Source organism: Phoenix dactylifera, unplaced genomic scaffold, assembly GCF_009389715.1.
Source record: "Phoenix dactylifera cultivar Barhee BC4 unplaced genomic scaffold, palm_55x_up_171113_PBpolish2nd_filt_p 000854F, whole genome shotgun sequence".
Lineage (NCBI taxonomy): Eukaryota > Viridiplantae > Streptophyta > Magnoliopsida > Arecales > Arecaceae > Phoenix > Phoenix dactylifera.
In genome coordinates this window covers 16,244-87,686 of record NW_024068218.1, presented here as the reverse complement: position 1 = coordinate 87,686, position 71,443 = coordinate 16,244, and the positions used below count along the sequence as shown (strand labels likewise).

The following is a 71,443-nucleotide window of genomic DNA, read 5'->3' as shown; positions in this document are numbered from 1 at the left end:
TCTCATCTTGAGAGTATGCTCCCTAAGGCATCACTAGGGTTGGCTATCTAGAGAAAATCCAAATAGGCTCGGTCTTCTCATCATGGGAGTATGCTCCTCGACGCATCACTAGGGTTGGCTACCCAGAGGAAATCCGAGTGGGCTCGATCTTGAGGAGGCTCTGGGCATCCCCGAGGTATCTCCTTTTTTGGGGCTCGGGCGTCCCTAGGATGTCCCATGTCAAATTCAACTGACACAATCACTTGATCTAAAGGGCAAACAAAACAAGAGAATTTTTATTGACAATGAGTTCGGGCTACAATAAACCTTACTGATAGCAAGCGCAAAGGTCGTCATAGTTCCAAGTCCACAGGATCGGGGTGCCATCGAGGTCCCATATCTTGTATGCTGAAGGCCTCTTGTGGCCGGGTTCTGAGATTTGGGGTAGAGAGCCTCATACTTGGTCATGTTATCCGAGGTAGAGAATTCATACCGAAGGGCGCACTCTGTAATTGCATCGCTAGGGTTGGCAAGTGTGGGACTGACCTTGCTGCTCCCCGAACTCAATGACCCTCCATGCAAATGACTCGTGGTCTCTCCGTGGTCCTCCCGTTGAGGAATTCGGTCGCCTAAGGCACTGTCGGCGATGGTCCTGGGAATGACGGCCATTAGGCAGTTGTTGATTTGTTCTAGAGGCAGAGGATCAGAGACCGGGACGAGCGCTCCTTGGCCTCACTGGTCACGCACGTACCGATCTAGCTGCCCACGCTAGATGAATGTTTCAATTTCATCGTGGAGCTCGGTGCACTCCTCGGTGTCATGGACGCAGTTCCGTTGGAAGCAGCAATACTTCTTCTAGCCCCTCGTGGTCACTAGGCCCTTCATCGGATACGAAGGGTGCATGTAGCCTTGACCCTCGATCTCCATGAGGATCTGGGCCCTCAGGGTAGTGAGAGGGGTATACCTTTCAAATTTCTAAGGAGGGCTCCTAGGCCTCTATGGGCTCTTCTCGCACTAAGGCAAGACACTTTGCCCCTTTCGATCCTATTTGGTCCCTTGGGGGGGGGGGGGGGGTCTTCCGCCCACAGACTCGCAGCGAGAGGCCATGGCTTCCTCGGCATCGGCATACTTATTGGATCGTGCCAACATTTTGGCAAAATCATCGAGGAAGCACTTTTTCTTGGGAGAAGAGGAAACTTGATGGCTAGAGACCACTCTTCATTCCAAACATCGCTACCGACTGATCTAGGTTGTGGACCTCCAATATCTCTGCATTGAAGTGGCCGACATATTCTCTAAGGGATTCTCTCTCGCTTTGCTTGATGTCAAGTAACGCATCCAAGCCACGGCATCGTCTTCGGCTGAAGATAAAGTGCGCAGCGAAAAGGCAGGCGAGCTAGTCAAAGGAGTGGATGGATCGGGCCGAAACCTGAAGAACCAAAATAGGGCTGCTTTGCAGAGGTTGTGGGGAACACCTTATAAAGTACGATGTCAGTGACTCCGTACAGCATCATGAGAGCCTTAAAGCTCTCGAAGTGGTTCAAGGGATCTGAGGTGTCGTCGTATGGTTCTACCTACGGCATCTTGAATCGAGGTGGGATCAGCTCCTCCATGATCTGCCAAAAAAAGGAGGGCTCCAAGAAGAAATTAAGGTCATTGTCGGCCCTCAGAGTTTATCCTTTGAGGGCCTCAATTTGCCAACCCATTTTTTGTTCCTCCTATCGAGGTTGGCTCTTCACTGGGGTGAGGGCTCTATGAGGCAAGCAGGCGAGAGGCTCTGGACAGAATTCTCGCCATAATGGGGACTTGGAGCATGTCATCTCCCATTCTGGCCAAGAGTGTCAGCTCGAACGTGATCGCTCGAGATTCAAGTCCTAGGGAAGATGGCCGATCGGGCACATGTGGCGTGCCGATGACTGGGAGTGGGGGCTAGGTTGGCCAAAGGCATGTTGAGCTAGCCCTGGTTGTGCTACTACCTGTTGTAGGCCCTAGACTACCGCGATCAATGCCCATACCTACTGAGTGAGCAAGTCGAACTGCTCCTTATCTATAGGCGCAGTGGGATATTCTGGTGGAATAGGTTCGGGACTCTTTAACGATTCTCAGAAAGTCAGAGCGCAGCGATGCAAAGAACGTGACTTCATTCTAAAATCTCTCTCTTCAATTGAGGTTGATATAATTAGAGGTTGGGCCCTTCCTCTAGCACCAATTTATTGCCATCGTATATGGACCGAGGTAGGAGCGTAGCTCGAACGACCCTAAGGTCGGCTAGAGATGGACTAAGCAGGCTGGTTGAGGCGTAGGGCGCTAGACTTTTCCACTGGGTAGCCTACAAGAAGTCCACTCACCAGAGAATTTTCGATGGAGAACCCTCTGATGCCTAAATCAGAATAACGAGGAAACAATATGAAAAAGAGAGATTTCAGCAGAGTGAGGGCTCTATGAGAAGGATAGCGTATTGCGACCCTCAGGTCCTCCGGATTGTTCCCCTTATATTGGAAAGCCAATCTTGTCGTTGTCTAGGCCGACATGATGTGCAATAATGCCAGAAAGCTTCTGGTGGTATAACTGCGGTACAGGGGTCAATCCATATGGGTAGAGTGCAGTGCAAGTCTGATGTGGGACATGGAGCTGTCATGATTATGTACTGTCAAGACTGTCAGTTGTTGGAGCTATCAGCCCTTGTCAACACGTGTTGATTGCTCTCTATGCCTGACAATTTTCTGGTTGGAGCTAAAGTTATTTGCCTCGGTTTATGTCCGAGGACGGGGAGGTCAGTTAGGCCTAAAGTCAAGGTATCTAGTCTTTCTCCCATCAATTCACGTTTAACTTCCACACTCCAGATAGTTCCAAAATTTTTTAATAACCACTTCTTGTGCCCCACTTTTCAGCTAATTGCCCTATCATGTGACAACCATCGGACTGGCAAGTCACCCATGTAAACCAGTTTACAAAGAATTGTCTGCCATGGTACGTCATGGAGGTACTAGGCAGAGGCAATGCAGGTAAGAATATTGTACCGAATACCGATGTTCTAAATTTGGGAGTGACTGGTCAAGGCAACTGCAGAAATATTGGTCTAGACTACCATCATCATGTATGGTGGATAGTTTGACCGCTCTCACATGTAGATATTGGTAATTGTTGGCCAAGATGTGGTGTAAATGATTAGATAAAAAGCTTAATGCGAACTCTGCCCATATTCCGACGATTCATGATAACCTCATGCTAGCGACACATTGTTCAAATTCGTATTTCTGGATATCAAAATTTGATGATACGATAGGGGTCTACCATGATAATGATAGGTGATTTAAATTTAGGGTTCAAATCCAAATAAAAAGTTAGAGAAACGACTACCACATCTATGAAAGAATAATTGTACAAATTATCTACTCTGACATGGAGAGGTAGTGATAATAAATAATAAGACTGAGCTCTTTGAGTCAAGTAATTGAAATGAGTATACCTTAATCTTTTAATGAGAATTCACCCCGTGGTTGCAGTAATTTCAGCTTCAATAGTATATATTTAAATTATTGCAGTTTAAAACTCATAGTTGGACGGCTGACCAGTCTATCTCAAGATGTGTACTGATCCCTTCCATCGGCAATGCACTCCTTTCTGCAACTAAACAAGCCATATCTTCGATATAGTTTCTTTGAATAAACTAGGATTTAAAGTAGGTCCACGCTCTGGATATGTTGCATGGAATAATATCACAAGATTTCTATTATATTGTGTTGATTCACCTTGGAATCGCAACTCCCGAATGTGAATTTGAAAGGAGTGGAGCAGAAATGCTAATAACTCGAGCCCGCGTGGAAACATCCTTTCGTGAGCGATTCAGCATCTCTCTCTCTCTCTCTCTCTCTCGCGTATGAACAATGACGTAGGCAAGGCACGCTTTATCTCTAGCTTTATCCCTTTCCCTGTTGAATTTGGTTCATCTCATGCAATCCAAGCCAAGTTGGGCATTTATATGCGTGAGGTTTCCCAAAATGTTGCAAGAGTTCTACTGCATAGAACTGTTCCTTGTGCAAGGTTTCAATGCTAATTATATCCCCAAGTTACATATCGCTCCAAAACTTTCATTTTCCTGTTGTAACTAAAATAACAACTGCATGTGTTTGTCCGCTACTAAATTAGAGTTGATTTATTTGAAAAAAAATTAATATTTTTTTTGCCAATGGTAAGGCCATTTAATTGTTACTCTAGCAAGATCGAAAAGGATCATGCTAACCTAATACAATCTAAGAGGAGTTAATTTACCCCATTCTAACCTAAGTTTTGTGGCCGAAAAATTCACCTAGGAAACCTAAAGGATAATCCTTTACAATGCAAAAAATATAATCTAATATGAATGCCTTGGAAGGGCCCTACTGGCTCCCAATGTAAAAATAATGACGATGGCAAAAAATTAACTATGTTACTGCTCGGTAAATATATAGAATGGAATTACTTCTTCATTCTTGGAAGGGTGCAATCATTTGAAGGTGATCCTTGATTGCATAACTCTTCCATTCCCAATCAGCCCATGATTCAACCATTCCCATATATTTGAAGAAGAATTAATCTCACATCATCCAGAAATAGTGAATTAGTCAAACTCATGCTATGTATCATCTTTTGTCATTGTGCATGCAGTGTAATTAAGTAATCAACAACTGCAGAGAAGTCAGAAGAAATTGTGTGGATTGTGGCCAAAATATCGCAGCAGGTCCCCCACGAGCCAAGCCCATGTCAGTCCCCATCAGTGCCTACAAAAAAAATCCAGAAAGCTACGGCTTTTCCCTGAAGCCTAACCAAATAAAAGAGTCCTTCTTGGACTTATGTCTTCCATGCCTGTTGCCATGCCCCCCATCCATCCTCATGCACACCACTAACTCCTCATCCCATAATCTCATCCCACCCCCCCCCCCGTTTTTTAACCCCCCCACCATTGCCAACCAAAAAGAACGCCCCTTCCCTCTCCTTCCCCTCGGAAGACAGACAGAGAACAAAGACTAGAGAAAGAGAGAGAGGGGAAGGGAAAGAGAGAGAGAGGTTTTTTTTCTCCTCTCTCTCTTTTGTCATGAAGCCCTCCAAAGTTCTCATTGACTCTCTACAGTCTCAGACTACTGTCCAATTCTCTCTCCCTTCTAAGCCTCTTGACTCCTCTGCCAACTCCAGCTCCCACTTTCCTACTAACCTCTTCTACGAGCCCACCTCTGTTCTTGATCCCCACCTCACCTCCAGCCCCGCCGCCGCGACCGCCGCCGCTGGCGGGGGCGGATCCGACGTCCCCCCTCTCCCGTGGGACTCCCACCACCGACAACACCTCCTCCACCCTCCGCCGCCCCCGCCACCCCCCTCCGACGACTGGGACTCCGTCGCCTGGCTCCTCTCCGAAAAGGACGGCCTTTCCAAACCCCCACACCACCCCCAGTTCCACTTCTCCGAGGGCGACAGCCCTTCGTATGCCTCGTTGTTCGATGGCCCCTTCGACCTTCCCGAGCCCTTCGACGCCTTGCCTCCCTTCTTCGACGCCGCCGTCACCGTCTTCTCCCCGACGCCGGCCTTCGACCGGACCCACCTCGAATTGCTCCTCCAAGCCGCCCACTCTGTCGAATCCAGCGATTTCGCGACAGCCCACGCGATATTGGCGCGGCTCAATCAATACCTCCCCGCCTCCGCCGGTTCCCCCCTCCAAAGAGTCGCCTTTCACTTCAAGGAGGCTCTTTTGGCCCTCCTTCCCCTCCCCGACCGCCCGGCCGCCGAACCGCCCCTCTCCGTCGTCGAGATCGTCCGCCGAATCAGCGCCTCCAAGGCCTTCTCTGATCTCTCCCTTGTGCCCCAGTTCGCCAGCTTCACCGCCAACCAGATCCTCCTCGAAGCCCTCGACGCCGCCGCTGCCGCCTCCGGAGGCGGAGGACTCAGCTCCGTCCACCTTATCGACTTCGAGATCGGGCTTGGGGGGCAGTGGTCCTCCTTCGCTCAGGACGTCGCCGCCCGGAGCCGCGCCGCCCGCGCTCCGCCGCCGAGACTCCGGATAACCGCCGTCGTCACGGAGGAGACCCAGGAGACTGCTCTCGCCGCCGAGAACCTCCGCGACTTCGCCGGCGGCCTCGGCCTCCGCCTCGCCGTCGACTTCGTCAGCGTGGGCGGCCTCGGCACCCTCGCCCTCAGCGGCATCCGCCTCGCCCTTGGCGAGCCCGTCGCCGTCGTCCTCACCCCGGCCATATTCCGTCTCCTCGGCGCCCCGGAGCCATCTGCCGCACTTCTCCGCTTCGTCCGCCGGGCTTCCCCTCGCGTCGTCGTCTTCATCGATACCGAGGGGAGCTGCTCCAGCGGCGCCGCGGCGGCGCCACTGCCGTCGCTGCGGCGGAGCGTGGCGGGTGGGATCGAGCACTACGCGGCGGTGCTGGAGTCGGTGGAGGCGGCCGGGCCGGGGGATGAGCGGGTTCGGTGGGTCGAGCGGACCGTGGTCCGGCCGAGGATTTTCTCGGCGGTCGGATCGTGGGGGTCAGACCGGGGCGGAGGGTGGAGGGAGACGTTGGCGGGGGCAGGGATGGCGCCGACCGAGTTCAGCGAGTTCGCCGAGTCGCAGGCCGAGTGGCTGGTCCGGCGGTCCCCGGTTGACGGATACCACGTGGCCAGAGGGGAGGGCTCCATGGTGCTGAGCTGGCGAGGGAAGGAGCTGGCCGCCACGTCAGCCTTTAGGTGCTGAGGGGGCGTTGGTGTGTGCTTAATTTGTCGTTTAGTGTCGGGTGCTGGCTTCAGCTGTTGTTTTCTACTTGTCTTCTTATTTATTCTCTCTCTCTCTATATGTTTAGAACAACTGACGTGGGTTAGACAGTGGACCAGAGCGAACCAGCCAAAGGGGTCTCTCTTAGTTAATGAGCATGTAGCTTGTCCTTTCTTGTTTTTAATATGAGACTAATCAAGGATGACTTCGTTAACTAAGTCTTTAGGTAGGGAAGCTAGCCTTTTTGTTGTATGATATATAAGCTACGATCAGATGGATAGATGGAAGATGGCTTATTTTATCAATTTTAGGTGGGTATATGTGGATTTTTTTGTTGGTGTTAGTACAAAAACAAACATGCTCCAAGCAAGGGCATGCTCAACATGATCAAGTTGACTTCAATTTTGTCTGGGTTCAACTGAATTCAAGCTCAGCCTAGCTAAGCACACTGAAGATCTATAGTTTGATTGCTTAGTTAAACCGAGCTGGTTTTTTTTTTTTTGGTACACAAGGTGGGAGGCTATGCCTCGACTAAATTCTAGGAAAATATGTACCCATGATATCAGCGTACATTAACAGTGTTCCCAACGAGCGTGGGGTGCTACGGATATATCCAATCCTCTGTTTTAGCTTCTTTCTTTTGACTTGGCATGTTGTACTTATGTTAGAGTAATATAAATGCCGTTTTTTACCAAAAAAAAAAAAAAAAACGAGTGTGGGATAGAAGCCTGGTTTTGATGGCCTTCACATGATGCCATACCCTGTAATACCACATCCATGTTGCGAGATGCATTCTGTTTATTTCCGCCTTTAACTTTGTCTAGAAGACCTTTCCAGCAGTGGAATATCGAGGCTGGAAGAAATGGAGCATCTAAATCTTCACTTTTGAGATGCATGCATTTCTACTCACTGTTCATTAAATTCGAGCATCACATGCATTTCCATACGCATCGCACTGAATATTGTTAGTTACTCGAGTTGCACATGCTCGTCTTTGGCATGCATGCTGCATGCAATCTACTTCCAGCGAACCACTGAAGGATCTCATAATCCTACATGCATCTTTTGAGACAACTTGTATTGCCCCTGTGATGACAGACTTTGTTTGCCCACTCAAAGCTACTGTACTTTCAGCTCCTTACAGCTCAGAACAGTGGGTTGGAGTAGAACTCAGAAGTTGATAACATTGTTGATAGATCTCTTTCAACAAACAAGGCTATAGAGTAATTTACTCAAGACCAATTCCTCTGGCCAAAACACTGGAGGCCAGATCAGGCCAGAATAGTAGAGGTCAGATCAGGCCAGAATACTGCAGTGGATCGCTACAGACACTGCAGGCCTGCTGGCTGTCGACCAATCAAATTTCCTCAGTTGACAAAATTGACTTCTAAAGAGTAATGAGATCAGATGCTGGCTGCCACCTTTTGTAATTAATTGCTGGCCTGCTACATCAAAGCCACCAATGATTCAAGTCGCGACTAAAAGAAGAGGAGAAAAAACCTCCAGCTTTTTGTTGCTTTGTAGGTCCTGATGGTCCTACGTCTGGGCCAGCATGCATGGTCATGGTTGCCAAGATAACTAGAAAAATATGCATTAAACTAGACCTAGTTTGGGGACTCTCTCACATGGAAGTGTGTTACCATCTGGGGCCCTTTCCATCAGTGATAGGGTGCGAGAATGGGTGTACGAATAAGGAGAGTGTGGTTATTGACACTCATGGAAATTTATAATATTTGCAAGCTAGGAACCCCACCCTGATCCATTTGATGTTTGGTGACTTTCCTGTCTAAAAAGCACTATGCGGCGAGCTTGACACAGATATCACATTAGGGAGCAATAGTTATAATCAACAGTAGCAACCAAAAGCTGCATTGTATTTTTCTTAAATATTAGAAAATAACTTATCTAACAGTTTCTGTTGCAGTCGTGTGTAAGGTAGATTTCGTATGGTTAGCTACATATGTCGCCATCTAGTTTACAAAACTATTAGCTTCTCTATAAATATATATCACTGCATAAGATTATAGAGATGCGATGCTTCCATTCTCCAGCAATCTTTTCTTAGAGAATGATATAAATCTCTAAAGATGGTGAGTCAGATAGCCATCTAATAACTTTTAAAAAAGTTATAGTGACTTTGCAACTAGCCACCTACCATTTCTTCATTAATAGAGGCTTTCTATTGTTTAATGCATGAACATTTTACTATAGAGCCTCTAAATTAGTGTTGCAATCACCATGGTGTATAAAATTTCTCACGATGATGTTTTTTTTTTGTGTGCGCGTGTGAGAGAGAGAGAGACAAAAGGGAGGGCAGCTGCCCATCCATTCTATCACAAATTTATACTGCAGCTATCTGCTCTAAGTGTAAATCTCCGGTCAAAAGGCAAATGCTAGAAGCAAAATGGTAATACTAGACATTTTTTAGCCAATATTAGATGAGAACTAGGGGACTAAGCATATTGGTAGCCTGGTATGTTCATTTGTGAGTTTGAATCCTCCATTGCCTTAGCACTGTAGCCTTCCCTACTACTACTACATCTTAAAATTCCATCAACACTAATGTAATAAAAATGTTATTTTCTATGGTTCTATCTTAATGGACCAAATGTCAGTTCATATAGCTGTTGGATAATAACTGAAACAAAATATACAATATACTGCCACTCGTTATCTCAGTTAAGATAAACCAACGTATTCTTATTTATTCACTTATTCAATATGCTGATATATAATTTTGTCCATATTGTGTTTCTTTTTCGTTACCATACTATTAAAAAAAATATTTCATAACTCAATTTGCACCCCAATAAGATATTCTTTCTCCTCGACACCGCATCTTTGCAATTGTTATGAATACTATAACCTTGTAGTGTATCAGAAATTTGTGTACTTCTCGCTATATCAGCAGAGGAAACTCTTCTGCAAACATTGTGTTTTAAAAAGAAATGTAACTTTTGAATAAAGACTTTGGTCTTGTTTGGGGGAGCTGTTAGTAGTAAAGCTTTTGGAAGTAGAGCTGTTGGAAGTAGAGCTGTCTGAAGCAGAGCGTTTATAAAAATCTGTTTGCTGTTTGGTAACTATATTTTTAAAGTGCTGTGGCACTTTAACATATGTTTGGTAAACAAACTGAGAAAGTACTTTTGTGTGATAAAATGACCATAAAAAGCATTACCAGTATTATATAATAGAGCATAATAAAATATAATATGTATTAATACATAAATATATGATATAGTATAATATTAATGTAATATAATATAATGTTATTATAATATAATACTATAACATTATGTATTATAGAATAATAATTTAATATAATATTAAATTATTTAACATAACATATCAATGTATTATGATATAATGTAATATAATATTATATTTATAGTATAATACAATAATAAATATATAAAATATTATGATTATTAGTGTAAATTAATTTTTTATCCTTTTAATGACCATTTATCTCTCTAGCAAATTTTCTAGCTAGGTGATAAAATTGGTTAAATAATTACTAATATTTTTATTTATTTATTTATTTATTTATTTAGATCAAATTATTTGCCACTCACTTATTATTTTTTTTATTTTTTTATTTTTTTATTTTATTTATTTATTTATTTATTTATTTATTTCATTGAAATATAAAGGGGTCGCCGGCCATAGGTGGTGGCCGGCATGGTGGCTGCCACCGTGGGCAGCCATGAGCTCCCAAAATAAAAAAAAAAGAAAAAAAAAAGAAGAAGAAGAAGGAACATAGGCGGCGACGTTGAGAGGAAGAAGAAGATAGAGAGGGAGAGGGAGAGGATGGGTGAGAGAGGGAGAGGATGGGTGAGAGAGGAAGAGGCGTGATGAGGATTTTAGAGGAAAAAGTATGATTTAAATGGGGATATTTTGGTCTAAAAAACAGCTTTCCGACAAACTTGAAAACAGCATTTTCGGAAAGCTCCAAATTGGAGCTTCTTCTCAAAAGCTGTTTCCAGCTTTCCACAAAAGCTGAAACAGCTTTCCGAAAATTTTACCAAACACCATTTTTTATCTAAAAGTACTTTTGGAGGAACAAAAAGTGCTTTTTGGCCCTCCAAAAGCTCTCGCAAATATGATCTTTATCATGTATAGCATCAACTGCAGAGGAAATGGAAACAACATATTCTTAAATGATTTTTTTCTTTCCTTCAGTTACAACCTTCATATATGGGACAGCTGGCAAAAAAAGAAAGTGATTAAAAAGAATCTTCATATTCTCAAAATTTCAAGGAACATGAAAACCTCAAAGCTTTACAAATTTTACAAGCCCAAAGACATGAGCCTGATCAGACATCATCATATTTGATTATGCTGACGGCAATAAAACGATTAAACCAATTGAAGACTTTTTGCAAATAGTTGTACATGACCTACTCGGACTTGTTCAAGGAATTGACATGAGCCGGATCTGATCACATCTGCTATAATTGTATTAAAGGTATTCAGATGACTATACTGATCATTGAAGACTGATTGCAATTAGTTGTACATGACCTACTGTAACTTGTTCAAGGAATTTTATGTTTTTAACGGAACATGGTAAGATCATATCTCTTCTTGCTTTGCTATTTGATCTAAAATTCTAGAAATTTATGATATGGGCTTTCGCCTTAGACGACTGCATCAAGCCATCTCTTTTGAGGTCATGACTCATATCTCTTGCCTTTCTCTCCACCCTTCCCCCAACACCGGCTTTTGAGGTCATGACTCATTGAACAGAAGCCAGCATGTTTCAAGTAGTGTTTTATTGTTTGATGATTCTAAAACACACAGTGGTGGCCTTTCCCACCATTCTACTCGAAAAAAAAAATATTCTGAAACATGTACTTGCTAGTCTTTGATCCCCTCATGAAAACATATATGTTGAGGGAGGGAGGGATGGAAGAAACCTGCTTTCTGTTACTAAATAATCTTTGTCACACTACAGATGGGCTTAAATATAATGGTATTTTAGTAACGCAATAGCATTTTAATTCGCTTTTTAAATTTCTAACTTAGATACCGCACAAGAAAGATTTTTTTTTTCCAGAGAGGAAGAAGGAGAGGAAAATTATTGAAACTTTCAAATCCAAGACACTCAAGTTATAATAGAGAAACTTTATTGTTGCACCAAAGCTCTTCCTCACTAGATTTACTTAGAGTAACAAACAAAGAAAAATATAGAGTGATTATGAAACATATAGGTCTCATGCCATTAAAACCTATCTATGCAACAATATAAGGAATAAGCAAAATGATATGTAACATTGAAATGTCTAATGACAACATCAATTACAAGATAGGTCTAGTTCAGTTACACATGTTCAGGTGACTATAAGATTGTTGAATGTTAATTTTGACAATTAGCTAATCTTTGCAAGAGCCAACCCTAATATGATAATGAAAATCCTTTGGATGCTTGTTTAATTTAAGAACTCTTTTGGGAAGTATGATCATCTAAGGGAGGGGGGATTTTGTACATAAAGGAAAAGAGGATTTTATATAAAAAGTAGAAAAGATTGGTTTTACTTTATGCCACTTCATAAACTTTATTTTCTTTCCTATATAATTGGGATTTTTTTCTCACCCTAAGATTGAGATGTCTTTAGCCTCTGCCCTACACGCATTTAGATGACTATAAGATTGTTAAGTGTTAATTTTGACAATTAGCTAATCTTTTCAAGAGGCAACCCTTATGTGATAATGAAAATGCCTTGATGCTTGTATTATTTAAGGAGTCTTTTGGGAAGCATGATTATCTAAAGGAGGAGAAACTTTGTACGTAAATGAAGAGGGAATTTTATAAAAAGGAGAAACTGTTGGTTTTACTTTATGCCACTTCATGCACTTTATTTTCTTTCGCATATAATTGGGATCTTTTTCTCACCCTCAGATTGAGATATCTTTAGCCTCTGCCATGGCTTATCCATGATTTTGATCTAGTATTTGAAAAATCCATACAAACTTGAAATGTATGAAAATAACATTAAAAACTTTTGCATGCTTTTTGTTTTTTAAAAAAAAAATCCCTGGTCTAGGGTTTATTTTTTGCAAATTTGTATAGTTAATCTTCAAAATTTATGTAATAGACCACAATATTTCCAAACCTACGGAATGCTACACTTTTTTTGGTTTACAAAAAGGTGGCTAGAGGCCAGAAAGTGGAAAACTACTTCCATTAATGAGGAAAAAAATATGGTCGAAAAATTATGCCTTCCTTTTTTGTATTTCCACAATTTCTTAGCAGCATGTCTAAGAATTTCTAGAAAAATTGTGCAATCAAAAAGAAGTCAAGATTTCAAAAAAAAATTATTAAAGTGTGTAACATTGTACAAAATAATCTATTAAAGTATGCAATAAATAGTTTAGTCTCGCATATTGAGATCTATGTTTATGCAACTCTTATTTCAATTAGCACAACTACACTTCTTTCTTTAGCTACACAGCATTTGTGCAAATATGAGAAAGTCATTATTAAATTATATATGTTGTTTATGAAAGTTGAAGTGTGTAGCTAACATGCAGAGATGCTTAACAGAAACAAACAAAAATATAAGACTTATATAAAAAATACATATATATTGAGTTTTAACGTGGTTGACATTGGCCGCTCTATATGAATCATGCGGTAAATATTGTAGATTATATATATATATATATATATATATATATATATATATATATATATATATATATATATATATAATGGACTACTATATCGAACTTGTCAATTATTTTTTTTAGGGTTTTTTGCATGGATACCCTTCTAAATATCGGATTTTGCGTGAATCACAATAGAAGTTGATCAAACTTATAGGAAAATTGCTTTCTTTATACAAAAATGCATAGCTCGAGAAAGAAGTCAAACTATGCAATAAAAATAAGAATTTTCCAAATTTATATATTTAATTATACACAACTAAGTGCTTGCTTGGATAGTATTATCTTTTACTGGTTCAATTTTGAGTTACGTAGGCTTGCCAACTTGGTTTCCCTCAATTATGTACACCTTCTATGCAAATTTCCAAATAAAAGAGTAGTAAAGGGAAATTACCATTTTTCTCCTTTGTGCAGGAACTCCTTATATCAATACTGGGCCCATGCAGTACATTGGGTACGGTTGTTTTCTTTTCCTTCAACTATTTTTGAAATGCAATCTGATAAGTAATAAATTATAATAAATAGCAACCTTCAATAACCAAATTTGCTTTATATATTAAATATTAAGCAATGAAATTATATTTAATGATGGCCGACCATCTCAATATTGTCATTAATATTTATCTTATATTAAATAGTAAATTTTCTTTATGACTTGTCATATTAATATTGATGTTATTACTATCAGCATGTATGTGGCAAATAGATAACTTTGCACAAATTAAGCCTCCATTTTATATATATATATATATATATATATATATATATATATATATATATATATATATATATATTATGTATGTATGCATATAAACTTTTTATTTTTTTTGGTTAACCGGATGATTCATACAGACCTAGTGCAAATGCATCCAATAAAATCAAAAAATAGCAAATCGCAAAGTGTCATAGGCAACTCCCTCTTCCCACTCCACAGGGTACTTCCGGAGTAATCGGCTACATACGAGGCCATCCAATCCACGGCCCCATTCGTCTCTCTGAAGATATGCCTGGCCTGAAACTCCATGCCCTTGGCCATGTCCCAGATATCGCGCAACAGGGGGTGACACCCATGCACACCGCCGGTGCTCCCCGTAATCTAGCTGATCACTGTGGTTGAGCCCCCCTCAAGGAGGACTGCTCTAGCACCTAGGACACGTCAGGCATGGCCCAGCCTTAGCCAGGCCATCCTCAGCTCAGCCTCTGGGACCGAGACGTCGAAAAACTAGCGCCCTCCAGCAGAAACTACTCTTGAATTTGGGCCTCTGATGATAAAGGCTTCACCTTCCCTCCTACCACCCTCCAGAACACGTCCGTCGAAATTAACCTTGATAAAACTCAGGGATGGGGGCTCCTAAGTGATAAACACGGTCTGAGGCACTGCAACTACAGAGGAAGAGCCATGGTGCCCCGAGCTATCAAGGGTCCATCGGACCGAAGGACCTGAACAATCTCGAAAGCCTGAACCCGTGCCCGCTCCATAATAAAATGAGAGGAGGACACCTCTCACCAAAGGTCCAGGCATTTCTAGCCAACCAAATTTGATAAGCAACATAGGTTGCCTCAACGGCCACCTGCCGAAATGGAGGGGCAAAAGCCCATTGCTTAAGAGCTAACAGCAAGGAATCAGCCCCACTCCGCATATTCGGCGAGAGTGCCATAAGCCCCCAAACCCTCCTGGCATGCTCACACAGGAAAAGGGCCTGATCTGCTATCCCATCAACCTGGCAGCCAGGGCACTGGGCCTGGATGCCCAGCCCACAACCGCCTAGCACTGATCTCATCGGCAACCGACCCCACGCCACCTTCCAGAGGAATAGGACCACCCTCGGGTGGAGACCGAACCGCCAGATCCAGGCGCAGTCCACCCCATGGCATTGTTCCCCCTGAATAGCATGGTAAAGGTCTCCCACTCTGGCTCTATAACTGGAAGTCACGCCCCAAACCCTCACATCAGGGCCGGTTCTCCCTGGCACGGGGATAGACCGTACCCTCTCCGCAAGGTGCTCCCCAAACAGCAGGCTAATGCGGTGGAAATCCCACCCCGCCCCCTCTGGCCGAAGATGGTCGCTTACTCGAAGACCCTCCACGGCCTTAACATTAACCATCATTGGCCAGAGTCCCACCAAGGTTGAATCCAACCATGAGTCCTCCATCACATCCACGCTATGCCCATCACCAATCAACCACCTAGAGTGTGCCAGAACCGGGGGCACATACCTGCTGATCTCATGCCAGAAGGAGCATCTTTGGCTACTCCGAACAAGCATGCCTCTCTCTGTCGGGCCATACCGAGCTGTCATCACCTGACTCTAGAAGCATTGCGGCTCTAGGATCCACCTAGCCACGTGCCGAGCAATTAAAGCCTCTCTCCTGGCACGGAGGGACTGCACCCTCAATCCTCGTTCGCGGATCGGCATACAAACCGCCTCCAGGCCAACAAGTGCACCCCGTGCCTATCACCGCGAGAACCCCAAAGGAAATTCCGAAGTAGCCTCCCTATCCTTTCCAGCACAGTCTTCGGGACCACCATGTTAGACATAAGATATATCAATATGGAACAAAGGACTGACCTGACTAGCGTAAGCCTGTCCATTATGGATAGAGATGTTGCTCTCCAACCCTCCAGACGCTCCTAGACACGTTGCACCACACTGCCACAATCCCCCACCCGCAATCTCCTGCCAGTGATAGGACACTCCACGGCTCCACGTGCTCCCTTATGCCAAGGAACCCCCTAATTTTCTACCTCACCTGCCACTCCATCTTTGGGCTAAAGCAAATGGTGGACTTAAGTAGGTTCACCCTTTGCCCGAAAGACATGCAAAAGTCTTCACCCTGACCAAGAGGAGGCAGTCATCTACAAAAAGAAGATGAAAAATCGGTTGGGCACCGGGGGCCGAGATGTAGGCCTCCAAGACCTGCTCCCGACATGCAACCCAGAGGGCCTGGGATAGCACATCTGCATAAATAATAAACAAGTAGGGGAACATAGGGCATCCCTGTCGAAGCCCCACTATGGACTTGAAGAAAGGCGAAGGTGAGCCATTAACTAGCAAGGAAAAAGACGGGCCCCTGCACGCATCCTATAATCCACGCTATCCAGGTCTTATGAAACCCTAGCCTCGCCAGAGCCTGCCTAAGGAAACACCACCACACCCGATCATAAGCCCTTTCCATATCAAGCTTAACTACCATGTAACACCTCCGCCTTGGAGCTCATTGTAGGTCTCACATCATCTCCTGTGCGATCAGGACATTGTCAGTGATGCTTCGTCCCCCCGCGAAGGCCCTCTATTCCGAACAAATGAGTCCAAAAAGCAGTGGCTTCATCCTACCCACCAAAATCTTTGCCACCACCTTATAAAGGGTCGTGCATAAACTGATTGGCCTGAAGTGACTAGGTTCTGACGCATCAGGACAATTTGGAATAAAGGTGACGAAGGTGGTCTTCCAGTCATCTACCATCACTGTCGTACTAAAGAATAACTGGACTGCCACTACAACCGTCGTACGGATGATACACCAATATCTCCTGAAGAATAAAGGGGGGAACCCGTCCAGACTTGGGGCTTTATCCTCATCCAGAGCCCAAATAGCACCCCTCACCTCCAACTCCGAAACTACCCTGATCAGCTCAAGAATCTCCACCTCCCCAACCCCAGCGTCCGACACCGGAAGAGGAGTAGGAGACTCGGAGCCACTATCCTCCGTCCATCTCGACTTGAAGAAGTCGAGCAAAACTTGACTGGCCCTACTCTCCTCCTCCACTCGCTGCCCCATCTCATCACGCACTGACCGAATCATGTTCCTCTGGCGCCTGATAATGGTCGATCGATGAAAGAATCGGGTATTCCTATCCCCCTCCTTTATCCACTGGACTCTGGACTTTTGTATCCAAAATACCTTCTGTTGCTTCAGTAATGAGTGGTGCTCAGCCAGCTTTGACGACATGTCAGCCTCAGGAAGCTCGCCACCACTATCCTCCCTCCCCTAAAGATCGACAATGGAAGACTCCACCTCCTCCAATCTCTTAAAGATGTCACCCACAACCAACCGATTCTATCTGCGAAGCCTCCGCTTAGTAAGCTCCAACTTACGCGAGACCCGCTGCATGGCATCACCTCATACAGGAAGACCCCAGGCCTCTTGAACCACATCCTAGAACTGGGGGTACGATAGCCACACCTTCTCAAAGTCGAAAGGACAGCAGTGGCTCGAACCCTAAGCTGTGGAGAACAAGAGTGGGTTGTGATCAGAGGCTATGCGGGGCAAGTGACAAACATAAAAATTCGGAAACCGCTGGATCCAGCAAAGGGAAGCAACAACCCTGTCAAGCCGCTCCCAAATCCTAGCACGTCCCAATTGATTGTTGCACCACGTGAACCTCGGCCCAGAGAACCCAAGGTCCACCGGCTCGTACCTCATCAAGAAGTCCTAAAACTCCCTTCGTTCTAAAATGTCAGTGTAGGGCCTACCATCCCTTTTCTCATGAGGCCCCAAGGTGCAATTGAAATCGCCTGCCAAAACGGTTGGGAACCCCTGCCCAAGGAGGCTAGAAGCCTCCTCCCAAAGAACTCTCCTTGTCCTATAATTTGTGCTAGCGTACACACTACACAAAACCCAGGGAAATTCGTTAGGTTCGGAGATTACCATAATAACCTGCTGATTGCAATTATGGAAAGCGTCCGTAGTGGCCACCCCATGCTTCCACAGCACCAGGATGCCCCCGGACAAACCCTGGGACTCAACCGCAAAGGACTCCCAGGCCGTCTCAAAGCAACGTCGTGCTCGGCGGAGGCTGTCCCCCGACAAACGCGTCTCACACAACAATCAAATGTCCAGGTTATATACTTGGACCAATCTTCCAAATGAGGAATAGAAGGAGGGCTTGGCTGCCCCCCTACAATTCCAAACAATGATCTTCATTCTGCATCCCAATACCGGCCAGGCCCATGCTCTTCCCCAAGCAAGTCCCAATCATCCGTCACCCCATCAAACAAATCCCCCTCTTGGGCCGGCCCAGCGCTCAACCCATCCTCACCCACCATGGCAACCGCCTTCCCCATCATGGCCGCCCTCAACACCTGCGTCGCAGCGGAGTGTTCCCCAATACCCAACGGTGAGCCTATTGCCGTCACGCTCTCTCCTAGTCTGGCACCGCCAACCACGGGCACCGACCTGACCCGTCGTGTAGCTCCATTCTTCCCCAAAACGCCCCCAAAACCTCCCTTCCCTCGCCTCGCCTCCGGCTCCACACCAGATCCCTACTGCGGCAGAGGTCATGGGGGTTCAAAGGTTGTCGGTGGCAGAGCCAGAACCAGGGGCGCCCACTCCGAGGAGACAGCCGAGGGGAGAGCAGACAAGGAGCCCAACTCCTGTCCCTGTGCATGTAGGCCCGACCCACGCGCGGCCTCACCCGCGCCAACAAGGCCTGACCCCGGGCTAACCGCACTGAAGGCCCGCCCCACTCTCTCGGGCTGACTCACCACGATTACGTCCAGCCGACCCGCCATGGGCCTGGGCTTTGGGCTTCTGGGCCTCTTATGGGATAGGCCCACCCTTGCATCTAACATCAGTATTTCTGGACCGGCCCGATCCCCAGCCGGCTCGCCATCACCCGCGTCACCTACTGAGACGACCAGTGCGGCCAGCGAGTTGAAAGACGACCCGGCTCATTGCCGACCCAGTGACAGAACCGCATCTGATCCCGAGCCGCCACCCTCATCGGCCAACCGGACCCTAGGGGGTGACCGCTGGGGCGACCTTCACCAGTTTCTGCCAACCATCAGAGTCCGACGGCAGGGTTGGCGGGTCCGGTATGGTGGGAGGGGCCTGCGGTGCAGCAGAAGATAACTCGGGCGACTCGGTCGTCTTCTCCGGTCGTGGCATCCCCTGCACAGCTCGCGGTGGCCAAAGCCTCGTGGCTGCCAACCAGGGGTCGAAAGTCGACCGCCAGCACGCCTCCCCAGACCACGAGCCCGGGTCCTTCGGCATACCATCCACCTCCGCCCCCAACTGGCCCGAAGTCCCCTATTGGAACCACCCTTCCCCCGCACGTGCCGGCGCCGGGAAACTTGCAACAAGCTTCTGGATGCCCGATCCGCCTGCAACCGAAGCAGAACTCCGGCACCCCCTCGTAGATGAAACACTGCCACCACTCTCCTGTCCGACCTCTGATCTGGATGCCGGGCAGCAGAGGTGCGGTGGCGTCGATCGCCACCTTTACCTGGGCAAAACCCATCACCTTCTGCTGCTTGGTGAAGCCGTCAACGGCAAGCGGCTAACCCGCCTCTGCTGCGATCCCGAGAATGGTTTCTCTGGACCAGTACTCCACCAGCAGCCGTGGGAGCTGATCCATACCGCCGCCGTCTTCACGGTGTCCCTGCCCGGCACGAAGTCCGGCCTCCATGGTTCCAATGCCAACAGCTGGCCCGCCACCTCCCACGGGCCATCGGCAAGAGCACGGTCACAATCAGCGGTGGAGCGGAACCGGAGGGCGATGATGGCGTCAACCAAAGGCACTGCCGCCTCCAACTTCCCTCGAGTGGCAACATCTCGGGCGATCCAGTCCGCCAGCACGCGACGACCGAGGCTATGCTCCATCACAGCACGCCCCTCTCATTCCCGCCGCGAAGCCTCAATGGGTGCCTCAGGCAACTCGAGCACCTTGGTGAAGCATTACCGGAGATGCTCCACCTCCGCCGGCGAGACCGATCACCCAACCCCCAGCCTTAGCCCTGCTGCCCGACTCCACCCCCCGCGTCGGGTGACCCCGCTCCCACCACCAAGGCCACTTTCCTTCATCTTCCTCTTTTCCCCCTTTCCCTCCATTGCCGCCGAGCACACCCCGGACGGCCTCCTCAGAACAACCAAACAAAATCCAGAGATAGCGAGACGTACCTGGCCGCCGCGCAGTCCGCCTTCCTCCGCCGCCGGACGCCCCAATCCGGTCGTTAGGGATTTGATGTGAGCGCCTTAGGTCGACGGACCGTCTCAAAAGCAATCAAAAGGAACCCGGTCGTAGCCCAGTCCACCGGAGCTTCTTCTCGAACGCCGGCGGCGCACTGTGATTCCTTCCAAACCTCCGATCGAACTAGCCGTTGCGAGCACCGTACAATCGCCTCACAGTGAAACGAGCGCCTCAGAGCGAAACTAAGCAATATTCATAATCTGCGCAAACAACACAAAATTTGTTCAAGCTTTTCTTTAAATCTAATTAATCACAAAATCCTAGATTAGTTTTTCTTTAAATTTGTATATAATCCCTACTATCCATCAATACAAGCATAAGTTGAGGCAGGTGGGGAAGGAAGAGAACCGGCAGCTCAGCCCACATGCTTCATTTGATGAAAGCACTCCAGTCCAGTCGCCTCTCCTCCAGAAAAACGAAGTTATTCAAGTTCTTTTTACCAAGAGCGGCAATGGAAGAAATGGGGAAAAGATTTTCAATTAAAATGAGTGCTTCGATCAACGACAGAACTCCCGGTTTTTCGGAGGTGACTACGTACCAACAAAACTGAGAAAGTGGAGGAGCGGCGCCTCAGCTTTCGAACGGTTTTTTGATTTATAGCGACAACCCCCTGAGAACATCAAGTCATTTAGCCGGTCCGGGTCACGCGCTATTCCTAAGACAAACTAGCCCTCCCGGAAGCCGCATCTACAAGGCGCTTATAAACCCATGTAGAAAGCCACGATCTAAGCTAGAATGACCGTGTGAGAGTATGAGTCTTTGGATTGCCTTCTTCTATGCAGAAAAGGACCCATGTATGCCATCGCAGAAAGAAGTACCATCAGAAAGAGAGCTTTTTTGTAGTTACTAAGCTTGGATAACCGACCAGAGGAGGTCGCTTCCGATTCAAAATATTCCGATTGTGATGTCGATGGATGATGGCGATGCCGAGCCAACTCCGCTCTAGCCCAAAAGGAAATCTTCTGGAAAGAACGATTTTTTGAGTCCAATGAAAGCTTAAAACGAGAGTTAGAAGGCTTAGACTCCTGGATCTAATCTCTGCTTGTTGTTGAAGGACTCTTTCCTGACTTTCCACTCGTTCTTGAGATCTCACATGGAATCAATCTCTCTTGCTTGACCATTCCGACCGTTAACTATTGACTCAATTGCTAAGAGTGCTAGGCACCTATTAAACGAAATCTCTCGCCCAGTAGACGACCTCTTCCGCTCATCCCCTTCGTCAGCTGTTTGATAGGGATACCATAACCTAGGTCCCTCAACTTGGAATGGATGGCGGAGCCGATATGCTTCATGCAGTTTCATCTTCCCGTACTTTTTGTATCACTTCGTCGTCCCTTTTTTGATCGATTTGCTGTGGGACGATTGAAAGACTTGTTCTTGCACCCCGGCCTTTCCGAAAAGCCGATAAAAAACAACGTTCTTCTTTCTTATTGTGGCGGCTATTATGGCGTGGCGGGAACTGAGCTTGCTAGCCAGGAATGAAGAAGCAACGGACGCTATTTGTGGACAGAGCAAGGGACAGATAGAGGAATGGTTTACCTCCTCTATCCTTTCCATTAATTGATGGAATTGGAATAGGTTCGGCAGCGGATCACGAAATCTTGGCGATCTTCTCTATCTAATGAATGAGGAGTCCGTTTGGAAATCGTCCGACTTTTCCATTTTCATTTTCCTTCTTGTTTATCAGGTCGAAACATTTAGCTGTCGACGGACAAACTTTGCTAGAACGTCGACCGGAATGGGATGGCCAGGCCCCGGTTCCCAGGGTTAGGGTATTCCCTATGTTGAGCCTACTCAGATCAGAACTATACTTTTTTTTCTCTTTCGCCTATCGGCCGGCCGGCTTTAAGCAACCTTCGCTTTTCCTGCTAAGATCCCAAGTCTCCAAGTGGGCCCTCTTGGCCACCCAAGAAGCCTTTCTTTCATTCACATTTCGATTCAGAATGCTTCATGTGAGAATTGACATTTCATACATAGATATGGGACATAAAGTTTCCATAAGTAACTAACTTTAAAATGAATATTGAGTAGTACGAGCTATTTTATCCTCTTTCTGTTCTATTGATCAGAAGGCGATGGTTATATCAGAAATATCGACAGATCACCATCCAGAGAGGAAAGTTCTATTTCTTGAGAGACTGAAGGGGGAAGACCCCAAAGATAGTCTTACCTAAACTCTTCCGATTGAATATGAGAAAGCCTATAAAACAACGAGCTACTATCATTTCTTCATTATAGATTGAGATTTTCTTCGAACTTGATGCACAGAAATATATAGTTGCAACATGATAAAGGCTTGGAATATTTTTGCTAAAAAAAATTCAAGTTGCAAACAATAAAATTGATTCTTTTTGATGTGTGTGTAAATCAATGGCCTTCTAAGCGAGCTTTTGCTTGAGAGTGGCTCGGAGCCTTCCAAGTTCCCATTCCAGCCCCAAATCCTAATTTATATTTGTTTTTTTAACAATTTGCTGAATGTTTCCTCACCTCCCCATGGAAAGTAATCCTTGGTATCTCCCTCCATGGAAGGAAAATCCATAGCGAGGTTTTCGTTAGCATCATATAAATTTCGCTGATTCTGATTTCTTTCCCAAAGAGAAGAAGTAAGAGACTTCAATCCTCGCTCGTCTCCTCTTCTTTCCTCCGGTTCTGGGATCGGAGGCCCGGGATAATGGCTGGGCGGCGGGAGGGCCCGCTGATGCGTGTCGGCAATGGCCTGCCCTCTCGCGGATCTCGGATCGCCATGGCCGTTGCCATCGGCATCATCCTCGGATGCGTCATTGCCTTCCTCTTCCCCGATGGCCTCTTCCGCTCCTCATCCCCGTCACCTCCTCGCTCCCAGAACACCGCCAAATTGAGTCAGGTACTTCGGTTCCTTCTTTTCTCGGTTTTGATGACTTCTTGTGATTAAAAGGTGGTATCTTGGGAAGGAAAATTGCATGAAATTTTAGAACATGTCTTCAATCTCAGAATTTCTAATGATTCTAGTGGGATATTCTTCTCGTGCCAACCATTTGACGTTTCCCCCCAATTTATAAGAAGAGTTTTGGATATCTTAGACCAGATGCTGTTTAAGCTTTGGCTCATTTTTTGGCTCATTTCTCCATTTAAGTCAAAATTTGGAACATAAAGCGTGGATTTGGAGGTACTGTGATTAGCCAATGAAAAAAAAGAGACAATTTTTTAATAATTTCCAGGAAGAAAAGAAAAGAAATATTTTGGTACGAGAGAACCCCCTTTTTTCCAACAGTTACAACATGATCACTTCTTCCGACTATTTGCTCGTGTTTGGTGTGTCCTTGTGCATGGAAAGTTTGGCAATATTTAGGGAATTTTCTAATTATAATTAGACTTGTTGAGGAAAGCATTGAAGTTGTAGTCACTGTTTACCAGCCAGTCAAAGATCGTAACAGGTTTCAATGGTTTCAAATGATTTATTTCATTCAAACATTTATCAACTCCAAACAAGTGCATTGGGGTATGATGTAATTTCTGGAGAAGTAATTTCACGGTGAATTTATTAGAAGATTTTCCAGAACAGATATGTTGATGGCATGGCTAAGAGCATGTATGGAGAGCGATGGTGGAACTGAAAACTACCGGCAAGTTTCTATTGCAATGCCTTTAGATCTATTGTAGATTGGGTGTGCTATAGTTAGTTTTTGGTGGGTGAATGGAGTTTTTCATTGATGGCGGAATGTTAAACTGGTCTCGTTCATGACTGAGTAATCACATTATTTGACAATAGGGCATTCATATTAGGGGGAGTGTTAGTGGAAAGCTTTCAGTGGACAGTGGTCGATATTACTTGAACTTATTGATTTTTCCATACTGAGAATTGCCAGCACTACTGAACAATTAAATACATCATAGTACTGCTTGGCACATCAACAAGATGATACTCCAATGAATTGATGATGTTTGTAGGCAGCTTAAAGTACCAACACCTGGTATGGTTTTGACTGCTGTATTTTGAACATCGGTATGTAGGTAATTGTTCTCCATTTTTCTAATCATTTAAGCATTTTACCCTTGGGAGCAGGAATAACTAAATTTTGTCAGGTTTCCTTGGCTTGAGGTTTTAGCTCTAAAGTTTTTTATTACATCTATTCAGTATCTGATTCATCAATCAGACCTATATGATATTTGTGTTTTGTCATTAAGGATGAACATACATTGAATCAGTAGCTTAGTGCTAAAACCAGTCACAGAGCATGGACTTGAGAAATTTCTTCAGCTGGGGACAAATATTAATTGTGAATTGAGGTATTCAATCATGAATATTGGAGTTTAGCATCTATAAAAAAAAATAAAATATAAAAAATAAAATTATGATAAAATATGTCAGAAAATACTAGCAATCCTGAGAAAGATAGACGAATGTCAAGAACTAGATGAAGGCTGTATTTTTTGTTGATTTGAACATTAAAGAGCCAGTTGTTGCAGATTTGATATTTGATTGTCTGAAGCTCAAGGATCTCAGTAACGGAAGCCCAATAATCAAAATCCAATTATTGGTGATCCCCAAGTAGAACTTCTTTCTGAAGATCTGATTTTCAAATGGAAATTGTCTTGCAATCTATTTTACTTTTATTTGAAGGTTTCTGAAACTTTTCTTATCTGACTGTGATTAGATGAGTTGGGTTGACAGAAGAGAGTCAGAGAAGCAACAATGTGATAGATTAGTGGCAAGATATTACCAGGTTAGTCTTTATTATCACATATTGAAGATCCAATAGTTGGACTTGAAGATAATGTTGGATCAAGCGCTTACCATCATACCAAAAGCAATTGTTGTTAGTAGAGGCGCAACTTTATTTTCTTAAACCGAGGCTGACCACCACAGAGCAACCCCCATGGCTATCAATGGCAGAGCAGAGCCCTGTACTAAGCGACAAGTGGATAGGAGGGGCTTCGCAATGCGCCTCCATAAGCGCATCGACAGGCTGGGCTGTCAACTACCGATGCCACTATGTGGCCCCCATAAACCACATGTGGCAGCAAACCCCTAAGGGGAGGCTTGAAAAAATCCCAACAATCCCCCTCCCCAAGCGACACCCTGGGGGTTCGAACCTGCAACCTCGCTCTAATACCACTTGTTGGATCAAGCGCTTACCACCATACCAAAAGCAATTGTTGTTAGTAGAGGCACAACTTTATTCCTTAAGCCGAGGCTGACCAATGCAGGGCATCCTTCAGGCTATCAACAGCAGAGCAAAGCCCCGTACTAAGCGACAGGTGGGCAGGAGGGGCTTCGCAATGCCATTGATAGCCGTAGGGGGTGCCCTGTGGTGGTCAGCCTCGGCTTAAGAAAATAAAGTTGCACCTCTACTAACAGCAATTGCTTTTGGCATGGTGGTAAGCACTTGATCCAACAAATAACATTCATTAGCAAGAAATTAGTTATTTTATATTTTCCAAATCCAGCAACCACCTCAGCTAGTAAGTGTCATGACTTAAAATCTGAATGTCAATTTCATCTGTATAGTGGTTTTGTAGTGTCTGATTGACCAACATCTATTGGAAGTATTTGAAGCACTAAAGTTCTTATAGACCAAGGCTCTGTTTGGCAAAGCACTTTTTGACCCTCCAAAAGTACTTTTAGATGAAATAGTGATGTTTGGTAAAAAAATCGAAAAGCTATTTTAGCTTTGCCGGAAAGCTAAAACAGCTTTTTGGGAGAAGCTCCATTTGGAGCTTCTCTGGAAAAGCACTTTTAGGCTCCATCGGAAAGCTATTTTGGATTATAAAATTTTACCTTCTTGGATCAAAATATCCATGATAAAATATGATAATTACAAAAAATGATAATATTAATATATAATGATAATAATTATAATATTTTATACCTTTATTATTATATTATACTATAAATATAATATTTTATTACATTATATCATAGTACATTGATATGTTATGTTATATAATATCAAATTATGTTATATTATTATGCTATTTTATACAATATTATATTACTATATTATAATAATATTATATTACATTACAGTAATATTATACTATATTATATATTTACATATTAATATATATTATATTTTATTATGCTCTATTGTATAATACTATGCAATGTCCTTTATGGTTATTTTATTATACCAAAAGTACTTTCTTAATTTGTTTACCAAATACATATTAAAATCTCACAACACTTTAGAAATATAGTTATCAAATATCAAATAGCTTTTTATAAAAGCTCTACTTCTGAAAGCTTAACTGCCAATAGCTCTACCAAATGGGGCCCAAGTTATTGTGGCTAGAAAGTGGTTCTTGGGGTGGTATTTGGTACTCAAATATCTACCTCATATATGTATTTAAGTTTGTGCAGCTTATCTTCAGGTCCAAACCACCCCGCCAGGGACCCACTCTCCTGCCTCTCTTTTCAACCCTCCAGTAGAAGCATCATTTCATGCTCAAGGATTGAACGAATCATTTTATGTGATTGACTATATTTTTTTTCTGTTTTTAAATACCTGATTCAAAATTCGAAACTACACCATTGTTTTTAGTTGCTGTAGTGATCGCTAGAGTGGTTTCTGTCTAAAAACACTATTCTAAGTATCTTAATGGTGCTATATGGAGCTTGGGTTTGAAGCGGCTAAGATATCGAGCAAAAAACCTACTATAGCAGCTACCATGCTATGAGTTCAAAGTGGACGATTTATTTCTATAGCTGGCTGGACCAATTCCCAATTGGACTGGTTTAGCAATCAACTGGTCTAACAGGTTGTTGAAAGCACAGGCTGGTCTAATTATTTTGTGCCCTAAACAAAATAAAGTATGGGAGAGAAGAAGAGAAAGAGAAGCGAATTTATGTCATATGATTTTAGACGTCTTTCTTCTATGGTTGATGTTTCAAGACTTTGGACATCTTTCTTCAAATCATTTGTGATGTATATGTAAGGCCATTCCAGGAAACTAAAGAAAGGCCGGTACAAATTGCAGCTTATCGTCAGGTCCACCCACCGCCTATTCTCTATTATCGCATGCTTATATCAAATAACGAATACAGACATGCATTTGCAGACAATGTACCTTAGTGGATTGACACATTTTGTGATTCCTTGTGAAGGAAACTCATGGCTTAGATCTAAAGGTTATCAACCAACATGATGCACTTAGATAGAAATCTGATTATTGAGACATCTAAACTACAATAAAGATGCATAATATGGTCTCTATGAAAGCACCGCAAATTAAAATACATAGAAAGAAAGTGAATGGTCAAGTTTATCTTCAAAGGTGGCACCATGTAATTCTTGCTCTACTTGGTTCCTAAAGTTCATGTAGGTGGAAGTAGACTCGGCCATCTTGAAGAAAAGACGATTAAAGATATATGCAGCAATGGAATTTAACATCCAGCCATTGAGAAAATAGTGATTGATGTAATTGAGCTACAGCATCTTTTTGACATAAATAAGCATTGCTAGTTTTCATCTAGGTAGTATAATTATCTTATAACTTTAGTTCTCTAGCTGTACATTGTTCTGTTCTTTGATGTCTTCATCCTCACTCATCGTTTGTCTTTGTTTTCATGTCAGAATGACAGCTTTCTTTTTTTATTGGTTCATTCTAGGTTAATTCTGCCCCATGTAAATCAGTTGAGAGGACCAACATTTTGAAGTCAGAGCTGGCATCACTATCAGAAAAAAATGCAGAATTAAAGAAGCAGGTTAGGGAACTAACTATGAAGCTTCAATTGGCTGAACAAGGAAAAGATCAGGCTGAAAAGCTGTTTCTAGCTTTAGGAGCAAAGCATAAAGCTGGTCCTTTTGGTACTGTCAAGAGTTTGAGAACAAATCCAGCTGTCACTCCTGATGAATCTGTGAACCCAAGATTGGCAAAGATACTAGAAAAGGTAGCTGTTCGAAAAGAGCTTATAGTTGCTCTAGCAAACTCCTATGTGAAGGAGATGGTGGAGATCTGGTCTGAGAATATCAAAAGAGTGGGTATACCCAATTATCTAATTGTAGCATTGGATGATGAGATGGAAAGTTTCTGCAAATCAAAGGAAGTTCCTGTTTACCGAAGAAATAGTGACGAAGGCATTGATTCCATTGGAAGGAGAGGCGGGAACCATGAAGTGTCTGGATTGAAGTTCCATATTTTGAGGGAATTTTTGCAGCTTGGTTACAGTGTTCTTCTCTCAGATGTTGATATCATCTACTTACGGAACCCATTTGGTCATCTTTACAGAGATTCTGATGTGGAATCCATGAGTGATGGTCACAATAACATGACAGCTTATGGTTATGATGATGTCTTTGATGAGCCACAAATGGGTTGGGCAAGATATGCTCATACAATGCGCATATGGGTTTACAATTCTGGTTTTTTCTATATTAGACCAACAATTCCCTCAATTGAGCTTCTGGATCGTGTAGCAACCAGATTATCTCGTGAAAATGCATGGGACCAACGGGTCTTCAATGAAGAGCTTTTCATCCCCTCACACCCGGGATATGATGGGCTTCATGCATCCAGGAGAACCATGGATATGTATCTTTTTATGAACAGCAATGTTCTTTTCAAGACTGTGAGGAAAGATGCTAACCTGCGCAAGTTAAAGCCAGTCATTGTTCATGTGAATTACCATCCTGATAAACTCCGTAGAATGAAAGCTGTTGTGGAGTTTTACGTCAATGGAAACCAAAATGCACTGGATCCTTTGCCTGATGGTTCAGAGTAGTCTATTGGGCCCTTGCTTTGGGTTTCGCTTTTGCAATAGAAGCACAGGTTTTTGACTTCTACCTTGTAGACATTACTTTCATGTAGATCATCTGAAAAGCCTTTGCACTTATGCTGAGTTCCACTAGAAGTTGTGGAAGGCAGCTTTTCTTGATCCCATACATGATCTGGTGCTCTAATTATGATAAAGATGGAATAATATAGCATCATAAGGAAACTCTTATCACTTGTCTTCATTGTCTGCTATGGTTCTTCTGTTCTATACCGGATATTTGGCAAAGTCAATATGATCTTGATTGCTGGAAGGTAGTCATCACTGTCCAATTCTCAGATTATCTCCATTTTGGCAAGTTCTTGTTCTTTACCTTGATGTCAACTTCTACACAGTATCTTGTGTCCAAGAGATTTTTTTTATAAAAAAAATCAATTGGGGGAGGGGGTTAAGACTTCACCCAATTTATTGTGGGAAGAAATTTTCACTTAATGCATGCCGGATTCAGACACGTCGCCGACTCACTGGTGACAATTCCAAGTTGAACTCCAAGCAACTTGACAAAGTGTAAGGAGATTTATGGATGATTGTGAATCTCTATCTCATTTTGAAGTTTTTTCAACTTACATAACTTGATTAATATGATTTGAAGGTACACAATTGCTTCAGTTGTTGAAGTTAGTGCATGCACTTCTTATCTCTTCCTTACATTAAGATAATAAGAATCCCATTGAGTAGTGGTGTATTTATTACATACAAGCATTGCTGTAGAGGGGAAAAAGGAGAAGTGAGATATTCTAACTTTCTCTCCCATCTCTTGATCCCAATTAAAAACAATTTCTGTAACTAATTCAGATTTTTGGATATTTGATAGACAATAGGGTTCATTAACTCATTGAAATTGAACATGTTACATGCCACCAAGGTAGCATGGCTAAATATGTAACCCTTTTCCAAAACCTTCTTGTCTTTAATTGCCGACGCGTCTCGGCCAAGATTCGAAAAATTTGCAGTTTGTAGCCTTTATATTAGTGGATATGTGTCATCCATCCAAGACATTTTATTTCAAAATGAGTATAATATAGGAGAAATAGTATTGAGGCTGCCTAAGTTATCCCACCGCCCAAAAGACGGGGAGTCTAGCTACAAATAGCTACATCTGGATGCAAAAAGCAATCTCCTAGTTAATAAGGAGATAGAGAGAAATATAATTCAGGTAGTTATAGAGGTGAGAAAGGGAAGACAAGCACCACTTAATCCTCAGCTCCATTAAATAGATTTTGCAATCAAATTGGAGACAGAGACAAACATATATAGTTTATAGATGTGAGAAAGGAGGATATGGGATACTTATCTACAGCTCCCAATCCCAATTAAATAAATTATGCAACAGCTTGGGTTTTATCCCAATGGATGCACCTAATAGTTAGAAAGTTCCCGGTATAAATCTCATGGATGGTGCATTCCCAAGCTTTCATTACTAGTTAGGGGTGAAAGTGGATCGGATATTATCCATCCGAATCTATTTTCATATCCGAATATAGATAAAAAATTTAAGCATCCGTCTAATATCCATATCCGTATATTCAATTCTATTTGTAACCATATATATTAATTTTATATAGCACTTATGAAGTTAAGAAAAATAAACAACCACCTTAACATACTATTAACTTGATTTCTCATCCACTTAATAATATCTTTGATTATTTGATCATAAAGTTTATTTATCCAATTATATTCATATTTATATTTATACTTTTGGTATTTGATATGTTTCCATTTAAAATAAATATCGATATAAATTTTTGTATCCTACCAACATCTATATCCGTATCTATATTTATCAAAGAAAGTAAGTATGGATATGAATATACTAATATCTGATCCGATTTAAGCCCTATTGTCGGTTAAAGCTTGCGGAAGGCATAGTTTCATTCTAGACTCCTTAAATCAAACACATGCAATTAAAGGTCCAAGCACAAGATAGATAACATCATCTGCTAGCATCTTTCTAGTTCCATAGCACCATGGGGTGTCCTATGGTTAGCAGCAGAATGGGACTAGAGAAGAAAATGCACACAGGTAGATCCATTCTCACTTGTTACTTATTTAACTTATAGGCTTCATATATTAACATCAATTTAGCTTGGTCTAAAGATTTTCACAGGAGAAATATCCTTTCACCAATTTATGTGATAATGGTGCTCAACATATAACACCAAGCTGATGCAAATTTTTGCAATTATAGTCACTGTCACTGTGCAGAAGTTGTCCTCATTACTTCACAATTGGCCAGCAAGATAACAAACTCGCACCATATGTATAAAAAAGAATTGCTGATTAAATCCCTGCATCTTTTGAGTACATTTACAGCAATGTACTACAAGCCACCAAAGAAAATAATTGGTAAAAAACCTGTGGAGAGACGTATTAAGGAATGCCGCATTTTGATGACAAAAAAAGGTGACAGGCCCCCAGAACAATGACAGAAGGAAAAGAGTTCTTTGTTGACCAGATAAATTTAGGCTTAACCACTGAATCTTAACATCTTCTCATTTGCCCAACTGAATCCCACCAAACCATGATGAAGATGGTCACTGCTTTCAGCATCAATTGAATGCATGGCTGATAAATCACCGCTAATGCCTTCAATGGAAGATTTTACTCAGCTCCTCCTGTTTCAAAAAGGAAAAAAAAGTTTAATCAACATCACTATGCATAATTAATCAAATAGAACCCACTGCTCTGGAACTGAAGCTCAATTGTTAATGAATAAGAACTTGACGCTTGCTTACATTTCATAATTCATAATTCCAGTGATATTTTTGGTTAACTAGGGAGCAGAACTGTGTGAACTATATAACAGCAATGGCATTGTTGAATTTATTTTGTTTAACATGAGGTACCAGAGGCAGCACAGTTGCAAATGCAAACATGCTGCAGAAATTACTTCTTAATGACCCAAATGATAAAGGTTTAGCCAACCAGAGCTTGGCTCAAGTGGTTGGTCCCTCCTCTGTCAGATGAGATCGCAGGTTTGAATCATAGTGAGATGCTTCAATAGACATATGGAGCTATTTGTGTTCAGTGTCCAGTTAATTTAGGGCCTTCTGCCCAGTGTAGGGGCTCCTTATTTAAACTGTCAGACGAAATTTCATAAAAAGAAAAAAAATAAACAAATAAAATTAGGTATGGTAAGACAAATGTCAAGAGAAGAAAGATGGAGTAGATTTACTAACTGCAATTGATGCATTTTCTGAATCCAGCTCCTTGCAGTGTTTATCAAGTTGTTCAAGCTCTCTTCTGAGTGCACAGTTCTCACCGTTCAGCATATCCACCCTCCTTGCCAAATCCTGATATTGTTGCTGGTGAAAGAGAACATACTCAGATACCTACAATCAGTTCTCAGAATTCTACTATAGGTACTACAGAGAGAACCATTAAGCTAGATACAAAAATAACATATGACCCAAAAGGCACCAAGCACCATAATTAAAGATGAATTTAACATTTAATGCATAAAACTTTATTTCTGGAACCAAACAAAATGAAATAAAGCCCAGTTGTTGCACCCCTCAACATGGAAGAAGGTTCTGGGTTCTTGCCCCTCTACACACACACACACACACACAACTGTGAAGGGACTTGAGATATGGAGCCGAGCAAAACTGTGAACATGATAATGAAAGAGAACCAGTTAAACGTTAGTTAATCTAAGAGAAGATAAAACATCTGACAAGAACAACTTTTGTGCAACTTGAGGAGAAGATATTTCCAGACAAAAGATATTTCAAGTAGCTATTAAAAAAGAATGTAGCATGATAAGATCAAAATACCACTTGAGCAAACTTGTGTCAAAATGAGGAAACATGGATTCTACTGACACGGGAGGGGGAGAATGGGAGTGGGGTATCTAAAGCTTGAGTACCCATATAACCAGGCTCCTAACCCTGATCAACTATACCTTTGTTCCTCCCATAGAAATAAGTAACTTCTGATAAATTACATTCATGACTTCCATGTGTGAATGACCCGTTTAACCCTATCAATTACAAAATTGCAATCTGTTACAGCAGTCTCCTGGGCAACTAGGCAACTGTTTCGGCTATTGACGTCTTCCAAAGCCTAGATGGCCCTTGCCTAGTCCTTCATACGCTCAGTATATATAAAAATATGTCTCTATATATGTACATTATATGCATATGGAAATGTATGAATACATATGCAGTTACATATGTATGAATGGACATGCATCATAAATGTGCCAGATATATGCAGGCATACATACTATGCATATATGTATATATAGTATAATATATATCTATAAATTTAAGGTATTTTCTTGTGATTTCTTTTTATTAATGACAAGTGGATGCTAGGAAGGGAGTAAGATAGAGCAAATTGGAAACCAAGGAAGAATAAGATTGTATTAAACAATAATAAAGAAAGTGTTCAACAAGTGAGTTTTTCATTCAAAACCTTAATCTCAAGATCCAACTTCCATTGAGAAAGTTTGGCAATCTCAATCACTTGAGCTGAGGCATCAATGGCATCTGCTACTGCTGCTAGTTTCTTTTTATTTTTAGAGTTTATTATGGATTTTACAAAGTGAAACGTGCCATCCAAGTGTTTTTTGTAATGTACATTCAGTGCATATTAGAGTAGGATAATATATATTGAGAGGATGAACTGTAATGGTTTGGCAACTTTGTACTATGTCACCTAGGTGCCTGGACAAACCACCCGATCCAACAAGGCTAGGGACCATCACCTAGGGTTGCTATGGCTATTTAACAACTATGTGCAAAGCACAATCAAGCGGAAAAAATGTAAAATTAAACTACATATAGCAAATGACAAGATCAATTCTGTATTCTAGGCACTTGGACAAAGCGCTTGGTCAACTACTTATCCAATAAGCTAGGGACCATTGCCTAGGGTTGCTATGGCTATTTGTCAACTATAAGTGCAAGGCAAAATCAAGGGGAGAACATGTGAAATTAAACTACATGTAGAAAATGCAAGACCAATTCTGTTTTCCAATCAAAAGGTAATGTGGCTGTTTATGCAAGGATCCGACATATTTAATATTAGTTGCAATCCCCACTGACTATCCTAGTTTCCCAGAACACCATGAAAAGAAAATGTCAAGTCTTGACAACTTATAACGTTATGGCAGCAACCTTCCCAACTTTAGTCATCAATGCAGTTTGAAGAAAATAGTTTATTAGGTGCAAGGAGAAGCGCTGCAACATTTAGGTAGAATTTCTAAGGAAAAACTCAACCAACTATACATCATCAAGAAATCTTGACAAGAGATGTTGTGAAATAAGGTATATAAGCCAACTAAAAATTATGTAATTCAGACAAAATATAGTCTTATTTTGAGCCAAGATGTACATTATTCAAGGTTTTTCCCTTTTTGATAGTTATATTGTTCATGTTGTTGGAGTTACCCATCCTAACACTTAAAAAAGCCTTCATATTTCCAATCTTTTACACTTCCTGTTCAATGATCCTGCTATCCTTAAAGCACTCCTATCTTAAAAGGGTCATGATGATGACTACCTAGAAGGCATTTAATCCACCTCACAATTACCAATTATACAAGCCTCAATTAAAATGCCAGTAAAATTGCACAGCACAACTAAGCAAATATAAACAAAATTTCAATTTATCCGACTTTATCTCTCACAAATCTCCCTCTCTCTCCATCTCGCTTCTTGAATCTTGACCAAGTAGTTCCCTTCCAAACCCCACCATAGCCTATTAGTCCCACCTCCACAAATAACGCCCTCTCTCTCTCAAACTCTTTCTCAATGAGACCACCACATAAACACTAGGATGGGGATTGATTGATGAGTAATGCTATAGAAATAAATTCAATTGATGATACAGTCTAGGATTAAAGCAGTTCTGTCTTAGCATGTTGGGCTCACCAACCTAGTAGATGGCTAGGTAGGCTTACTGTGGTAATGACCATGTCTGGAGATATACGTGTGGAGAGAGAGGGAAAGGGAGCTGGGGGGGGGGGGGGGGGGGGGAGAGAGAGAGAGAGAGAGATTTGTGGAGTACTAATCTCATACGAAGTCTCTCCATTTATCTATAGAAAAGCTCTACAGTACAAAGTTTTTAAAACAAGAGGACTTGATAAGTTTTTTTAAAGTTTCTTTTTTAGATTGCAGTGAATGATTTTTAGTCATCAAACTAAACATTTCTTATTTCTTTATTTGGTGTATTTTTCTATTTTAGTATTTCTAATTCATGAGTCATTAATTTTCTTAATTACAGATGCATAAGTGAAATGTACTTATATTTAAGTTGCTCATTATTATGGCAAAATGCACCCATAATTTGGTAAATTGAACATCTTCTAGTCAACAAATATGATAGAGAAAAGGATGAATAAGTGATTAGATAGTTGCTTTGCTACCAAGAGGCATGCTCTGAATAAGCTTAATCTCCCAACAACATGCAAAAGCAGAAAACTGAAATGGATGAACAGAAAATGTGGATTCTGACATTTAACTAGAATTTAACTTAAAACTTCCATACACCATCCAAGGTCCTGAATTTTTTGTTTCTACATGGAATGACACAAGCTTCAATTTTATGCAACTACTCAAATCTATAGCACCCCTATTCTTTGACTGCAAAATACAAAAAGGACCTCCAGTTTACCAAGGAAACCACATTGGTTATCCAAAAGACATTTAAAAATCAGAAAAAGTATAATGTTTCCACCACCAACTAATTTATAAAGACATTTTAGTTTATGCTTGACTTCATGAGCTTAGACAAATTGAGCTATTCAAATGGATACTCAAATTGGTAGGTCCAAGCCAAATTTCAAATTTTTGGACTTTTTGACTATTTGGCAAGCATTTGTGAAACTTAATTTTAGAGCTATCTACCATGGCATTTGCTCAAATAGTAATTTTAATTTGTTGTTTGAAATTAAAATAACGATATAGTAAACTGAATATAAAATTTAAACCTAAATGTTGTATTTCATGAAACAAGTTTTTAGATCATAGTTTTCAATACTAGATCATACCAAGTATACTGTCTCATATCAATAGGGTATTGATACAAGGTAGGCCCCATTACCAAGTTTTATTACCAAAATCTAGACCAACAATATACTAGTTGGATACTAGTACAAGTACTGAAGTTGGTGTTAAAAACTTGGCTTTATATTGCCAAGTCAACTTAAAACCAAGGACTCCGTTTGTTTAGACAAAAAGAATCCCAACATACCATTACCATGGTGATTGGTGAAAAATATTATAAATGAAATGCAGAGAGACTATATTGGGGGATTTTCATACTCCAAACATTTCCATAGTCGACGACCTCCAGACACCATTTCTCTCTCTCTGTGTGTGTGTGTGTACATGGCCACAAAATATTACAACTTCTCTAACACCTTCCTCCAACACTTCTCTCTCAAAAGCAAAGTTGTGCTTTCTGTCAAAGAGAGAACAAGGGTAAGGGATGCGATTTGGACCACATAAATACCTAGATAACTAGGCTATAGATATCACACACTATTGCCAATACAAAAAATAAATTCCAACCATACTATCCCTCAATTTCTAATGCATTAATTTTATTGCATATATCCATACCCAATGCACAATTGCATATGTTTTAATAAGACTTGAACCTGGTGGTGCAACCTATACACGATAGTGATGTTTCCTTCATCTGCAAATGTATTTCTAACACTTAAACCTGTAGGACAATATCTTAGACCTAGTAGTGATGTTTCCTTCATCTTTGCCAGTTTGAGTGCACCCCCCTATTTGCTCTCTTTATACTGGTTTGGCAATGGTTGTGGTAACTTCATTTGTTTTGGACTAGACTATGAGTTCATTTTGCCTATGGGAGCTAGCCCATTTTCTATTTTGCTTAATTCATAGCCTCAATGAAATGTGCAGTAGCATCCATTGTTTTCTCACAAAAATGTAGAAGTTAATTTGGTTGCAAGATTCATAAAGTGGAAATGGAAAGGAAAGCAAATTAAAGGTAATCAAAATATATTAGCATGTTCATCATAGCATCCACATAACCGTTATAGCAAAAGGGAGAATGCATAACATGGAAATCAAAGAAAAACTATACAGGTAAAAGCTATCCATTCAAATTGGAAGTATTAAAGATTAATAAAGAACTATCAGAGATCATGTATTTGGGAAGCAAAGCTCAAGGCAAGGTATGCCGTACCAGTACTGGTAGGCGTACCGATACCGATTGCCTATCGAACCGGTACGGTTCCAGTTCGAACCAGTTTGAACTGGTACCGAACCGGCCAACAGAGCACAGCACGCGCAGAAAGAAACCTGTGGAAGCGCATTAAACACACCCGCCCCGATTCGAATCGGTTTGAACCGGTACCGAACCGGCCAACGGAGCGCAGCACGCGCAGAAAGAAACCCGTGGAAGCGCATTAAACACACCCGCATGGGCGCGGTTCTGAGCGCGGGGAACCAGGCGCGGTTCTGAACGCGGGGAACCAGGCGCGGTTCTGAACGCGGGGAACCAAGCGCGGTTCCTAGCTTGCGCCCACGCGGGTGCGCTGCCTAGCGCAGAGAACCGCGCACAAGCACGCTGCCCCGCGCGTACCGGTACCACTCGATTCGGCCCCAAACAGGCCAGAACCATTTTCTATGTTCGTACCGGACCGGTCCGGTACGAACTGAACAGGCCGATACGAGCCTGTTCAGCATACCAATAGCTCAAGGTAATGGGCATTAGTAAAATCCACCGTCAACAATGAGACAAGTGAACAAACAAACACTCATTGGACCAATCAAACAATTAGTTCGTACCCTGAGCTTCAGATTGTTAGCTCACTGCAATAAGATTTTTCCTAGGTTCTTTATAAGAGAGGATTCAATGAAAAGAGATGCAACATCTGTGGTTAAAGGAAGGAGATGGCGTCAAGGTTTTGAAAAACATCTCTCTCTGTTTTCCTTTTTTCAACTCTTGCCATCAACATTATACTAAACGAGTGACCGGCTACCATGATTTCTTCCCTGATAGACTGGAGTCCTCAGTGTTTAAGCTGGCATGGCAATATATATATTTTAACTTTAGTTTTAAATTAAAGTTTAAAATGTCTTCTTAAAAAAAAACCATATCTTAGATAACCAAGACTCCAACTTAACCCGCCTCCATATTGTTACATACTGCATCAATTACAATAATTGTTCCTATAGATTTCTTTTTTCCCTCAATTTAATTTCAACCTACGACCACTAGGAATGGAAGCCACAAATGAAGATAAACAAAAGGTTTTATAATAGACAATTTATTTTAACAAAAAGGTTGAAGAAATGTTGAAAAGTGAAAAGACTTATTCAAGAACACTCTTGATTTAAAAATGTTCTTGCACTTCATTATAGAAAGGATGTAAAGAACCCGTATTTTCAGTTCATAATTGATTTGATATATATCTACTACAAGAGAAACCAATCGTTAGTCTTTCTATTCTTTAAACTTCTATAAACTCACTGGTGTGAGACAAAGTTGTTTTATTTTTTGAGGGGCTAATCCCCACCGACTACACTATGCCCGCCCCACCCCACCTAGGCCTCCAGGCAGACCAAGCAACTACTCGCAGAACTAGGGATTTACTAATAGAGGGTCGAAACAAGGTGTTGCCACTCGGAATCGAACCATGACCTCTTGCTTAGAGGTCAAAATGAGGTACAATCCAAACTAAAGTTCCGTGCTCTGGTGAGACAAAAGGTTGCACTGGAAAGACTAATAATTAATGCATGCATTCAAACAAAAATAGACTATTTTTGAATACCACCAAATACTATACTACATATTATTCTTTAGGACATTAGTTTATAATCTATTGTCTATCATCTCAAAAGTATTCATTATGTTCCAAATTGGATTCTCACTTACAAAAGGATTACCTCTTGAATACTACCAAATACTTTATAATATTACATATTGTTCTCTATGATCTTAGTTTTTAATGTTACTTTGTCTAACATCTCAATAGTATTCATTCAATCCAACTTGGATTCTGACTTTTGCTCTTCTTGAGTAATCTTGTTGTCCATATGTACCATGATAAAACAACCTTTGCTTCATGCAACTACTTCACAAGGATTTCACTTTTGGTTCTCAATATCCAGAGTTCCCTCTAAATATCCTTTGCCACTTTGCTTGCTCTTACAAAATGATAAACCACTGCTTCTAATGCACTTTGTTTGCCAGAGTTCTTCTAGCTTCCAGTGAAAACCGCATCCTAAATCTCCATTTGATTAGGACTTCACAACATTACTTTACATTTTAAGAATAAAATGCATTTTGTCTAGCATTATTAGTTCAAAGCTTTATTACGATCCTAGCTTGATATGCCTATCAAGTGGGCACTTGGGCTTATGGGGCTAATTTTTAATCCTGATACATAGTTAATTAGCTACCTTGGGTGTCAAACTCCCTTTTTTAGGGGAGAACTCATCCTCAAGTTCATGTCTTCATCCCCTTCTCCATAAGGAGAGAGATCTGCTCCATTATAAGTGGCTAAGAGACCATATTGTAGGAAACTTAATTTGCAGATTCTCTCTAATAAGCTTTAGAACTTTTGAAAACCTATCCACCCTATATTTAAGCTTGTTCTTTGCAGAGGTAAATATACTAAATCGCCTTCTTTATAATATCAAATCTCTAGGGATGCTTCTCTTCACCTCACATCTCATGGTTTACAGTCTCCAAATAAAAAGAAACCATAAACAACTTCTTTCTTCTGTTACAATATACTAATAAAGATGGGACAAGAAAGCAGCGAACAATAAAGAGAGTAACCTATGCATGATCTAGCAAATAACCTCAAGGTATGAAATTCTATCATCATCTTCTAATAGTCATTAATTGGGCTCCCATATGCTTGATTAATGTTTGGATAAAAAATGATTGCTGTTATATCCTACTTCAACAGTAGTTTGCTTCTATAGTCATTTCCTTGAAATTGGAAGTACAGTTAAGTCTCTTCTCATGACTTCTACCCAACTCTTTTGCTTCCCCATTAAAGTTTATAAACTCCAATATCTCAGTCATCTTGGTGAGCGAGCAATTCTAAGATAAACTGAAAACATCAGTTTATATTGGTTGAGATAGGAAGCTGATATTACTAAAGTAGAACAGAAAGACAGTCAAGTAATCTCCTTTACCATCTTATACCCAAGTTATTCTGAGAAATTCTGGAAAGGGCCCCTTCTATCCATCAAGGTATCGACTCCCTCAACCAAGGACTCTGTAATCTACTCATGCTATTTGAAGATCTATCCGCACAATCTAAACCATAATTAAATTTCAGGACAGAAATTGCCAATAGTTATGCAACCTTTCTGTTCTCTAATTCCCCCTTCCCCACTTTCTTACTTGCAATCCACATAGCCAACATAATTTGAATTATAATTCAGGATACATATATGTATGATATAAACTTAGATGAAACCACTATATTTCTATCCTTGATGAGAGATCATTCTCTGCATCTGCTGCATATTTTTAGATTTCCACAAAAACAAAGCTCTTAGTATGTTACCCTCTCAATATATTGTGAGAGAGCATTTTCGAATCCCACTATCTTTCAAACAGTATCATGCTTGTCAGAAAAGCAATAATCAGTAGTCTCTCAAATCTTTCTTTGCTACTATTCAAATATGTTTCTCCACAATTCTATGTTCACTATTATCAAATGACACATCACCAAAAGGCCAAAAGAAGTTTAATATTATGAAAATACTCAAAAAACCTGTTTCTTTGAAATTTCATTAGAAAAGCTCATTTAAGATATTCCAAAAACATATACAGAGGAGTATACCTGCTTTCGAAGCCTTGACCTCCTTGCTGACTCTCTGTTCAACTGCTTCCTTCTTTGCTTCTTAAGTTCACGCTCATCCTGACATAAGAAACAATAACTCATAAAGTTTAAGTCAAAAGGAGGTGGCATTTTGAGTACTATCTTTTAACCTTGGAAGGAAAAGAAAATTTTGATTTCCTTGGTAGAGTTTTGAGTTCAAATGATTTGACAAAGACTTCTAACCCTTCTTACCAGCATCCAATGATGTTTATGCCAACGTTCTTTCCGTCCAGCCATTGGAGACAAAGATGCTGCTGCTGAAATATAGGAAGGACCATGTAATACTGCCCTCCCTGGATCTTAAACTGGGAGTTTTCTAGCAAGCCCCTTACCACTGTAAAATGATTCGGCAGTAGTGTTGTCATTTTGACTAGAACCAGTATGCTGCATACTTCCTCCTACGCAAGCCCAAACAAAACTTTATGATTATAAATATCATAATCAAGTATGCTCTCAAATCATTGATCTCATGGTTTCAATCAAAAAAAAAAAAAAAGATCTCATGGTGGAAATTAAAAATATTAGTCCATACTTTATAGGGTTTATAAGGTTACATAGCTTGACATTAACTAACATGAGCTTCATCAATCGGATATGAATGATTTAAATCTGAAATTAAGTCAGTTTTGAGTCCCAAACCTTCCCCCATTCTCAAAACACGGAGCAACTAGTGTAGATCCAACTAACATGAGCTTAAAATGCTATGTATGATTATTTACAACATCAAGAAGTAAGAACCAATCCTCACTTAATCATAGTTCAGTGGACTGAGGCTAGGTCCAAAACTTACCATTAAAACTAGTTAGGGCACCTGACCCTCTACGCTTATAATTTAGCAACCATCAAGGTTATTATTGACAGTAATAAGAGAGAGATTGTTGCCCCCTAGTTAGGGAACCTAACCGATTACACTTATAATCAAGCACCAATCAAGGTTATTATTGATGGTAATGAGAGAGATTGTTGCTCCCCCTTCTCGATGGGTGAGGAATAGTAAAGGTGAGTGGGATGAAAACATGTTAGAAGGGGAGTTATCATGAGCTCTCTAAATTGAGAATTATATTGCTAATTTGTTACTTGTGATCGACAACATTTAAAATGCCTAGAAAAAAATACATAAGTTTTGGAGGTTTCCTACATATGCATCATGTGGACATGATGTCAAGAAGGCTAATTTTAAAACTAAAATGTATGGTAGGATCATACATATTGCAATACCACACAATCAGCAACAATTTACACATCTGGCAAACACAAGAACTAAAATTCAATTGGTTTAGGTACATAAAAACAATAAGTTAATTTAGACATCATATTGTCTCATCAAAACCACATCTTTTGTTTATTTGATGTATGAGAAGGAGATCTCTTATTTTAAAAAAATAAAGCATTTTGATATAAAAGACAATGATCGAGAATAACAATATTTCATTTAAGTAGCCCATCCATTTTGCATTTATAAAATGTTGGCTCTAGTCCTATCAATAGGATTCTAGCATTTTATGATAAGGTTGTTTCAATGCAGATAAAATTTGAGGTTATTGGTTACAAACCATAGAACAATCATGATTTGTAATAAATTACAGATATTAGATAATATTAACTAGCATGTTACTGGTACAGAGACTCTACATGGTACATGAAAACATGAACTTCAAAGAGGATATATACCATCCCAAAGTGTCTTGCCAATATTTTTCTTCCGAGTTGCAACATAGTCCTGAAGCCGAAAAAGAAATTGTAAGGTGAGAAAACGTAGATAACGAGAAGTCATCCAGAGCTGATCTCTTTAACTTTTCACCTAAATTCTTAGCCAAAAGAATAATAAACAATTAGAAAAATAACACTAATCCAGAGGGAATACAATGCAGCAAGTCCATAATTCTAAGCACTTCATGAGCACTCCATCTATCATCAAGTACCTGCAGGCCGGTGCTCGATGAGCCCTCACTTTCGATGTTAACACTGTTTAAATGTTCATTTTTCATGACATCAGTCCATTAGTATATCAAAACCAGACCAAGAAAGATTTCAAAATAATCCAAAACAACCCTACTAAAACAGGTAATTAAATAAAAGAAAAAGATCTCATGTCAAAGAGATAACTTGGAAACCCAAGCAACCTCTGGGAAGCATCCTCCTTAGCAGACTCTGATGATGCCTTCATCCCTTCTCCCCCGTTCCAAGACTCTTCTTTAGATTTTTTCTCCGCCAACCTCCTCTCTGCTTCTGCTGCTATGTATACCGATCCCTAAACAATCCACTTGATGGATCAATAATTCCAAACCCAACTCTTCGAAGAAACAGAGAAGAGGAGGAAGAAGGGTACAAATTACCGTAGCCATGGCAGGCTGGGCATAGATTCCTCCATGAGGATACATTGGAGCGTAAGCGATCGGGGTTCCACACGGCGGCATCGGATACTAAACAAACAAGCATCGGAAAACAGAAAAAATTAAGAGAAAATTCTAATCTTTACAACGGAGAGGGGAGGGAGAGGGAGAGGGCGACCACCGACCTGGCTTCCCCAGGGGTAGGGCAAGGAGACTGCGAGCGGCGGGTGGAATACCGGGATCCTGGCGGAGGCGGCGGCCGTTAAGCCGCTGTAGAGTGCCTGCAAAGGATCGAAAGAGAAAGCCATCGATAACGAGATTTTTTTCGAAACCCGAGGCGGCGCCGGAGTTAGGTGTACGAAGGGAGGAGAACCTGGGCGGAGGTCGACCCGTCCGAGTGCGCCGGCGGCGGCAGAGGCGGAGGATGAGGAGGAGGAGGAGGAGGGTCCGCCGGCGGGCCGGTGGAGATTGGAGTCTTGGAGAGCTCTGCTGAAGCGATGCTCTGTTCTCCGGTTCCCATGCGGTGAGATTACCGGCGCGGTGTCAGGGTTCTGGAAGATCGTATGGATCGACGGTTGACAGAGCCCGGGTTTTGAGATCGACGACGGGGGTCGCGTGGGTACCTCGGCTCTTCTTCTTCTCCCTGTCCCTCGGTGTTTGGCTACGTGGCTATAGGGCTGAGTCACGTCCGATGGGCCACGTGGCTATCTACGGGCGATCTAGTGCCGATCTGGGTTGTATCTTTCGCGTGAAAGAAGGATTCACTTCGCATAAATCCGCCGTTGGCTCGTCCACCGCACAGCTCCCTTGGAGCTCCTAAATCCATTAACATTCCATTGCGTCCCAAAGTGATAGTGAATGAACGGTGGATTCACATAAAAAATAAATTTAAACAAAATAGATCTAACTTTGAGCCATGAAATCCATACTAGTCACGAAGAGAGCCCACAGCACTTCAAGATTTGCGCAAAAAGAGAGTACATTGCACTTCAAGATCCGTGCAAGAAGAGAGAAGGATGACTCTTCACTGCCGTAAAATTTTATTTATGTCTTCGTGATTATCAGAATTTACAAAAATCAAGAGACACTTGTCAATATGAGCTTTAACTAAATGGGATCCAACAAGATACACCCCAACCTATCTTGTGCTTGGTTTTTTTTTTTTTTTGCTACAACAGATAATTCATACAGTTTTAGTACAGATATATCCAAAAAAGTTAAAAAACAGCAAATCTCAGAGCGCTTTAAGCAACTCCCTCTTTTCAACCCACTGGTCCCTCCAAAGTGATCGGCCACATACGAAGCCACCTAATCCACTGCCCCATTAGCTTCTCTATAAATATGCTCGACCTGAAATGCCACATCGCCACTAACCATAGTCCGAATGTCTCGGAGCAAGGGGTGGCACCCACCCACGCTGTCGGTGACCCTGGATCCAACCGATCACCGTAGCCGAATCACCCTAAGCATGATTGCTCTAGCTCGTAGCATGTGCCGAGCATGGCCCAGACTAGCCCATGCTGCCCTCAACTTCGCCCCAAAGACCGAGGTGTCAAAAATCTGGCATCCACCAGCAACAACAACACTAGAGTCCGAACCTCAAGTCTGCACCTCCCCTCCTATCACGCATCCATCGAAGTTAATCTTGAGGAAACTCAGAGATTGGGGCTCCTAGGTGAAAAACACTATCTGAGGCGCTACAAGAGAAGAAAAAGAGCCCCAAATGCCCCGTTTATCAAAGGCCCATCTGACGATCATGAATAATCATGTGCTTGCTTGGCACCAGATAAGTTCCTGAGAGGTTGTAGCCAGGGACATGTTTTAGGTTGGCCTACCATGATTGGTGGAAATGCAGAAGGTTTTTCTTGCTGTGATGTTGTTCGATTATTCTCAAGATGCATGCTCTTTTGTTTGTGTTGAGATAAGGGAGGCCAAGAGCTAAGGGTGACAATCGGGTTGGATCGGATCGGACATGGGCCAGATTCGATGCGGGTCGCATCAAGAATTCTTTAATCCAAACCCAATCTATTTATTAAACAAGTCAAAATTTCAAGATACCCATAATAAAATACAACAATTACATACTTTGTTTCTTTATAAATCTAAAAATCTGCTGGAGCCTTAACAAAGAATCCTAGCCATAGATCAGACCCCCTTCTGTGCAAGAAAAGGTATTCTTATTTCCTATTATTATTTTATACCTTTATTATTGTATTATACTATAAATATAATTTTATATTACATTATATCATAATACATTAATATGTTATGTTAATTAATTTAATATTATATTATATTATGAAAAATTAATTTACTCTGATAATTATAATATTTTATACCTTTATTTTTATTTTATACTATAAATATAATATTATAATTACATTATATCATAATACATTAATATATTATGTTAAATAATTTAATATTATATTATATTATGAAAAATTAATGTACACTAATAATTATAACATTTTATACCTTTATTATTGTATTATACTATATATATAATATTATATTACATTATATCATAATACATTGATATATTATATTAAATAATTTAATATTATATTAAATTATTATGCTATAGCTTACAATGTTATATTACTACATTATAATAATATTATATTATATTACAGTAATATTATACTATCATATATTTATATATTAATATATGTTATATTTTATTATGCTCTGTTGTATAATACTATGCAATGTCCTTTATGGTAATTTGGTCATACAAAAGTACTTTTCCAGTTTGTTTACCAAATACATATTAAAGTGCCACAACACTTTACAAATATAGTTACCAAACAGCAAATAGTTTTTTATAAAAAATTTACTTCAACTATACTTCTAACAACTCTACTTTCAAAAGTCCAACAGTTTCTCCAAACAGGGCCTAGGAGTGTAAACAAAGAGTGCATCCATAGTGATATGGCTAGTTGTACTCACATTGAAAGTATATGAAATGAAATATTGTTTTGACAAAAAAAAGAAATCCATATTGTACCGTGACAAACAAAATGTGAAATAATTCAGAATGAATATTTACTATCTGTGTGCTTGTGTTCTAAGATTCATAATGCCCTTCCATTATTTAATAGTCCAGTTTTCACTTTGAAGTATTGTCTGTACTCACTTCTGGCAGTACCCTCCAAATAACAGACCACTTCAGTGTGGGGTTCTCAAAGCATTGGCTCTTGGGAGAGATGGATGCAAGACATTGTTCAATATTCTAACAAAATAATGCTGGCTCTATCTATTCTTGCGAAACTGTTAGTAGACTCTCGGAAAGCAAGAGTGCCTTTACTTTTCAGCCAGGTGGAGCCAGAAAAAGAAAGTCACGGGCGGCTCTTAGAGCCAAAATAAACGCATCAGCAGAAACTGATGAGCGCATTCGACGAGTCAAATAACGGCTATGAAAGGAATTGTTTCAGATGTTAATCTCTCGCCAAATTCATTAAAATAAATGCTATATATTTATAAACAAATCATCAAAAAATCAAATCCCAAGAATAAAAAATATAATAATTATGAAAAATTATATATTCATAATACGAAATATATAATGATAATATTGAAAGATAATTATAGCTATATGATAGGAAGAGAATCAAATTTATTTTAGCCACAATTAATGGGATGTTATATTTCGAAGATGGCCGAGCTTGTTTTTAGAAATATTGTCTTCCTAAAAATAAATAGCAATCCTGTCAATAATTGCTTTCAATGACAACCTAATAATTTGGTATACGAGCGGAGATTGTAATCCCAGCGACTTTTATCAAAATAATATATATTTTATAATTTTTGAATAATCTTGCTCCTCGATCGCTTTATTATTTTTTTAAAATATTAAATATATATTCTTTTAGACTATTAAATGATTTTTCAAAAAATCTCTAAATACATATCATTTTGTGAAAAATTGATCTAAATAGATTTGTATGTAAAATTTATATCATGCTATCATAATAATCATTACATAAAAGATATATAATCATCATTTGAAAGTTTTACTAATGATTAAATCAAAATAATGAACTAGAAGTTTTATCACCTGGAAATCATTAAACATAAAATAAAATAAAAGCGCGCCTTCTGAGAAAGCCTGTCCGTTCTTTGTACTGTAGAAAGAGAAAGCCACAGCCCTCTCTGATTGATAGAGAGAGAGAGAGAGAGAGAAGAGGTTTGCTCTTCCCCCCAAATCTTTCTCAGAGATCCCTCAACCCAACTCTCTTTCCTCGCATTTCCTTTCTTGTTTATTCCTGCTAGGAGATTTTCGACAGGACTCAGGAGTTGGGGGGGAGGGGGTTGGTGTTGGTGCTTGCTGGGTCCTGGAATGGCGGCTCCACATGTGGGTGGAGGTCGGCTTCTGAGACGCTGAGTTGGGTTTCATCCCAAGCAGGTAAGTGGCTTCTGCTGTTTCTTTTTCCCCATTTGATGCCGCGTCCTTTTAAGATTTCTTTTTCTTTTTGGTTTTTTTTTGTTCTCTATAAATTTCGGCCTTTTGGCTTCTTTGTTGGTTCTTGATAACTTTTAAATCCTCTGGATCTGCTAAAAATGTGGGAATGAGTTTGTTTGATGGGTGTATGCTTCAAATCTAGCTCTATTTTGGTTATATTTTTGTGTTTTCTTTGTATAATGTATCAAGATTTCTCTTGACTTGCAACATTCCGGGAATTATTCTGCGGAAGTAGCACAAGATGAGATCTTTCTCTCATTCTATAAAAATGTAGACAGATTTCTTCTTCGCATCTCTGTTTATTTTTTGATTTTTTTTTCCTGTCAAGAACTGGTTTCCCCTTCTCTTGGTAACGTACTTCGTTTACTCACTTCTTGAGATGTAGGCGTTCCAAAAATAAAAAGACGTGCTTTTTATTTTTTTTCCCCCTCCAAATATGCTTCACTTGTAATATTTTTGGTCGCAACTGGTTACGAGCTCGTTTCCACAATGAATCAAATTCGACAATTCTCTACTTGACTTTTCAGATTTGTTTGATTTTGGGAATTGTTTCTTCTAATTTTTAAAAGATTATTTTTTTTGATTTAGTTGGCAGAATTTAAGCGGGTCATTGCAATCTCATGATGGATTTATGGATGTTTTTATGACTAAGAAATTTGGTTGACTATCTTTGCTAGTCCTGACATGTTCTTTTGTATTTATTTCGACAAGTTCAGTGTCATCAGCTCATTCTATTTCAGGCTTTTGTGGATCTCACAATGCCGCTGTTTTTTATCTTTTTTCAGCTGTTTTTGTCCTGGATGTGTGTAGTTCTCGGTGTTGTTCATTGTCACTGTGCTCATTCATTTCAATATTACTCCATGTTATATTTTAATAAGAAAATGTTCCCAAAATGTTTTATTAGAATTATCTGATCGCAAATAAAGGATGGCTTAGTTAAGATGTTGTGAGCTCGCTGGTTCTTTTTTTGGAAATTAGGGATCTGATGCAAGGTCATAACTTCTTTCACTCCTAAACTGCATCTTTGTCTTCCTCTGCAGTCTCTTGCTGTGATTTTGCTGACTTAATTGTATATGCTGAAAAGGTGCGGAACATTGATTATTTTCTTTCTTCACTTGAAGGACCATGAAGTTCAGGTCAAAGAAGTGTTGGAAATCCATTATGCCCCTTCGCTTGGGTAGGAAATCTGCCACCCGTTTCTGTTTGTTTCCCAAGGTCCGCTCTGCCAGCCAAACACCAGGAAATGCACCAGTTTATCTGAATGTCTATGATTTGACGCCCATGAATGGCTATGTTTATTGGGCAGGCCTTGGGATTTATCACACAGGGGTTGAAGGTATGATTGGCTTAACCTTGTCTGTTTGTATCAAAGACTTATATGTAGCATGAGTTTTGAACAATTTGCTCTTCGAATGAGTTGTTTGGAGAAAATGTTGTCTATATGTATCAAATTATGTTCTGTCCTTTCAATCAACAAATCCATCAGATTTCAACCAAGGAGTTTCGCTAGCTGTACAAAAAGCTACACGACTTTGTGCAACCATATTGTGTATTATATGAGTTTTCTGAAAATGTTTTTACATCTTACTTTTAAACCTCGAATCTAAACTGGAGTTGCTTAGCAGCAATAGGTTTGTTCTGACAAACTATTGAACTGATGCCAGTGACTTTCTTCACGTACAATAGCCTAACATGTTTGCTTGCTGCTGCATCTTAGATTTATGATAGTTTTCTAATTCTGATCTTATTTTGTTTTCTTTAATCAGTAGGAAGGTGAGTATGTTGTTGGCTGTAGGAAAGCCCTGGTGATCACAGGAAAATAAAAAAATGATCAACAATATAAAATTAGTGGTCAAGTATTCAAACAAGTATGTCGTGGAAAGTTACAAACTAAAGATGTTCATAGACATATCACGATTGATAAGTCAATCAAATATTGTTAATCCTTGACATGAAGCTGCCAATATTTTGTTACCTTGCAGAACATGCCACTAAATTACCAAGAAATTGTTAATGCTAGAAATCTATTTATTCATTGTGCTTGTTTAAATTATAACATGAAAAGTTACACATGGCCGTGGACTTTGTTGAAAAGTCATGTGCATGACATGAACTATGATCTGTGTTTCATGATTCAGGGATAACGGATGACACTACTTAGCCATGCTCATGAATCACCTTACTCTTAAGGTTACTCAATGAAAGGAACACCATATACTTTCTTGTATTATGACTTACATGTAGCAATGGATGAGATAATAGCATTGGACACCCGTTAAGAAATCTTGTGGTCATCACTGTAAATTCTTTCACTAAGCTAAGGAATATGACTATATTTGGATGAAGAGGAAATTACCTATCACGCTGCAAACCCACCGCTCGGGCTTGGCTTGTGACACAGCCGCATGCTCCTAGTGTATGACGCAAGAGCATATGCAAGGCCTATAGATCTAAACCAATTACGTAACAACTGGAGATTAGAAAAAGATAAACAAACATTTCATAAATATATGTCCAAAATACAGGATTCATATACATCCAATATCAAATAAAAATCTAACTAATACTCTCTCTCTCCAAAATCTAATTAAGATATTTCATATATCTTAGCGTGATGAGGATGCAATGGCTTAAATGGGAAGAGTATACGAGGACCCATGTGGGCATCTGTTTAGTTCTACATTGGCTAGCACTGGATAGATCTTGGGTACTTATATAAGGCAAAGGAATCTAAACAATATCTTCTGGCTACCCTTTTAGATGAGGTTCTGCGCTATTACAAATGGTATCAGAGCGAAGTAGAGCCACAACTTATGTGGACTAGGCAACACTACAACACGGGCTAATTACAAGCTAATCCTAGTGTTTGTAATTGGATTTATGGTACTTGTGATTAGATTAGAATGGATTTGGACCCCTAGCATAGTGAGGATTCTATGGCTTAAAAAAAGAGAGCATGTGAGGACCCCTGTGAACGTGTGTTTAGTCTTACATTGGCTGCACACTAAGTAGATGTTGGGCACTTATACATGGCTAATAAATCCACATAATACCTTCTCGTTAGTCTTTTTAGGTGAGGTCTTGAGTTGTTATATTACCTATCAGCAAAGACAGAGATTGATGGATAATGATGTATGATTAATACAAGGACTTGAAAGATGGTAGTTTACACTTGGATGTGATGAGTAACAATATGATCCATTTCACCAAGAAATCATGAAAATGGGAGAATGTACTAGCAACTTATTTAAGAATCTTTTTGCTAGATATTTTCTCAAAAAGGATGATAAGTTGAGAGAGATCCATGCTAAATTTAGGTCAAGAGAGTAGAGGAACCTAAAACAAAGAGCATCCCTCTTGGGTCTTGACTTGGAATGCAAATAATCTTGGGCAGCTTATTTTAGTATTAATAACCCCAAGAAATTGTAGAATTTTGTTAAAGGTCTCCTCTCATTTTGTTGTTACACTGAACATAGAAGATCAATGTACATTGCTGAAATCTCTTAAATTCCAGTCATAAAAACATGACTTGGTAGAATCCCTAATAGCTTGGGATACACTGATATTGACTGAGAGAACTTAAATTTATGTTGTTAGAGCTTCTTAAATATATGATGCACAGCAAAACTAATTGCAAAAGTAAATTACTGTATTGCAAAATACTAAAATCATTCCTCTATATTATTAGGTTGGATAGGTACATTATTTTGATGGGTTAGGTTTCATTGAATGCTAACATTTTTATGTCCATCCTATACTCATAAATGGTTCTGGTCATGCTTGTGTCACATCACAGGCGATCATATCCTGGTTTGAATTTAGAAGTTGGTGTGAATTTGAACCTGACCCCGTAGAACTCTTATAGACATGTTGAATCTTATCAATTTGTCAATTTTTACTGATATTTCAGGGACACCCAATCCATTTCAGCTCAGCTGAGGATTGATGGGCCTGTGAATAGCAAACAAATGCGCCATGAAACTATGAATGAAGAATTGTTGTACCTGTAAGGCTCACAATAATCTACCAATCACCACATGTTCCTCTCTTTACCAATTATTGCCTTATAAAACCAATATCAGTAAAATAAAGGATTTAAGGTCTCTTCAGAGTTAAGTTGCAGGTCAGATAAAATGCAGAATAATGAATAGTAACCCTTGTAGGGCCTTTTCGGTCAAAATATGCGCCCGTAAGGAGTAGAGCTTAAAAACCTCTACAAAACCATGCATTGCTTTGTGGGAGCCATAGGGCCCACAGAGGCACATAGAATACCCAGTGCTTCCCTCTTTGCACTAATTAGTCAGTTTACTGGACCTTTGCAATTGATCTTGGCCTTACATGGCAAGCACCAATTAATGAATTAGCTTATAATCCCACAACATATTGTATGAGTAGCAATCAGCTTTGGCTCTTGTGACCCTTTGCACAAGACTTTGAACAAGCTTTAACTTATCACTAGAGGATGGCCGGCTCCATGAGCCTCTTGTCAACCCATAGGTGAACTTCCACAAGCTTAACAACTAAGTCCTTTGACCAACTTTAAGCCCAAATTGACTAGATGTTTCTAGTGCTCATAAGTCTTTGAACCTAAGGTTCACAAACCTCAGCTTAGCTGGTCTTGTAAAAAAATTTCCTTGGCCAAGTTTGGATTTTAGACAGTTAACTGCATATTGTTTTATGTATTTATAACTTTATGGTTTATAGCAGAGGTTGCAAGTTTCAGTTTCCAATCTTGGACTTTCTACATTTTTAGGTGATGAACAACCGAGGTATGAAATACTAAGTGGCTCAGTATGTACCTCTTGATATGTACCATACCCAAACCTCCTCAATATAAAAAGGCTTGGTTCAATACAAGCGGTCTCGATTCAGATGCAAAGAAAGTTGTTGAAAACACCTTCAAATCACACGAACTAAGGGCAGATCAAGCGGTTCGGGGGTGGATCAAGGTTGATTCATCCCAAACCAACCTTGAACGGGTACACAGTACCGACTGTACCGACGTACCGGTGGGCATCGGTACCGGTATGGTGCCGAACCAAACCGAGCCGAACCGGTACTGTACCGATGGGGCTAAAAACCAAAAAAAATTTGGAGCCGGTACAGACTGGTCGGTTTGGGCCGGTACCGGTTCGGTACGGGCCGGTACCGAAATATGTAGCTATACCGTACCGGTAGGATCCGGTACCGGCCCGTACCGACCGGTACGGCAGACCATGCTTGAACCACTCCCAAACCAAGCGGTATGCCTTAGTACCAAGGAATGCAGAACCGTTCGGATGGTTCCGCCCGTTCCGAGCCGTACCAATGGCTTATCGGTACAGTTCCGACATGGAATACGGTTCACTGCCGAAGACAGAAAAGAAGAGAGAGCGAGCGGGTGACAGAGAAGGAGCGATGGCAGACGCCGCCGCGGGGGCCGGCGGAGGCCGAGGCAATTTGCCGACTTCACTTAAAAATTCCGATTTTTTTCTGCGGCCACGACCTCCCCTTTGCGGCCTCTGCCAGTGTCCGCCGCTACTCCTCCCTCCCTCCCTCCCCCGCTCGCTCTCTCTTCCTCTTCTTCTCCGGCTCCGGTAGATTTTCTCTCTCGGTACGGGCCTGGCATGTACCGACTCGTGCTGCCGGACAACCGGTACGGTGCCCGGTATCGGCACAGTAGACCTTGTTTGGTACTGCTCCAAAAGTGGGTTAAAGGTGATTCTCTCTTGTTTTTGAAGGTGGAAACAAAAGGAAAGAAGAAAAATAAGCCGCTATATGGTCCATATAAGATAGAAAAATCTACAATCATTCTTGCACTAGTAATGCTCAAATGCCCAAAATTTGATCCAAATTGGTACAATTTGGGCATGCTTAGCTTCTGTCGAAGCCAGGGCTCAAAACTATCATAAATTTTAAATTAGTTAGCTGCTTTCAATTAATTAAAAATGTATTTTTAAAAATATTGTTAAATCACCAAAAAAGAAGATACATTGATGCATCAAAATAAATAAGTTGAATGCTATAAGAAAGTGCATTTAATAAACTTGCAATTTAAGACATGCTATAAAATTTTTGAAAATAAAAAAATTGATCATTAGATGGACAAATAAGTTAGTGCCTAGTACTGATCTGTGATTATAATATTGATCATTAGAAAGTTTTAGATGCGACTATTGTTAAATGATGTTACTTGCATTTCAATTGCTAAATTTAACACATCTTTAAAAATTAATTTAGATTGCAAGTTTTGTGATGTTATGTCATATTATGTATGTTAATAACTTTGACTACCCACAGAAAACCTTAAGTTGAGCATCTAATTTGATTATCTTATCTTATTTCTTGTAAAATTATATCATTTAGAAAAAAATGCTAAAAAAAACCTAGAGGTCAAAACAAGGTCCGCCGTACTGGTACCGGTCGGCGTACCGGTGGCGGCCCGGACCGGTACGAATCGGTCCCGTACTGATCTCGTACCGGTCCGAACCGGTCCCGTACTGATCTCGTACCGGTCCGAACCGGTCCCGTACCGATTCTCCAACAATAAACCACCGGTACCGGATTCCACGCTGATCCGGTACCGGTCCCAAGCCGGCCGTACCGGCCGGTACGGACCGGTACGGCAGATCATGGGTCAAAACAGCCATAAAAATGCTGTTTGGAGCTTATCTGTGTATGCCTATCAATTTTCTTAGTTGTTATGATCCTCAATATGACATGTCATACCCATCCTTGGTCAATAGGGTAATGGTCCTCAATATCTCAAACATTGCTACCAACCTTGTTGGCACATTTGGTCTCTTGTGGAGTTAAAAAATTTCAGTACCTTTCTTCGACATTAAATTCAGATCAGCAAGATGACTAAGTTCAACAATTCTTGAGATGAAGGCAAACTCAGGCAAGGTGGATCACTCTCGGTTTTGAAAGTCTGCGATTCTAAGAATAAGCTCTAAAATTTCTTGAATGACCATATCCTTAAATTGGAAAATATTTAGTCTTTTTTGTTCTTCTCTATCTTCTTCCACTACTTATGACTTTCCATTTAGCTTGCAAATTTGTTGCTTAGAGTGTGTTTGTTTGCCCATAAGTAGGCACACGAAGTCACTTGGGTATATAGGAAGTCACTTTCGGGTGTTTGATTATCTCGAATTGGCCTAAAGTAACCTGAAGTGAGTTCCCAATATGAGAGGAACAATGCTCAAAAGCCTGGGTCACCGAAGTCACTTTGGCAAAGTGAGTTCCCATCCATCCACTTACGTGCAACCAAACATGCCTTTATTTAAGGTATTCCCTTATTTAAGCCATGTGATGAGATTATTTACATAACGAATTTCTTGACTTCGTCTTCTCTACTTCTATAGAAAAGCTCAACTAATTGATCCTCAGAATTTGAGAGGAGCTATTGATGAATTTCTTAGTACTGGGGAAGTCAAGAACCTTTAAAAGAAAAGAAAATCTCTCACCTGTCTTGTGGAAATGACATAAATAATCTATAAACCCTCCAAAATGTTCGAAATATTTTCGAAGGGGTGAATCTTTATCCAGTAGCAGTAAGTTGAAAATAATGTAAATCAACAATATGGACTCACTAATTTAATTCTCTACTGTGGCATTACATTCCTTCAGAAGCCCTACTTTAAAGACTTGGACACCCTTTTTAGCAAAAGAAAAAAAAAAGACTTGGACACCCTTTTTAGCAAAAGAAAAAAAAGGACTTGGACACCCTTTTGAGCCCTAGTCACCATAACCAAATAATGAGCCAACGTCACATGGGACATCTATTCTAAGTATCAAATATATGAGATCATAGTGGTTAGAAGATGGAAACTTGAATGAGTTGCTAATTTAAGACTAATTGGGGACCGTAGGTTTGTATAGCTTTTAAATTCTCTATAGCGATTCTCTCCAATTAGTTGTGGTAGATGGGCCAGCCAATTGACAAGGTGGTGATCTTGTAAGTATTAAATTACTATGTTGTTTTCACAGTTGACTTAACTAGGCAGCCTAGGCTTGAGCATCTGCCAAGCTGGGCCAGTTTCAGGTGAGGCTAGGTTTTGATATCAAGATAAAGTTATCAAATTTGAGCCTAGCTTAGGTTGACCTTGTGCTTAAAAACTAGAGTCTAGCTTGGCAAAATAGTAAATTTTTGGACCTGAGCCTGACCCAACTAGCTCGGTAGGAATGGCTGTCTCATGCTTGGCTGCCCAACAATCTGATCAAATCGACCCATCCCCATCGAACTGGTGGAAGGGGAAGAGAGGGGAGGAGTAAGGAATAAAGAGAGGAGGATAGTTGGAGGAGGGAAAGAGAGAGAGAGGAGGGTGGGCATAGTGGAAGGGGGCAATAGAGAGGGAGGGAGCGGATGGAGGGGGACTGCAGATGGAGGCGGAGAAGAGGGGGCAGCGGGAAAGAGAAGGGAGAGATTTATGAAGCACGGACCTGGATATGGAATATGGATACGACACAATATGGATATGCCAGTATGGCAAATCTTGAAAAGTAGGATAAGGTACTGCTAAAATACATCAATATATATATATATATATATATATATATATATATATATAAGTATACATAAATACATATTAACTTTTAGAAACTCATCGTTAGTTATTATTATTCCATAGACCATCCATACTTTATATTTTAATTGTAATATCAATAGACTACAAAATTGAGCCTCTCCCTCATTTTTGGAGGTGTGGGGGAAGTATCTAAAGTGTTTGGGAAGTATCCGGACCAAGGTCCGCCGTACTGGCACCGGTCAGCATACCGGTGGCGGCCCGGACCGGTACGAACCGGTTCCGTACCGGTCCTTCAACAATAAACTACCGGTACCGGATTCCACGCTGATCCGGTACCGGTCTTAGGCCGGACCGGTACGTACCGGCCTGTACCGGCTGGTACGGACCGGTACAGCAGATCTTGATCCGGACTATCTTTTTTATTTTGTAAAGATACTTAACACATGTATCGAACATGTAACCGAGAAGTATTTAATGAGTATTAGTATCCGATACGAGTATGTGTGCAAGGTATGCACATAGCATGTGATTTGAAGTACTTTTGCTTCCTAGAAGAGATTTTAGGTTTCTCTACCATCCCCTCTTCATTCCTATTTTTGTCTATGTTCAATTTCTTTAAAAATATAATATTTTAAATATGATTTTAATATATATGTTAAATTTTTCAGGTTGGGCTGGGCTAAAATCTGGCAAGCCCGAGCTTGGCTGATTTTAGTCGGGCCTAGAAAACGAAAGCCCGACTCGGCTCAGGCCGAAATCTTGGCCCAAGCCCAGCAAAAATTGGGCCGAACTGCCTGGGCCAAGCTGATTTGCACAAGTCTAGAGACAACCATCATATCAAAAAGCTTGTAGTCTTGGTTCATGTAGGATAATGCTGAATTGAAATATTTTTAGGATTTTCACTTAAGATGGTCTATTGAAGCTGATTGGAATTTGTTTAGTAGTCATAGTTTGACAAGGTGTTCTCTTTACTTAGCAAGTTCGATTTTTTATTTTCCTTACTATAAAGAAGTCCTAGGAAAATTCTTATTGGAGTTGTGTTAATTGGTATTTCTAATGTACTAAGTGTTAAGGTTAGTTCAGGCAAACCTTCAGAACAAGTTAAGTTGGATGTTCATTTGGTTTCTAATTGCTCAAATCATAGAAATTCTCTTACTTTTTTTGTGAAGGAAAAGGATCATGCTGTTGAATTTATTTGAAGTAAAAAAGAAGGGAACTTTAAGTTTGTAGAGTGGGCTTCATTCCAATTGTTAAAGCAATTCCGAAGCATATGAAAGTTCTAATTGGCAGATTATTCAGTCTTCCACAGTAAATCCCTGACTGCATGCAGGTGCATGTATGATTTGCGTGAATACATATTTATTTTTCCACAATATTGAAAGAGAAAATAGCAGCTGCAAGCAAAGCAACATGAACACCCAAGCAAATAATTGCAAAGGAGAAGTAACTATTACATGAAGAATTCCAAAACTAAGAAAAAGGTAGAGAAACTCTATCCTCATTTTCCAAGCAAGGACACCAATCAGGCTTAGTGTCCCCCAGTTTAGGGGAAGTCGAATGCACATCAAGCAAAAATGTGATTTATTCCAGCATATGCTTTAGATATGTTAAATACATTTAGGATCCATTTGTTTCAACATGTCTAAAGAATTAATAGAAGTAGGTTTCTTGGAAGTCAGTTCAAAATGCATAGCTCTTGGATTCTTGTTGTAATAGAAAGTAGGTTTCAGGCAAACATGTGATTTTTTGCAGAAGCAAAAGATATAATGGGACAGATTAAATGCTAATCTGTTGGATTCTAATTGTAATATTAAAATAAACCATGAAATTATGCAGAATTATCACTAAATTCTTTCAACATTTTACATTCAATAAAAGATGTACATATTTCATGATTTTGATCTTCTGTTATGATTAACCGGTTATGACAATCTGCAAAAAGGTGCCTATGTTACTTATTTAACTCTCATCTCTGTAAATTTGTTCATATCTTAGAATTTTTTTCCCACCAACATGATTAAATTCATTTTCATCTGACAAAGAATATTTTACATTTTTAATGCTCTATTAATGTACTTGCAGTTTATGGTGTGGAATATGCATTCGGGGCACATGACTATCCAACAAGTGGGGTCTTTGAAGTTGAGCCTCGGCAATGCCCAGGCTTCAGGTTTAGAAAATCAATATTCATGGGTACAACCTGCTTAGACCCGATGCAGGTTAGAGAGTTTATGGAGCTTCATTCTGTAAACTACCATGGAGATACGTACCATTTGATTGTTAAGAACTGCAACCATTTTTGCAAGGATGTTTGTTATAAGTTGACTGGTAACAAAATTCCAAAATGGGTGAACAGACTTGCCAGGATAGGTATGCTTATTTTAATCTACATCATGCATTATATAGTTTAGGTGAATTATGAATATGTTCTTATGTCGTGGGCTTTTTTAGTATTAGTAATTCTACACTTCAAACATGCCTCTTGTGCATCTGGGATTATTGTTGGTTGCTTTAGTGATGTCTCAGAATCACCTTATGCATAGATTTATACTGTCCTTACTAATTCACTTGTCTTTGACACTTAATTCCTGTTAATGGAATGTTGCTGCAGGGCTTATTGTTCATTGGCCAACCAACACTAGCCATTTCCCACCATGTGCTCCCAAGTATCGTTGATATTTGATTTTTCCTTTTTTGTTTTTTTTGTTTTTTTGTGCTTTTTTTTTGGGGGGGGGGGGCATGGAGCAATGAGGTTGGTTTTTCCTCATCGCTCAGAATTACTATGTACTTTTTATACGCATGCAAAAACCTTTTCTCAAGTATCTAGCCAAAATAACAGCCCACTGCCAGCCTTTCCAGAGATCAAACACTTATCCAAGTGCTTAATGTTCTAGTTTAAATGATGTATGGATGATCAGCCACCATGTCTTATAGTTTCTTCTTCAAGAAGGGATGATTTTGATAATTACTTATCATCCAGGTTTATCAGAGTGGATTTTTTTTATTGAGGTCTTTGTTTTGCTTTTGCCCCTGAACAGCTTCTCTGTTTTGTGGGGATTCTTTCTTTAAGATTTATGACTTGCTTATCCACTTAGGACCAAAAAACTAACAAGAATCTCAAGCAACTGACTTATTGGATATAGTTGTTAAATTTTCCTAGCTATTATTTCTTTCTAATGTGGCTCGACGGGTTCTCCTTTAAAAACTAAATATGGCTTTCCTTCAGTTTGTAAAGCTGCTTTTTCATCTTACCAAAATCAACCAACCTTCTAAATGCAACACTCAATGCAAACTTCTGTTGTTAAAGTGGCTTCTTGGACTTATCAAAATATAAAACCTATTAGTATTTGTGCAGAATATATGGTTGGAGTAGACTTCAGTTCTTATAAGATGGGCTAAACTGAAGGTCTTTCAAGATCAGCTTGTGACTGGTCGCATTATATATCTTACATCTCTATATAACATAGAATATGTAGAAGCTCTTGAGTTCACATTCCGCTGGTACTAGGAAGATGACAAATATTTTCACGTGGTGAGAAGGGAGAACTGGTTTGCAGCTCTAAATATCCAGCACTTTCAGTCTCATATCAGTTGTAGCTGATAGTGATATGTGATGAAGAATAACAAATAAAAACCTTGCCTTGTTCCATAAGACATTATGTTGCAATCAGCATTGTGTCATGAATGATCTGAACTCAATTATATCTATGCCAATTGCTGAGTGTTGCATGCGCAAGATAAATGAAGGTCCCATCTCCAACCTGAAAAAGCCACTTCTTAAGGCCTGTTTGGCATCATTCTAGTTTTTGTTTATCTACCAATTAGTGAAATACTGCCTGAAGATTGACGTTGAAGATAGTATTTGAACAAAACTTCTGCTATGGCTTGCTTTTAGTTTTCACTCTTTTTCAAAAGCAATAATTCTTTTGCTACCAAATATTCTAAATATTTTAGAAACAATTTCAAAAAAATGAAAGGGTTTCGTCACAGAATTTGTTCACTCTAGCTTATTTTTCTTCTTGGTCTTTTGAAAATGAAAACAGAATAAAAGCAATACCAAATGAGTCCCTTACTTTTTCAAATGCAAATAGTTGTGCTTCTCTTTCACAGTTATTGATCTTAATTCATTGCTAGCAAAGTTCCTTGCCTTAAATACTCTAGTAATTTAAAATTTGTACATGATGTATTTTTGCAACCAAAGAGGTATATTGATGAACGCTGCTCGTGTTACATAGTAACGAATATAAGTTTTGGAATTCACCTAGGTTATGGGCAAGATTCAACTGATTTGAAAAGAAAAAAAGGTTGAGGGACAGTATAAAAATTCTCTTTTTATGAATTCATCATAAAAGTAGGCATCAATCATTTTCACTTTTAAAAATAAATGCCATTGCATAAAGAATGTCTATCTCATATAAAAATAATTGTCATTTCTTAAGTTTAAGAATTATCAACTACAGATTGAACTCCTTAAATGTTGTAAGAAGGGAAAATGACATGAATCTTTTGATCTCCTTTTGACGATTTTGCTGGTTGTTATTTAGTAAATTTGGGTGGGCTTATTTTCCGAAGCTTTGAAAAATTGTGTCCTAGAACTTGGTTTTGGAGCTCATTCTTATCCTCCCAAAGTATCTCTTTGAGGGTGCAGCCAGCAACTAACAAATATTTTCACGGCATTATAATAACCTAGGACCTTACCCAAATACTAGCTAGAAGGTATTATTTCAGCTCCTTGATCCTGTATAAGTATCCAAGATCTATTCAATGCATATATGATGTGAGACTAAATATATGCTTGCATGGGTCCTCGCATACTCCTCCCGATTAAGCTCTGGCTTCCTTGCCAAGCTAAAAGGTCCAAATTCATTCAAATTCAATCACAAACACCACAATCAGCCTATGATCAACCTGAATAGGCTCATGCTGCTGTGACTAAACACATGTTTGCACGGGTATTATTTTAGGTTTCTTGGCCCTGTATAAGTACTCAATAACTATCCAGTGCATAGCCGATGCGAGACTAAACACATGTTTGCACGGGTCCTCATTTATATAGAATGGATCCAGAAATTATATGCCAAGAAGCAATTGTTTAGAGCTCAAGATATTTTAGCACAAAATAAGTAGCATATTTAAGTTACTTTGTCTTCAACACTCTCATTAGCTGGAGTTTCAGATGTTTCCCTTCCTCAACAAACTCTTGGCTTTTGCATTTGGTTTTATGAGTTTAGAGGATCTATGTGGGCCTCGTGGGTTTTAAGAGAGTCATGTTGATAGTTTTTTGCTTGAAATAAATTTTTATGTCCTTTTATATTGGTGGTGTCCAAGGTCCGCCGTACCGGTACCGGTCGGCGTACCGGTGGCCGGCCGGACCGGTACGGTACGGTCCGGTACGTACCGGCCGGTACCGGTACGGTACGCGGTGGTTTCAAAAATCGTACCGGTGCGAACCGGCCGGTACGGGCCCGTACCGGCCGGTTCGGATAAAAACCGGGAAATACCGGTTTTTTTGCCGTTCCGGTACCGGTCTAGGACCGGACCGGTACGTACCGGCCGGTACGGGCTGGTACGGCATTCCATGGTGGTGTCTATCAATGATGCTAATGTTACTGGACTTATGAACTTTGAATTAGTGTAGTAAAGGATCATGTCAGACGACTTTCTGAAGAAAACGAGCCTACTCAGCCATACCATTTCTTTAACACTGAAGTTGCCCATGGGAAAACTGATGTAAGCCTTTCCTGAAGGGAGAAGTGCGTGACTGGTTCTCTAGCTGAAACTGAGATGCTGAAACCAGACACTTCCATAACTGTAATTTGCTCAATGAGAAAATATCTTAAGATTTGAGAATATATTGGAGGCTAGTAAGGACACTTATCTATTTGACTATTATTCATCCAGCTTTTACCATTGACATGATTGTGGTCGGTCAGTTCTTGAGTTCTTCTAGTAACCTCCATGGAATCTGTGTTGTATTATGGAGATAGTCAAAAGTACTCTAGGCTAGGGTTCCATGGCAAAGAGAAATTGTCATTTTGAAATTGAGAGATTTTTATCTAGACTGGGTTAGTTCATCCACAGATTGACTATATATATATATATACATATATTGGAGGGATTCTTATCACCTACAGAAATGTGAAACAAGATCAAGTACCAAACCAGAATAGAAGACTACATGCAAGTTGAAGTGGCTGAGACATTCATACACTAATTGGGCTTTTATAGGGAGAAAAGTCTGAAAATATTTTCTGATTATCAAGCAGCAACTGCTGTAGTTAAGTAATCCTTTAATGATAGGATGAGACGTGAAAGCTGATTGTCATTTAATTCACAATTTTGTATTACATGAGAAGAGTATCTTCATGCATGAAATTTGAACATAAATCAAAATATGATTTCTTGGATACCCCTAAAATTCACAAGCATCCATGTAAACGTTCTGACATATGATTCCTTGGTCATTTTTGGGAAATTCATTACATTAATTATTTAATCAAGGAAGAATATCTACTAAATAGAGCTCGGCCGGGCCAATCATTGCACCACATCTTGTTCTAGATATAATGATCATCTAAAGAGTATTCAACAGGCTTCTTAGCAATGACTAAAATGAAAGGGACAGTGTGTGTATTAAACCTGAGGCATATGGTCTTCTTTTCAAGTCTCCAAAAGGTGCAACAAATTTCTATAAGGATTTATGGGTATCTTGTGCCCCATGATTCTAAATAGACTTCAGTATATTGGATAAGGAATACTGCCATAGCTTCAAAGACGTGGCAATGAAGCAACACCCTAGGCATCTTTTCACTTCATCTAAATTAGTAGCCTTTGTCAATAACATGATGAATGGTTGTAAAGCATACAAATAACAATTGGCTGCAACTTGGTCAGATGAAGCTAGGAAATTTGATCATATAATTTCTTCCTCTAAATTGATAAGATAATCAAAGTGTGAAAGCAGCTTTTCTTGCATAGTCTTAGTTTTCAACTCTGTGATTAGCAACCACTGGGCAGCATATCAATCATGCCACTACATGTTTTTGGTATCATTTCCATTTATCCTGGAACCTATCATTCGTTTATTGCCTTCCATTATACATCGATATAACTATGCTCTTTCTTCTGCAGGCGCCCTCTGCAACTGCTTACTGCCTGGGGCCCTTAAGATTTCTGCTGTTCGTCATGATCCAGATTCCCAAGCCGTGGATGGCGAGAAAACGAGGCTGAGAAGTGCCTTCAGTTGCCTATCTTCAATCTCTATGTGTCAGAGGCAGTTGTCAGCATCCTCTCTTTTCTTGCCCTCTCCCCTAAAAGGGTGCCTTCCCCCATGGGAGTTTAAAAGGTCTGGCGCCATCCTGTTGAAGCAGAGGTAACAGAAGTTCCATGTTGCTGATTGTTTCCAACAACAATCACCGAATGTGTATCAGACACCTTTTTCCAGTAGAAAAGCTTTGATGAGTTTGTGAGCTCTAGTATGAAATTATGGCAATACGAAACAAGATTTCCAGAAAAATTGCCACTGGGAAGAGCTATGGCAAAATGTTGTTTGATGTTTCACATGGACAGTATTTTAGTTTTTGTGTGATTTTGTTGTTTAGGCTGGTGTACTGAGTGGCGACTGTCTTCCGTAGCTCTGTATTTGTCTGATGATTTTTCTTTTGCAATGCTGTCATTTTGTCATGGCAGGGGTGGTAACCCATATATGACATAACTGTTGTTCCCATTTCCCTGAAATACTAATGCTTGGTGATCTCTCTTGTGTTGTCCTTCTGTAGCTCGGTGTTCTACTGATGTATTTAACTCTCTGAGATGCTCTGATGTCATCGTACCAGGGACGGATACCGGCTGTATGGTATGAACTACTATTTATAATTTTTTCCTCGGATTCTATTAATTTGATGAGCTCTGTCTTGTGATTCGAATTACCCTTTCAATTTTGCATTGTGCATGCATTTGTGAATATCCAGCATTGTAATTTGAATTACAGTTTACATTTTGCATTGTGCATGCACTGGTGTGAGCTGTCTTGGCCAAAGTGGAGGTTGGATATGGTGAATTTAGTAGTCCCTCATGCCTTCTAAAGGTGGGTCTGGATAAGGGTGAGCTTTGAGATCCCTCGTTCCTTCCAAGGGGAGTAAAGATAAAAAAAGAATGGAACTAAAAGAAGACTTGAGTGTATGATGTCCACAATGCGATGCAGAGCATGTGGCCCTTCGTTCACAGATCTGCACGGAGGAAGGACTATGGTAGTTTGGAGGGTAGGAGAATAGGTGGAAAATAGTAGGGGGGATGGCTTAGGAAAAGAACAAAAGAGAGTAATGATAGAGCAGGACATGGATACATGTCACCTCATTGATGGACACCATGACTTGTGTGTTGTTGCTTGTTAGAAGAAAGCAGCATCCATCGGCCAGCTTTTGATTGTACCATGGTCTCTTTCAATCTCTCTCCTTGGAGATTCTTGGCATTTCATAATGACCTCAAGCATCTCTTTTGTCCCTCAGCAGGTCAAATCAGGACATCACCAAGCTAAATTTGATAGATGGAGATGGTTCCATTAGAACTGATGTTACCCATGTTGGTAACATGTTAAGTGGCTAATTTGGATATCATTAGTTTGATTTGAAAGTTGATTAGAGCAATGCCAGGAAAAAACGCACCCAGCTTTCTTAATATGAGCTGCAGCTTGGAAGCAATGGCATTACAAGACAAACAACCTACTTGGTCTTGCGGATTTAAAACATGGCCAGTGGAGGATTACACAGAGCTTCGGTCTCATAAGCTGCCAGCTTCGAATTTCCAAATTCGAGAGCAAGGGTAAACAACTATATACAATACTTTTTTTCTTTTAAATCATTTTCTAAATACTACAACTAAAGTTACATTAGGAGCAAACAATTACATTAAACTAGAAACTTACTTCCACTAATTACAAGCTCCATGACTCGAGATGGATTATATTAGGGAAAATACTATAACTAGGTAAGGTGACATCATTTACATGGATAAATCACATAAATCATGACAGCACTAATAATGGTATTTTACAATATTCCATACAGATTACCCCAGTCCATGTAGTTATTAAAGTTATACTCTGGTATGTACATGAGGTCAACTTCTCCATCCACTCCAAATTCTCCAACCAGAGGATGGTAAGTGACCGTCGAGAAGGACGACGTGGGGCTGCCACCACTCTCGCCGCCGCTGCTGCCTCCGCCGCCGCCGCTGCCGCCTCCACCACCGCCAGAAGCTCCATTCGCTGCTCCGGAGAGCTTCCTTACAGACTCCTCAGCCTCCGAAAGCTTCTTCTTCAGTTTCAGAACCTACCAACAAAAACACTTGGTTATCTTATCTGAAATGGCATCTATCCATGATAGGATCCTCGGATATACTAACTAAACCAGCTCCGGTATCATGGTAGAGTGAAGCATGCATGCAGACCTCGTTCTCGAGGTGGCATTTCTCGACGATGATGGCATCGTGGGCCGACTTGAGCTTGAGGTACTCCTGCTCGATCTGCTTGCTCTTGTGCCTTGCCCTTCGATTCTGAAACCAAACGGCGACCTGCTTCGGGTCGAGGCCGAGCTCACTGGCGAGGTGCACCTTCCTCCCTGACTCCAATTTTCTCTCCTTTCCGAAGCTCATCTCCAAGAACTTAACCTGCGCATCAGTTAGCCTCCTCTTCTTCGCCTCTTCTCCTGCACCATCCAGCTTCGGCTTCCTCCTCCTTCGACGCGTTCTTGTCTCCCCTGAGCATATATAACAAGGAATACCACGCTTAGCTCTTTACAAGATGGCTCAAGCTAGCCCTAGCTCGCAGCACTAAAGATATATATTCTTATATATATATATATTATGGAATAACACTAAACACTAATGAAACTTCTCCCGCACTCAAAGCTAATCTGATTAAAACGAAGCCATTATAGTTGCGTTACGTGGATGTCCATTTATATCTTTGAAGGATTCATTAAACCGCAAGCTCTCTCTGTGTGTGTGTGTGTGTGTGTGTACGTGTGTGAAAGCATGGAAATCCACCTTATATTTTAATGATGTATGAAATGGGATAAGAACTAATAAACAAAGACAAAAGAAGAGGGAAGGGGGTGAGGGGAAGGAGGAAGAGCAGCTAAGAGAAGCTGCACAAAACTCCACCTGATGGCTGGACAAAACTCACCTGAAGAAAAACTATAAAAAAGGAAAAAGACTATAAACAGCAAAAACTAGAAAGAAGGGTCAACCAACAAAGGAGAGCAAATCGAAAGAAAAGACGATCCTATAATATCATCAAGAACTCTCTATTAACAAGCAAGACTCCCATTCAGAACTGATTAAAGAGATATACTAAAACTTGTTTTCTTACATTTGGTTAGAACTAAAGTCTCCACTTGGATCATTTTTATCGTCGATATATATATCTCCATTTGTAACAATAAATTTGTTTCACCACAAGAACTATATCTTTCTATGACATTTTCTGTTTAATCCACACAATCTTTTCTAAGCTTAAAACTGCGCTATATGATTATGCTGATGATGGACCACAAACTTACTCCTAACATTCAATTACTCATTGCATGTTCAAAAATGTATGGTCACAAAGAAAAGCTCAATAATGGAAACTAAAAGTGGACTAACCTTCTGTCCTTTGGGAGCACGCACCAAAGTTCATGAGATAGGAGAGCTCTTCTTCCACTTGGCTTGGGATGGCCTTGGTCATATTCACTGCAGGAAAGCTTCAAACTTTCCTTTGGTTCTATCCTCTTTCGGGCTTGAGAACTAATAGTCTTCTCTCTACCCTCGGTCACTAGTACTAGACTAGTCCCTTTAGACCAAGAAAGGAGCCTTTGCCTTTTGATTGTAAGATTGGAGCTTGTAGGGGGTGGCAAGGAGAGAGAGGGAGGGAGGGAGGGGGTTTAGGCGTTTTAGTGTGGTGAGGGTCTCGAGGTAGTATTTATAGGGCCAAGAGGACACTAGTGCCCCTCAAGGGTGGTTAAAACCATGGTAGTGCCATGGCCACAAACATAGAGAGACGTATCTTCTTTGCTCAACTTGGGAGAGTGAATGATCTCCATTTTGTTCAGCTCCTCAGTACTCCAAGTCACTTCACCCTTGAGGACACGTGTCGTGTAGGAAGCTGTGGGATGAGGAGGTTATTTTGGGAAGAAGGGGCATTGTGGGAAGGAAATGAGGTGAGGCTCGGCAACGCAAGGCCATTCTTGGCCCGCCAGGCTGTAAGCCACCATTGTCGAGTTTGCATGGGGGGAGAGAGAGAGAGAGAGATTATCTTTGTTTTTTTCCCAAAACGGGCTCGGATCCCAAGCGTGGCCACCTTAAACGACGTTGCACGGGCCGGAGGCTTTTCTCCTGTTCATCCTCGTGGGAGGGAGGGCCCCGTCTTCCCTCAGTTGGAGGGGCGCCGGCTCGGCGGCTCTCTTCTCTCAGCTCAGAAGTTGATGAGTGACCCTGTATCTTGCTTTGTAGTAAAATATACGTGCGATGCATGTAATTATGTGGGACCAAGAGCATTTGGATTCGAAACACACATAAGCCTCTTTTATGATAAACATGAGCTTGGATTAAGTAATATTAGATCAATGTGGGTTACCTAAAAGTATGTCAATACATTACTTTTTGTGGTATAGCAACTATTTTTTTTTTGTTATATGAACTTTGTTTAACTATATTTTTACAAGATATCAGTTAACAATGGAGATATAAGCATAGGCAATGTATCCATGGGCTCAAAACAGTTAGATTATTTTCTTGGCTTCGTATATTAGAGTTTAAACAAGTTGTTTTGTGGTATTATAATCACAAGTGGCGATAGCAATACATGCTTGATAGTATTTATAGAATTAAGCCATTGGAACTCAATCCATCAAATTGGTTTCTTCTTTCTAAAAATAAAATGTTATAATTAATTTAAATTCAGTATATTTTGATCTTTTAAAAATAATGAAGAATACATAGATACCATAAATTCAATAATAATAATTACCTCAAAATCAAATAGAAGAATGATATTGCTAAAATAGTTATCTAATATTCTAATTTAATCGAGATAAGATCTTAACTAAAGAAAAAATGACAATGCAACTTGGCTTTTTTTTTTTTGACTTGCCAATTCAATAAAGTCATGAAAGATTGGACAAGTCTTAGATGGGTTTTGCTCATTTTAAGTGTACTTCTAAATATATGAAATTGCATAAGTATCTTCACAAAGTTAATATTTATATGTATGCACTTATAAACTTTTCTTTTTGCATATCTATCGGTGAAGATTATTTCAATTATTTTAATTTTAAACCGCTTATTTTTTAACGATGCTGATGGTATGGGTACATATGCACAAAAAAGAAGAAGAATATACATGAAAAATAAGTATTTTATGCGTGTATAAGTAAATAATAACTTTGCAAGAGTATTCATGTAGTTTTCTATATTTAAGAGGATATACTTACAAAAAATAAAAAAAATATTTGATTAGTAAGCATAAATATAGCAACGTCCTTATAGAATTCTCCTAAAATATAGAATTTTGCATGAAAATGAAAATTTTCAGACCTCATTATGCTATACAATAATGGGGTTTAATTGATAGACTTAAACAAAACATATGAAAAGCGAGAAAATTGACCCAAAGGACAACAAGCTTAAAAATTTTTGTTTTTTTACAAGCCTTCATAAACCATGGTAAATGATTTACTTTCGAAGCAACATACAAACAATAACATAATAACAATGCAGCATCGTTTTATTTGTATTATGTTCATCCAACAAATCGACAAAATTGTGATACACAAAGCAAACAAATTATATATCTCGTACAACTAAATGTCTAAATACAGTAGCCTGCATCTTCCCTAATGACATCAGCTTATCACATTTGCCCAAAGATGGCAAACAAAAATTGCTAATATTAGTGCAACCAAGACACTCAATTACCATACAATCATATAAGATAATGACTAGTAGTAATCCTTGGAATTCAAAAGTTAAGACTGGTAGCCACCAGCCAAGCTGTGGCTTAGTAGTTGGTGGGGAGGATTCAAGGAAGGAAAGGACACTTTGTAGGACAGAGCGTGGGCACATGGGGCGCACCCAGAGGCCTTAACACGCGTCGCCAAGCCTGGGAGCCCCAAGGAGGGGGGGACCAAAGACCCTATCATCCCACGTGTCGACTCCTCGTGTGCCCAAATATGTCAGAGCCTGTCCTCCAATCAGCCCAATCCCATGGGACCCACCGCTCCTACCCTTTCACATCACATCAAAGTTGGCTGCCACTTGTTCTCTCTGAGTTCACATGCTCCTCTCAAAACGTCACCCTCTATACTTCACCCCCTCCCTGCAGCGAGAGTTAAAGGAAGGCAAAGGCTTGGTTGTCTGCGGGAAGGACAGAGTTATCCTCATTTTTTCAGTACATAAAGCGATCCTACTTTGTTAGGATGTGATTCAGTCTTCTATAAAACAAAAGAGCAGGACAACGTGTTTCCAGCTTAGTTAGGCTCGTGGTTAGTTTGGTCGACTTGGGCTCAGCTTGGAAATGGGATAGGAAAGCTAGGAATAAACTGTGGTTATCCTCGATGGTATATTTAATTCTAGAATAAAGTAGGACGAGTATATTTTGTTGTTTTGATTAATTTTTTTTATTTTTAATTCAATAAATTGGGTAAAAATAGATCGGATAATATCCGTTTCGAATCTGTTTTCATATCTGAATCTAGCCGAATATGGATAAAAATTTGAGCATCTGACTAACATTCTTATCTATATGTATATCTGTCAAAGAAAAAATGATATAGATATGGATGGATAACTATCCGATCTACATTTGAATATCCGAATATAGCACTCATGAACTTTAAAAATAAATAAATAAACATTTCTAACATGTTATTAACTTGATGTATGATCTACTTAGCAATATCTTTGATTCTGTGGTTATAAAATATAATTATCTGACTTATATCTGTATTTATATCCAATATTTTCAGTATCCGATTTATATTCATGTTCTTTCGAGTAAATATGAATATACAATTTTGTATCCATCTAACATCCGCATTTGTAGTTATCAAACAAAATAGATATGGATATATTAATATTCGATTAGATTTTAGTTCTATTTTTTTCTATATTATGATTTGGTGGTACATAGCATAGCTGACGACACAATGATTATATTTGAATAAATAGAAAGATAAAATTACCCTTGACATTTTAGTTACTTTTATTAGTTTAAATTTTTTTAATCGTTCCAAATCTATTGAAATCCAATCACAAATAACATGATTAGCTTGTGGCCAATTTATATATACATGTGTTGCACTATCCTCTACTCCGCATAGATTATAAGCTGAGTCGGCTTTGATATCATTTGTCATAATTCAGGACCTCACCCAAAAAGACTAGCTGAAACATATTATTTGGATTCATTGATCTTATATAAATATCTAAGATTTGTTCAGCGAATAACTGATAAGAGACTAAACACATGGTCGTACGGATCCTCACATACTCAATCTCCAAAATGGAGGTGGGATAGGACATAGGATCAACTCCAGTTCTAAGGGACATAAAGAACCATTGATCCCTACTTTATCCCCAGCTTTATCAAACTGTTATGGATCTGAGGTTCCGACGGTCAAAATGTCATTTTGACCAATTAATCTAGGATAAAGGAAGGATAAATATGTAATCCAGGATAAAGGAAGGATAAATATGTTAGGCCTAACTGCATGATGAATAGGATCAACAATCAAATGTCAAATGGGGCCCCTATTATGGCTGCAAATAAGATACATTGTATTTGAGTTTCTCCTATGGTCCTCCATGTCTTATATTGCAGAATTTTCTTTCCAAACTTGTGCAACTCCATGGTCACTTCTAATGGATCAATATACGGACTAGGGTTGTTTCTTTTATACACAAGAATGATTCACTTTCTTCGTACAAATCTACCATTGAATCACCCACGCGCACAGATCTCAAAGCACTCCAACCTTCATTATTCTTCCACCTACATAAATCTCAAAGTGACAAATGAATAATCCAACGGTAGATTCACACGAAGGAAGATAAATCCTTCTTTTGCATAAAGGATACAACCCTGGCCCTCAATAAACAATCTTAAGGTCCATCATTTCTTGGAGATGGTGGAATAGTCAAATTTCAGTTTCGAACGCCAAAGGAACCCTAT

General features: G+C 40.2%; 5 protein-coding genes across 10 annotated transcripts; 3 read left to right on the top strand and 2 right to left on the bottom strand.

Moving 5' to 3' along the window:
• Positions 1-5,053: 5,053 nt before the first annotated feature.
• On the top strand, positions 5,054-6,688 carry LOC103711304 (scarecrow-like protein 15). Its single transcript, XM_008797396.3, has one exon. It carries the CDS (start codon positions 5,054-5,056, stop codon positions 6,686-6,688), a length of 1,635 nt encoding a protein of 544 aa, XP_008795618.2.
• Positions 6,689-22,730: 16,042 nt separating this feature from the next.
• On the top strand, positions 22,731-29,537 carry LOC103711337 (arabinosyltransferase RRA2-like). Its single transcript, XM_039120685.1, has 2 exons — positions 22,731-23,205; positions 27,931-29,537. The coding sequence occupies exons 1-2, from the start codon at positions 23,014-23,016 to the stop codon at positions 29,041-29,043; spliced, it is 1,305 nt and encodes a 434-aa protein (XP_038976613.1). The 5' UTR covers positions 22,731-23,013; the 3' UTR covers positions 29,044-29,537.
• A 1,801-nt stretch (positions 29,538-31,338) lies between these two features.
• LOC103711306 (G-box-binding factor 1) lies at positions 31,339-43,848 on the bottom strand. Of its 4 annotated transcripts, none has more exons than XM_008797401.4 (11): positions 43,637-43,848; positions 43,449-43,544; positions 43,267-43,353; positions 43,054-43,181; positions 42,823-42,895; positions 42,602-42,650; positions 41,263-41,328; positions 41,123-41,184; positions 40,892-40,969; positions 32,277-32,402; positions 31,339-31,712 (listed from the first exon to the last, which is right to left on the bottom strand). In XM_008797401.4, the coding sequence occupies exons 1-11, from the start codon at positions 43,781-43,783 to the stop codon at positions 31,686-31,688; spliced, it is 939 nt and encodes a 312-aa protein (XP_008795623.2). In that variant the 5' UTR covers positions 43,784-43,848; the 3' UTR covers positions 31,339-31,685. The 4 variants fall into 4 exon arrangements, with proteins under 4 accessions (XP_008795623.2, XP_008795625.2, XP_008795622.2 ...); XM_008797403.4 differs by having other exon boundaries at positions 42,853-42,895; positions 43,637-43,846; XM_008797400.4 differs by having other exon boundaries at positions 41,123-41,187; positions 43,637-43,845.
• Positions 43,849-47,389: 3,541 nt separating this feature from the next.
• Positions 47,390-64,023, top strand: LOC103711308 (deSI-like protein At4g17486). Of its 3 annotated transcripts, none has more exons than XM_017843838.3 (4): positions 47,390-47,671; positions 48,769-49,064; positions 58,318-58,605; positions 63,367-63,835. In XM_017843838.3, the coding sequence occupies exons 2-4, from the start codon at positions 48,854-48,856 to the stop codon at positions 63,609-63,611; spliced, it is 744 nt and encodes a 247-aa protein (XP_017699327.1). In that variant the 5' UTR covers positions 47,390-47,671; positions 48,769-48,853; the 3' UTR covers positions 63,612-63,835. The 3 variants fall into 3 exon arrangements, with proteins under 3 accessions (XP_017699327.1, XP_008795626.1, XP_008795627.1); XM_008797404.4 differs by having other exon boundaries at positions 47,392-47,671; positions 48,850-49,064; positions 63,367-64,023; XM_008797405.4 differs by lacking the exon at positions 47,390-47,671 and adding an exon at positions 47,771-47,853 and having other exon boundaries at positions 48,850-49,064.
• Positions 64,024-65,064: 1,041 nt separating this feature from the next.
• On the bottom strand, positions 65,065-67,162 carry LOC103711309 (homeobox-leucine zipper protein HOX12-like). Its single transcript, XM_008797406.3, has 3 exons — positions 66,880-67,162; positions 65,683-65,990; positions 65,065-65,564 (listed from the first exon to the last, which is right to left on the bottom strand). Exons 1-3 carry the CDS (start codon positions 66,959-66,961, stop codon positions 65,283-65,285), a joined length of 672 nt encoding a protein of 223 aa, XP_008795628.1. The 5' UTR covers positions 66,962-67,162; the 3' UTR covers positions 65,065-65,282.
• Between the last annotated feature and the right edge of the window lie 4,281 nt (positions 67,163-71,443).

What these genes read in the sequence shown, in the direction of transcription:
- LOC103711304 (XM_008797396.3), top strand. Translation starts at nt 5,054, where the DNA reads ATGAAGCCCTCCAAAGTTCTCATTGACTCTCTACAGTCTCAGACTACT.
- LOC103711337 (XM_039120685.1), top strand. Translation starts at nt 23,014, where the DNA reads ATGGCTGGGCGGCGGGAGGGCCCGCTGATGCGTGTCGGCAATGGCCTG. An exon ending in ACACCGCCAAATTGAGTCAG is followed by an intron (nt 23,206 to 27,930) that starts GTACTTCGGTTC and finishes GGTTCATTCTAG; the next exon opens with GTTAATTCTGCCCCATGTAA.
- LOC103711306 (XM_008797400.4), bottom strand. Translation starts at nt 43,783, where the DNA reads ATGGGAACCGGAGAACAGAGCATCGCTTCAGCAGAGCTCTCCAAGACT. An exon ending in TGGCAAGACACTTTGGGATG is followed by an intron (nt 41,329 to 42,601) that starts GTATATATCCTC and finishes GGGCTTGCGTAG; the next exon opens with GAGGAAGTATGCAGCATACT. An exon ending in ATAAACATCATTGGATGCTG is followed by an intron (nt 40,970 to 41,122) that starts GTAAGAAGGGTT and finishes TTCTTATGTCAG; the next exon opens with GATGAGCGTGAACTTAAGAA.
- LOC103711308 (XM_008797404.4), top strand. Translation starts at nt 48,854, where the DNA reads ATGAAGTTCAGGTCAAAGAAGTGTTGGAAATCCATTATGCCCCTTCGC. An exon ending in TTATCACACAGGGGTTGAAG is followed by an intron (nt 49,065 to 58,317) that starts GTATGATTGGCT and finishes ATGTACTTGCAG; the next exon opens with TTTATGGTGTGGAATATGCA. An exon ending in GAACAGACTTGCCAGGATAG is followed by an intron (nt 58,606 to 63,366) that starts GTATGCTTATTT and finishes TTTCTTCTGCAG; the next exon opens with GCGCCCTCTGCAACTGCTTA.
- LOC103711309 (XM_008797406.3), bottom strand. Translation starts at nt 66,961, where the DNA reads ATGACCAAGGCCATCCCAAGCCAAGTGGAAGAAGAGCTCTCCTATCTC. An exon ending in GTGCTCCCAAAGGACAGAAG is followed by an intron (nt 65,991 to 66,879) that starts GTTAGTCCACTT and finishes ATATATGCTCAG; the next exon opens with GGGAGACAAGAACGCGTCGA. An exon ending in AATGCCACCTCGAGAACGAG is followed by an intron (nt 65,565 to 65,682) that starts GTCTGCATGCAT and finishes TTTTGTTGGTAG; the next exon opens with GTTCTGAAACTGAAGAAGAA.